The following is a 72089-nucleotide window of genomic DNA, read 5'->3' as shown; positions in this document are numbered from 1 at the left end:
GCCACATTTATTACACTGATGGCTCGAAAACAGCGTTAGGTGTAGGGAGTGCCTATATTGTTGGCGACACCCCAAATCAATTTCGGCTTCCCGACCAGTGTTCGGTTTATACTGCGGAGCTTTACGCTGTTCTCCAGGCTGTCCACTAAATCCGCCGCCATCAGCGGATACAGTATGTTATCTGCTCAGATTCTCTCAGCTCTCTCCTCAGTCTTCAAGCCCTTTACCCTGTCCACCCTCTGGTCCACCGGATTCAGGACTGTCTGCGCTTGATCCACCTGGGGGGCGTCTCGGTGGCGTTCCTCTGGCTCCCGGGACACGTTGGTATCTGTCGAAATGAGGCGGCCGATATAGCGGCCAAGGCTGCAGTCTCTCTTCTTCGGCCAAGCTATTTAATCGATTCCCTTCACCGATCTACGGAGCGTTTTATGTCGTCGAGTTGTTCTTTTATGGCACGCACATTGGTCGACACTTCCCCATAATAAATTGCGGGACGTGAAAGCTCTTCCTTGCGCTTGGACCTCTTCCTCCCGAACGCGTCGTCGGGAGGAGGTAATTTTAACTAGACTTCGGATAGGGCGCTGTTTTTTAGCCATCGACATCTTTTAAGCGGCGATCCTCCCCCACTCTGTCCCCACTGCTCTCAGCTGTGGACCGTAAGACACCTTTTAATTGAGTGCCCCTATTTTACTCCGTTACGCGCCCGTCTACAGCTGTCGTCTGATATATCGTCCATTTTAGCAGATGACACGCGCTCGGACGATCGCGTTCTTGAGTTTATTAGTGCCAGTGAAATGACGTCAGTCCTTTGAAGCTTTTTTTGGGGACAACCAACCCCTTTCTGTAGTGGATTTTTAAGCCTTCCTTCTGCTTTTAGTTTCTCCAATTTTTTGAGTTTCGTTCCCATTTCTGCTGGTTTCCATTTTCGGTTTTTACTGTTGAACCATGGACCTTGCCGTTGGTGGGGAGGCTTGCGTGCCTCAGCGATACAGATGGCCGTGCCGTAGGTGCAACCACAACGGAGGGGTATCTGTTGAGAGGCCAGACAAACATGTGGTTCCTGAAGAGGGGCAGCAGCCTTTTCAGTAGTTGCAGGGGCAACAGTCTGGATGATTGACTGATCTGGCCTTGTAACATTAACCAAACGGCCTTGCTCTGCTGGTACTGCGAACGGCTGAAAGCAAGGGGAAACTACAGCCGTAATTTTTCCCGAGGGCATGCAGCTTTACTAGAGAGCTGCATCAAACCAGTCTCAGGACTGAAGACCGCAAGAACAACAAGTCACGGACCGGGCGCTAATGACCATAGCAGTTTTGCGCCCTAAAACCAGAAACAAAAAAAAAACCTTTACAGATGAACAGCACTTCCCTAAAATTCTCCCAATAAACCGAAGTCGACCATTCACTTTTCCTACCACGATCTTCACATCCTCGTTCTATTTAAATTCGCTTCCAACGTTACGTCCAGACATTTAAATGCTGTGAATTGGTCAAGGAAGCCTCTACCAATGCCATATCAGAATATTGTGTGTTTGTTTTACCTACTCATCCTCATTAGCTTACTTATTTCCATATTTGGAATTAGCTGCCACTCAGCATAAAAAATGGTTCAAATGGCTCTGAGCACTATGGGTTCAAAATGGCTCTGAGCACTATAGGACTTAACATCTGAGATCATCAATCCCATAGAACTTAGAACTACTTAAACCTAACTAACCTTAGGACATCACACACATACATGCTCGAGGTAGGATTCGAACCTGCGACCGTAGCGGTCACGCGGTTCCAGACTGAAGCGCCTACAACCGCTCAGCCACCTCGGCCGGCCATTCATCACACCAACAAGACATTATGTCTAAGTCATCTTGTATCCTCCTACAGTCAGTTATCTCCGACACATTCTCGTACACTACAACGTAATCAGCGAACAACCGCATAGTGTCCAACCTGTCCGCCAGATCATTTATGCATATAGAAAATAATAGTGGTCCTATCACACTTCCCCGGGGAACTCCTGACAGTACCCTCGTCTCCGGTGAACACTCGCCGTCGAGGACAACTTACTGATTTCTGTTACTTAGGAAGTCTTCGAGCCACACACATATCTGCGAACTTACCTGGCGCTGCCGTGTTGCAATCTTAAGTTATTCTGTGCCTGACGATGGAGATTAAGGCTTTACAGTCTAGTCAGTATAATCTTGTGGCTTTCTGAACTCTGCCTGCAGACAACTGCGTCCTGAGTTACTTCTTGCAGAATTCGTATGACTTACTTGAGGGAATGAATTTTTGAACACGTAGTGGTGACTCCTCCTCCCCAATGATGATGGTTTTTGATAAACTGCCCCGTTCAGAGACGTATAGGTTCGGCTGCTTCCAAAAAATTTCCATTTGCTGATTGCATGGGTATTGTGTAAGCATCTGTGGGACCCATGCCGCATATATTATGGGACAACCAAGGTTCATCTGTGTACACAATTCCTTGGTCGTAATCTGCTGACCACCAAGGATGATTTGTTCATACGTCAGTTTATGTGACTCCACGTCCATTTAGCAAATGTTGATATATTTCAGTTGGAGCACTTTGTTCTTCAGTGAGGAACTCAGTGCGCCTCTTTTTCGTATATATGTCGATGTTAGATACCATTCTGAAACTTTTGCCATTTCCTGCTACCAGTTCCAGGACAAGAAAAGCAAGTGGACATTAGCGGGACGTTAAAAAAATAAGTAATGCACCAATTTCATCAGGCTCGGAAACCCAAAAAACAGAAGGCATTACTTACAGGTTTACCCTCGTCATTCCGTAATCCATACGCTGCTACAGTCGTGGTGGGTGTCCGGACATTTGCCACGCCTGACATTTGCCACGGTTTTACCTGCTCCGAAGGGTTCGGTCCCCTGTCTCCCCTCCCCCTCCTCCTCCTTCTCCTCCTCCTCCTCCTCCTCCTCCTCTTCCTCTTCCTGCTCACCCGCCCGCCCAGTTTGCTTTCGATGTTCCTAACGTGATCATCAGTATGGAAGTTATTACAACAAACAAGGGCAGGCCTCCGGCTCATTAGAAAGGTTACGCTAAACAGAGGGAATCTAAAGAAGGTGTTGTTACATGGATGTGCGTACGCCGAAAAGCGGATCATTGCAAGGGAAAGCTGTTTTCGAGGAACGGAGAAGTGTTGAGCGTATTAGAACGTCTCTGTGGACCACCTGACGATGCAGCTCTGAAAGTGGAAAGAGCGAAGGTCTCGAGAAGAAACTACACAGTTATCGGAGATATACGCGGATGAAATGGGAAATCTACATAATAAAGTTTATGACTTTGAGTTTATGACTTTGTTACAGTGATGCCTAATTCAGAATCTATGAAGAGAACCATGCGTCGTCGATGGAGTCAAGAGTGGGGAACCAACAAGAGCCTAAGAACTCATGAAATTGATCTTCATGAAGATCTATTAAAGTGGGAGATGGCAGTAGTTTTCTTCTGGAAGACGATAGATTGGAGGTGAGAATAATGATTTTTAGTGGAAGCAAAGGAAAAGAAAGTTTAAAAACATGTTCCCATTTTTTTATGGATGGAACATTTAAGAGATGCAGCAAGCAGTTTGCACAGATCTACACCATACACGTTGACTTACGAGGTCCGATTAAAGAAACAATCATTCTTCCTACTGTATTTGCAGTGCTCCCTAATAAGAAGAAAGACACATATGTTTGTCTGTTTCGTCTGATAAAACAGGCAGTCTCTGAGTGGTGTCCTAAACAAGTAAAGATGGACTTTGAGGCAGCTGCGATATCGGCCATTCGTCAACTGAAATAAATGGATTCTGTTTCCATATGAAGAAGAGTTTATGGAGAAGAACTGGAGTTCTCGGTCTAACTGAGGAGTACCGCTAGAACGAGGATTTAAGACTTCACGTCAGCATGTGTGCAGCGCTGGCAGTTGTAAAACTGGAGGACGAAAGCAATGGATGGATTGAGATTGACGCAGTAGCTCCTGATAACGGAAGGTTCTCTCAATTTTTTGACTACTTTGTGGATAACTGGCTAGAGAATGAGGATATCGCAATAGAAATGTTGGACTGTTGCGGAAAAAGGCACCGAACGACGAATGCTGTTGAAGGGCGGCACAACAAAATAAATAGTATTATTGGAAACCCTCACCCTAAGATCAACTATTTGGTGGAGTGCTTGAAAAAGGAAGCACAGCTCACGAACTGTATGTACATGAAATTGGAAATGAATCTTGAAGGTAAGAAGAGGAAGAAGAAGTACTTGAAGCTGGACGACAGGATAGAGAGAATCATAAAGAATTATGAAGAGACTGGCAACATTAGGCCTTGCTTGAAAGCCATTGTCCATATTCAGAAACTGGACTAAAATACGTTAAAAATAATGTATTAAAAACTATGAAGACCACCTAGTCCTCGCAGGTTACTGACATAAAATTATTAAAACATTGAAGCAGCATTATCGGAGCTAATATTAAGTTGTAATTGTAAATAGATTGTACATTATTTCAGCGTGTTTAGGCTGATTTTACACACGCCAGAATGGTAGATGGTCATTTATCATTTTCACGGTCCAAAGCCTGTGCAAAGTGTGATGCGAATCAGGCTTTAATGTAAAAATTAAAAAGTGTTTCAAGCCTCACAAAAGTATCCCTATTGTTGTCACGTTAAGATAACTTTTTTCTGCCTTCCAATATTATGGCCATACTATTAAATAATTGTGAGTTCTAAAATAATTTTCTGAAGCTTCAGAATTGCAACTATCACGTAAAATATCATGATTTCTTAAACAGATAGTATACGCTTTCGTAAAAGAAAATCGAAACTGAACCTTTGAATTGCACCTAAAATTGACATCCCAAAACTGATCTGATGCTAAGGTGGACATTTCGGCACCTCAAATATGTTTTATTTAAGTTTAGCTGCCAACATTTATAGTAGATGTAAATCTACTTCAGTACATTTGGATATAGTCCTTTAAAAATTAAAATTTCTCACGAAATTGTTGATTACACTGGTTGTGGTGTCACCGCCAGACACCACACTTGCTAGGTGGTAGCTTAAATCGGCCGCGGTCCATTAGTACATGTCGGACCCGCGTGTCGCCACTGTCAGGATCGCAGACCGAGCGCCACCACAAGGCTGGTCTCGAGAGACGTACTAGCACTCGCCCCAGTTGTACGACGACGTTGCTAGCGACTACACTGACGAAGCCTTTCTCTCATTTGCCGAGAGACAGTTAGAATAGCCTTCAGCTAAGTTAATGGCTACGACCTAGCAAGGCGCCATTAACCATTTGTAACGTTGCATGTACCTCAAGATAGAGTCTCACTTGTATCATCCAGAATGCTGTATACGAAAGGACAATATAAAAGTTAAGTGTTCTAGTAGCTACGTTCTTTTCTTTATCACGTTCATTACGAATCCTGTTCCAGACTTAACGCCAGACGGCGTGAGTTGACGCGTGCCCTTTCGGCTACTTCACTGTGGACTGGCTGCCTTAACAGTCCACTAATTATCTTTAAACAGGTCAGTAAAAGCAAGGATCTTGCTACTGAAAATTAATTGTTAGTAAAGAACATCAGAAACAAATGTATTAGACTTACTTTTCTTATACATTAGAGACTTTTTGAAAGATATTTGATCATTTCCTCTGTTACTGACAGTGTAATTTCAGTTGCTTTGCAACACCAGGTATATCTACTTCTAAATTATGTTTGCAGCTGTTATCATTTCCAATTCTGCAATATTTACTTCGTCTTCTTTGGTGGAGGAATTTCGGAAAATGCATTTACTAACTCCACTTTAGTGGCACTGTCATCAGTAACATTACCGTCGCTGTCGCGCAGTAAAGGTACTTATTGAGCCTTTCCACTGGTTTACGTAACATGGGACCAGTATCTCTTTGGATTTTCCGCCACATTTCTAGAGCGAGTTTCGGTGTGGAAACTATTAAATGCATCTCGCATTGAAATCCGCACCAAACTTCGAGCCTCAGTAAAACTTCGCCAATCTTGGAGATTTTGCATTCGTCTAAATTATACGTGCCTTTCGCGGTGCTCCTGCAACAGCTTTCTGCGTGTTTTGTGTACCATGGGGGATCAGTTCCGTCTCTTATTAATTTATTTGGTATGAATATCTCGAATGCTGTTGATACTATTTCTTTGAACTTAAGCCACCTATGGTCTCCATTTACATAGTTTGGAAGGATTAGAGACTATCTCTTAGAAAGACGTCACCTGAATGTTTAGCTGCTTTTATAAATAGATATATTTCGCGTTTAGTTTTGGTGAATTTCTGTGTTACGGAAGTGAGCCTCTCTACAACTGCGTGTTCACTAATCCCTGTATCCGTCGTGATGCTCAGGATTATTTGTGGCTAAGAGGTCAAGTGTGTTTTCGTAACCACTTACAATTTGAATGGCCTCATCAACTATTTGTTAAAAATAATTTTTAAAAAGGCATTTATAACAATTACGGAAGTTGTTTTCTATTTACAATATGGTATGAAAATGTATTTTTATCAACATGGGGAAGGTAGATTGAAGTAACTGCCAACTATAATTGTATGAGTAGGGTACCTATTTGTGACGAGACTCAAGTTTTATTTTCTTTGAACTGTTCAGCAACTGCTTCATCTGTGACAGGGGGTCGGTAAAAGGAACCTGTTATTAATTTATTCCGGTTGGCGAGTATAACCTCTGCCCATACTAAGTCACAGGAACTATCTGCTTCAAAGTCGATTGTGAGTTCACATTATTTTTCCTTAAGTTGTCCTTCTAGTTTCTGTTGTAACGCAGATAATTACAATTACGGCTTTTCCCTCCAGAACCTAAGATGCTTTCTCTGTGATCCTGTAAATACCAGAGCTAAACAGTGTGGAACAACAACGTACGTTACAAGCGTAGCATTCTGTATTACTTCATTTCCTTACTTCTAACATTTTAAAATTGTAAGTCGACTTTAGATGACATGTCAGTCATAGATGTTCTTATCTCTATTTAGTGAACATGTTTTCAGTTGTTTTGAACATTGTCCCACTACACTTTATTAACTAATCTTTTTAGAGAGTAAATTAATATGGAGTATGTCGTTCTTCTTTTCAAACATTCACAAACCCATTTATTCTTTCCCTAGTGTCTTTTGGGTATACAGTTGTAGTAATTAAAGTAGGCACAAATGCAGCGATAAAAAAGAAATGATTGGCGTACATTTGCATTCTCGTTTCATCGTTCCTTTCTTGTTGCTCCCATGCCGATGGACTGTTTCTATCGCAATCAGTAAGCGTGAAAGGAAGCTACCATAGAGACAGAGGAATCTATATTTATACTTGGCAGAACTAATTACATGCTGACATAATCGTCGGTATTGCTTTCGTTTCCCAAAAGTTATAAATATTTCTATTTCGGAAAAGAAGCTCTGTATTTGACCAAGATGTCGAAGAAGAAGGTCCCTTACGTACTGGTTGTATCGAGTAAGATGTGGAGACGGCGGTTTGAAAGCGGACAGAGGTAGGGCGGGGAAGGGCGTCCCTTACCTGAGGGATCGCTACTCAAGCTACCTGGCGAAGAGGCAAGTGTGGCAAATGTCCGGCGTGGCAAATTTGCGGTGTGGAAAATGTCCGGCATTCGTCGTGGTGTGCATCATGTAGTGTCAGACTGTTTTACGGTCGAAGCCGGAACATCTCCTGCTGAGGGTGACAGTGAACTCTCCAGACAGATAAAGGTTCAGACTGCAAGGCTTCGGGAACTGGCCGCCTGTTGCGGGCTCCTAAAATCTGGACGCGACCTGTGCGGTTGTCGGGCCACCGCTCTGCAAAGCTGTTTGCATTCCACACAATGGAGGCGGCCGGCGGCGGGTAATCCCCGCACTAAGCACGCGGGACTGAAGGGCCGGCAAAGCTGCGGACGGGGCTTCCCCGAGCCCTCTTGGGGTTCTCCTGCCTACACTCCGTACAAATCGTCCGTGATTTATGCAACAAGGATGCACAGAATAATGCCGACGCAATCCGCTGACTCACTTCAAATTCCACAAACAGTTCTCGTTGAATTATTCCGAAATTCGAGTAGCTCTGGAATGGTGTAAACCCGCTTGAGAGGTACATCTCCTCGCTGATGCTGATATCACTTTTGACGTCAGTGTACGTAAGAGCTAACGAAACGGGAGACGATCTCGGTCATCTCCGTGCCCACACATACTTCAGTACACGCTTTTTTACAATAAAACCGTGGATTCATTCCGGAGGCCTCTCGTCGAGCATTAGATCGTAGCTCGCGGTTTGCCCAAGTACCAGATTTGCTGTAATGAATTTCTAAAGCACGTAAAGGTGAAAGTACTGAACCAGCCAGGGAAGTACAGGTTCATTTATACAGATTGCAGGAGATCTCAAAATTGAGTACTATGAGACCATAACCTAATAAGAAGGAGAAAGTACACTGCCTAACAAACAGCCCAGAAAGGGAGAAGGAATGGATTGAAATGGCACGTGATGTGTTCTAAGCGATTATAAAATCAACCCCAATTTGCAAAGACACAGACATCTATTTATATAACGCGTTAGTGCATGATGCCATTTACGTTAATGGTACTCGTTGGTGTCTTGATACGCGTAGTGTGCTTAACAACTGTGAACACAAGGAAAAACATAAGTTTATAACGACATTACAGTATCTCCCATGCAAAGAATTGTGGATCGGTGGTATTTTTAAAAATATCGGGAATCGTCTTTATCGGTATTTAAAAAATTCGTTATCGGCCCTTCATACATCGACAAAAGTATAGGTATATCGAAGGAAAAGTATCGACATATCCGCCTACAAAAATGTCGCTGCACATTGCAAATAGGCCGCCGATTTTGGAATTGTATATTTAAGCATTGCTTTATTGTTAGATATTCTGTACATCAACAACCTAGCTAGCTGCCTGCCTGTCCCTCTTAGAGCAATAATTGAAGGAAAAACTCTTAATTTGAAAATTTGTAAATTAATAATGGCACTTTCTGGAGATGAAAAGCTTATATTACAATCCTTTTTTGGTCGTCTGGTATGTTGCTAACTTACAACTGTGTACAGGGGGCACCGTCACGAAATATCTCAGTCCAGCTAACTCTCATACCATATTTACTTAATCTATCGTTGGATGCCATGTCGAAATGAACCATTTTTCACGCTGATGTTGGAAATTTGTGTGGTGAAGCTAAACGTTGCATTTTCTGTTGATAACGCCGAGCACCGATTACGGCAGCATTCCACCTCACATGTCTCATCCCGCCGCAAGGACCAGTCTTATAATCTAGATTTTAGTCCATAATTTTCAGCAAACGTTTTGAAGAACACCGATGTGAAGAAATAGCACACTAGAACACCAGTTCCGATGGTGAACACTAGTTCAACATCGGAAATCTTGTTATTCTGTCCAAAAATGAAGAAGAGCTCTGTGAACCTATGTCACTGAAGAAACTGTTCATCGTGCGGAAGCAGAGAAATAAACATCCGGACAACTTTTCCCCAACATTTTCAGTAATTTTCTGTTGATGTTGACTATGTGGAAACTGGGCACCAGTTAGAAATTACAGACCTACAGTGTCACGGCTCCGTATTACGTTTCTTAACAAAATTAGACTTTTATTTCACCAACATAAATGTCGATGACTTCAGGTCTGCAGCTTCGATTATATGTTTTGATCTACATATCCAGTGGTTATAACCAAAGTGCAGTTATTTACGGAGGTCCAGCGTGAGCTGTAATAGGCAGCAAAACTTTGTAGATATGCCAAATCGTTCATGCGAAACCGTTTTACGCTGGAAAACGCTTCCAGTTTTAAACTCCAGGTGCACATCTCATACGTACTGGACAAACTGTGTGAACGGCGGTTAATAATAAAATCGACATTATGCCTTTCTCACCTGTTTGAACTTTTCTGCTCGCGTTTTGATTCTAATCCATTACATATGGAAATATTACTATACCTCTTCTTGCACTCACAGCGCCAGATTTTCACCGGTGACCAAAACTGGAATATTCCATACTAAATCATTTCCACACTAACGAATTAGAATACCACGAAGTTTCCCTGCTATACGATAATTATAAAGTCACGCTGGATATCTACCAGTAGCTGCACTTTAATTATAACCACTTGGTACTTGTACGAGCAGCTTCTGAACAGCTGTATTCGTTAACACCCCGTGTTTCTGTGTATAACGGTTAAATAAAGTTACAACTAAATACTAGTTCGTTCATTTGAATTTCATCCTAAACGGCATCCATCACATGACTGCATTAATTGTAGGAAATATCGTGTTTCCTCCTAGGCTGCCCAGTGTTCTTTGGTTCATCAAACAGTTAATAGAGCTGTTTCGTTTCGTCGTCGTTTCTCGTTAATGCGTATTAGAAAATAAATTTGCCACGAAACGAATCAATGAACCAACGCATGTCCGTAGACAGTGACATTATCGGCCGTAGAATTAAGACTCGTTCTGAAACTGTCTTGTTCCAATCCCTCTATCCCCTCCTTCCCAGCACCCCACCTTTCAACACGACATGTCACCGTGAGCCAACCGGTGACTCACAGCTGTGGCATGTGTCTGAGCCTGTCAACACGAGCAGATCGATGAACAGGCCTGGCGTTGTATCCCTCTTGAACACTTGTATTCCACGTTCACGTAAATATTCGAAGCATCCTTCCCGATGCTAGCACTATTGGCACAAACGGCAAACAGCACTCTTGACTGATCACAGTCCTACTTCTGCAGATTTCAGTGATGTGCTAGTTGACATTTCCATTTCTTCTGCAAGGCGTAAGAGAATCGAACAACCAACATTCAAATGCGAATTCTGAATGGGAAACACGCTGCATAATCTTTTCTTATGATGCTAATCACCTGCACATCCATCTCTCTGGTTCTAACAACAGGCACAGAATGGCGATTCGACTGGATGTGTCTTTGAGCTCCAAAACCCTTGTGTCTGTGATACGGTATCTCTGGGCGTACGATCGAGTGTAACCTTTTCTGGGTCGATCAGCGCTCCTTGCCTCGCTGTGGTAATTTGATAATTAATCTCGATCGCCAATTTCCGGCCTTTCTGTAGCAGTTGACCATTGCAGTCAAGTTGAAGTTATGGAGAGTTACTTCTTCCTAATTTGACGAACTGACTCATCATACAAAAATTCAAAGAAGTCAAAACAGTCTTCGGTGAAATTAGAGACTAGGGTGGTAACCCTGAGAGATCAATGAGAATCGTGTTGTCAAATGCAGTGGAGAGAGCAGATGGGTGGAAAGAGCACACTTAAGGCCTTTGTCAGGGGGAAGATTTGTCTGACGACGTGATAGAAGATGAAACAGGAGTCGATATAAAAGAGATAGGTGATATTGCCTAAAAATCGGAGTTTGAGAGCTTTGAAAGATTTAAGATCGAATAATACAGAGGGGATCAAAAACATTCCATGTGAATTTCTAAAATTACTGGGGGAAGTGTCAACAACACGACTATTTACGTTGGTGTATAGAATGTATGAGTCGGTGAAGCTGAAAAATGCGAAAATTATGCCACACTCAGCTTAAGAGCTCATGTATCCAAGTTTCTAACAAGAATAACGTACAGAACAATGGAAAAGAAAATTGAGGATATGGTATGTTTGGTTTAGCACCGGCAATTCTGACGTTGCGGTCGATAATGGAAGTGAGACTAAAGAAAAATCAAGGCACATTCATAAGATTTGTCGATCTGCAAAAAGTATTCACATTGTCAAATGGTATAAGATGTTCTAAGTTCTAAGGAAAATCTGCGTAAACTATAGGGAACGATGGGTAATATACAGCATGTACAAAATCAAGATGGAACAACAAAAGTGGAAGAGCAAGAACGAAGTGCTCAAATTAAAAATTGTGGTAGAAAGGGATGTAGTCTTTCGCCCCTACTACTCAATGTATAACTCGAAAAAGCAATGACAGAAATAAAGAGTGGAATTAAAATTCAAGATGAAAAGATATCAATAACAAGAGTGGTTGATGACGTTGCTATCATCAGTGAAAGTGTAAAAGATTACATGATCCGCTGAATGGAATGAAGAGCCTAATGAGTGCAGAGTATGGAGCGAGAGTAAATAAAAAAAAACGAAATTAATGAGAATTAGCAAAAATGAGAACAGTGAGAAATTTAACATCAGAGTTGGTGGTCACGAATCAGATAAAGATGAGGAATTCTGCTACGTAGGCAGCAAAATAACATACGACAGACAGACATAAAAAGTAGACTAGCGCTGCCAAGAAAGAAGTCTACTAGTGTCAAACGTAGGCCTTAATTTGAGGAGAAACTTTCTGAGATTGTAAATTGGTGCTCAGCATTGTGTTGTAGCGAAGTATGGACTGTAGAAAAACAGAAGAAAAGGATAATCGAAGTATTTGAAATGTGGTGCTACAGAAAAAGATTGATTACATCGACTAATAATGTAAGGAATAAGGAGGGTCTCCAGAGAATCGGCGAGGAAAGGAATATACAGCAAGCACTGACAAGAAAAGAGGATAGAATGGTAGAAGTCTGTTAAGACATCACGGAATAACTTGAATGCTACTAGTGGGAGCTGTAGAGAGTAAAAACTATAGAGAAAAAGTGAGACTGCAATGCATCCGACAGATAACTGAGGACGTTGCTTGGTAGCTGATGCCCTTCCGCCTGCTACTTTGGCGGTACAAATTGTTGACATTCTTTTACATCGGCCTCGGCTGTGAGCTCGCCAGGCAGAATTATATATTATTTTTTAGCGTGAAGAACCAAATTGTTCCACCAAATGTTTTTTATTCCAGTCTTTGATCACAATATAAATTCTTTTGACGATGACGGGTTTCAGTCCGTCGTGACCGTCCTCAGATCTGCTCTAAAGTATGTCCTAATGTGATAAGGCCATAACGGCACATTAGGATATGGTGTAAAGCAGATCTGAGGACGGTTATTATGGACTGAAACCGGTCATCGTCAGAAGAATTGATATTGTGATCAAAGACTGGAATAAAAAACATCTGACAGTATTGGATCACTGTTCATATTCGTGACTATGTCGCAGCTGGTGAGATTGTTCAAATGGTTGAAATGGCTCTGAGCACTATGGGACTTAACATCTATGGTCATCAGTCCCCTAGAACTTAGAACTACTTAAACCTAACTAACCTAAGAACAGCACACAACACCCAGTATCACGAGGCAGAGAAAATCCCTGACTCCGCCGGGAATCGAACCCGGGAACCCGGGCGTGGGAAGCGAGAACGCTACCGCACAACCACGAGTTGCGGACGGTGAGATTGTTCCACGGTGTTACATAATGCTGGGAAAATTCAGGGGAGGTCAGACAAGAGTTCACGGATGAAATTGAACTTGCTAGCAGGGAAAAGAACATCAAGAGACTAACATCAAGATGGAAGGAAGCATGAGCTCGCCCACTAACTTTCGGTTCGAGAGAAAAGGATGAAGAATGCTGAAACGTGTGAGGTAGTAGAAGAATATGTGTATGACACATGCTGCAACTATAGAACATTCATGTATTTGACGCCAAGGAATATTCCCTGAACTTGATGTAGTCTTAATCAGTTCCTTGTAGACAGTCCTTTGACCACTGACTGACAAAACTGCTGAATGTCCTCCTGAGGCAAGTCGTCCCAAATTCTGTCCAATTAGCCGGACAGATCATCGGAGTCCCGATATGGTTTGAGGATCCTACCAATAATACCCCAATCGTTCTCAATTGGGGAGATATCAGGAGATCTGGCTAGCCAAGGTGGGGTTTGGCAAGCATGAACAGTACAGGCCCTCACCGTGAGCAGGTGGGCGTCATCTTTCTGTAAAGCTAAGCCAGGATGGCTTGCCATGAAGGGCAACAAAACGGGTCGTAGAATATCGTCGACGTACGGCAGCGTCGCATCTGGTTGTCGGGCCATGTGGCGGTTGATACACAGGTACCCTACAGCTGTCTAGGACGTCTCCAGACACGTCTTCAGCATGGAATCTCCTTGAGCAGAGAATTATCTTCAGTGATGGTTCCCGCTTAGAACTGAGCCCCGCAATCTGACTGTCACGCGCTTGAGGGTCCAACAACCAGGTTCAAATGGCTCTGAGCACTATGGGACTCAACTACTGAGGTCATCAGTCCCCTAGAACTTTGAACTACTTAAACCTAACTAACCTAAGGACATCACACACATCCATGCCCAAGGCAGGATTCGAACCTGCGACCGTAGCGGTCGCGCGGTTCCAGAGTGTAGCGCCTAGAACCGCTCGGTCACGCCGGCCGGCCCAACAACCAGGAATGATGGTCTTAGGTCAAATCTCATTTTATACCTTGACTCCTTTGGTTGCCATTGGGTATACGCTTACAGCACAGCGGTACGTCGACGATATTCTATGCCCCGCTTTGTTTCCTTCCATGGCAAACCATCCAGGGCTTGCATTTGGGCAAGATAATACCCACCCGCATATGGCGAGAGTTTCTATTGCTGAGTTGAGGTAGTCCAGATCCGGCCCTGGCAGGGAACGGATCTCATCCCAATTGTGACTAGCGCATTATGTGAAGGGTCCTCCAATGTGAGGATCTAGCGCACTAATTGGACAAATTTTGCAAGATATCCCACAGGAGGATTTCAAAACGAATAATTGCTTGCATAACGGCCAGAAGTGGATCAGCTCAGTACTGATTTATCAATTTATGATGCTCTTTCTCTTGAATAAACCATCCAACTTTTCTGAAATGGTAATGATTTTTTTTATCTGTACATGTACACCACATCTTCCGATTCTGTGCCGTTCGGACAATCCCTTCGTGTGCGTCGTTTGTTTATTTTTCCTCACAGTGTACTTTAAAGGTGTCCAGCTGCTAATGCTCTTCTGAACTCCGTAAAAGACAATGGATGCCAGGTGCTGAAAACATTTTGAAATGTACTCTTTAGGAAGAGGGCAAAACATGATCCCCACCTAGGAAGTTGTGAGTATAGGCCTTCAGAAAGGAGAATAGCTGAGCGTGAAACAGATGGAAGATGTGAAGCAAGATACTGTGACGGCTGTAAAAATCAGTCAGAAAACGATGAGCAGCTGCTTTCGGGAAGGAAAGTGAACTGTTGATGATGCCCCAAGTTTGTGGTGACATTAATGTACGCTAGACAGCAAGTACATGCAAGTGTGAGATAGTAGCATCGAAATGCCGATTCTCACTGAAATAAATATTCGAGCATCAACAGTAGTAAAGTTGACATTACCAATCTGTACGAATAAGTAATCTTAACATGTACTTCTAATCCGTGCCTCGTTATTTGACTGACAGGAGATAGGTGACACAGAAAGAGAATGGTCAATGTTTCACTGACATGCGTGTCCTGGATTTGTCATTTCTTAAAGGAAAATAGAAGGATTAAGGATTAAGGTCACGTCAGCCATGAGGTTGTTACAGATGGAATACAAGTCCGCATTGGGGAAGTCAGGCGTGCCGTTTAGAAGGAACCGTCCTGGCATTGACCATAAACAGTCTGGGGAAATCACTTGAAACCTATACATGATTGGTCGGATAGGGTTTGTACTGTGTCGAGGCGAAATGCTAGCTAACGTGTTAATAAGACTCGAGCCCTGCCTTTATAATTAGCAACACCATATACCCAGTACGAATAAAAGTTAAATTTTAATCTAGGATTTTTTATTTCGTTTACGTCATTGGGGCAGCGCGCAATTAACGCATCTGCTATAGCAATACAGAAGAACAAATGTGTGAGCCACCAGTGTTGTAACTGCGACCAGGACGGTCGCGGGGTACCACTGACGGAAGGCGCGGCGGGACCCGCGGAGAGGCCCGCGAACAACAACACAACGGCAGAGGACGGACACGACCAACGTAGCACAGAACGAATACGACAAGACCGAACAACAGAGTCACAAGGAAACAATCTCGTACACGTACCAGGAAGAAAGCAGTCTAGCGCAAGCGAGGTGTAAACCGACGTAAGCGCGATTAGACTGACTGGATGAGCTTTTTTTTTTCCTTTATTGTATTTCGATTCCCCCCGGGCTGGCAGCAGCTTATTACGCTGCTCTGCAGCCTACCGACTTTTTAAAACGTAAGAAAGATGATAAGAGACAATAAAAGCAGGCGATAAAACGGTGACTGAAATTGTAAAACGGCGGAAAATTGTGGAAAGTTAAAACATAAAGCAAATGGTTGGCAAAGCTAATAAAATACACAGGAAGCAGACAGGGAACATAGTAGAGAGACAATTAAAAAAAGAAGGGAGGCAGAGAGAGGATAGGTGCGAAAAACAAAAGAAAATGGAAGGGGGGAGAGGGAGACCAGAAAAAGGACAGAGGCAAGGAGGGGGGATGAGGATCAGAGTTGATAGGAGGGATAAATGGAGGGAGAGAGGGCATCATTCGGGAGTGGGAGTTGATGGAAGCTACCCTGGGAAAGGAGATGAAGTGTGTAGAGATGGAGGGTAGGGGGGACACAACAGTGAAGACTTGGCTGGGGGTGGGGATGGGAGAGGAGAGGAGCAACCAGGGGGTGAGGGGGACCAAGGCAGCGGGAGGTGTAGAGTATGCGGATATGTTCGAGGAAAGGAAGAGGCCATAGAGGATTCGCATGGGGGACGGGAGACGTATATGGAAGGCGAGGCGGATTGCATGATGCTCAAGGATCTGGAGGGACTTATAGAATTTGGGGGCGGGCGGGGTGGGGAGATACCCAGGTGGGACTGGCATAACAGAGGATGGGACGGATTAAGGATTTGTAGGTGTGGAGGAGGATGGTAGAGGTGTGCAACCCCCATGTCCAGCCAGCGAGGAGTTTGAGGAGTCGGAGGCGGTTGTGGGCTTTGCATTGGATGGAGCAGAGATGAGGGATCCAGGTGAGGTGACGGTAAATGGTGAGGCCAAGGTAGGTGAGGGTGGTGACTGGATGAGCGAGTGGCCGGCGCTGAAGTATGCTCTCTGGGGCACCGCTATTGGCAGCTTGGACTACGTGTCCACTGTGGCGCCCCCACACTAAAAGTGGGCAAGGAGGCACGCGCCGCCACAGCTTACGGTGCAGCGGCCTCTATGGGTCTTCGACGTCCATGACGTCTGGCGCGGATTCAAATTCCGCGGCGCCCGGTACCAGAACCAGTACATGCTTAAAATGTCAAAATACTGTGAATGCAATTAACCGATCCGGCCAGTAACGTTATAACACGCTGGAGGTGGTGAATAGATATTTCGCGAGGGAATTATTGTATTGCCGGCCCGTGTGGCCGAGCGGTTCTAGGCGCTTCAGTCCGGAACCGCGCAACCGCTACGGTCGCAGGTTCGAATCCTGCCTCGGGTATGGATGTGTGTGATGTCCTTAGTTTGGTTAGGTTTAAGTAGTTCTAAGTTCTAGGGGACTGATGACCTCAGATGTTAAGTCTCATAGTGCTCAGAGCCATTTGAACCATTTTTGAACTAGTATATTCTCCGACGATAAATGTGAATTAAATAAACCTTGTGCACCTGGTAATTGTTAAATTAGTCTTAATCACGGACTCTAATTCTGTTATACAGGACGTTGCTGACACATATCGTGTTGGAATTATTTTCACGCAATAGTATCCAAACTATGACGCTATGAAGCAGGATAACTGGAGTTTCCTGTACTTTAAGATATATCTTAACTTCTCTGTGCGAGACAATTTCGGGCTACTGATGATCTTTTATTACAAACAAATGCTGTCGATCGGTGAGATACTCGTAAATAGGTTGCGCAAATTACCTCGCTAAACTCAACACACATTAACACACTTTATAAATATCAAACTTATTTGCTGCTAATATTACTTGCCTACGGTTGCTAGCTTTCAAATTTAGAAGTCTCAAACATCAGTTTCAAAACTCATGTGTTACTACGTGAATTCCATCGATGCAGTCAAAGTTATAGTTTTGCTATGGATCAGCGATAGAGCGTCAGCTACCAAAAAAAAATGGTTCAAATGGCTCTGAGCACTATGGGACTCAACTGCTGAGGTCATTAGTCCCCTAGAACTTAGAACTAGTTAAACCTAACTAACCTAAGGACATCACAAACATCCATGCCCGAGGCAGGATTCGAACCTGCGACCGTAGCGGTCTCGCGGTTCCAGACTGCAGCGCCTTTAACCGCACGGCCACTTCGGCCGGCCGTCAGCTACCTCTGAGACAATATTTACTTCTATGATCCCTGATCTCTATTCTGGTTTTACGCTTATTATCTTTGTTTCTATAAACCATATTTATTCTTTTATTTAGAGAAGCTATTATTTTTCTTACATCGCTCAACTTAAATGCCCATTAAAGCCTTTTACAAAATTTAATTAACTTTTTTGTAACTGACTCTAATTACGACAAATAACTTTCTATGTTTCGTTATCTCTGACCCTACTAAAAAATGACTTGTCTTTGCAATTGTCGCTTTTGAATTCTTTGCAAATCAGTATGATATCTTTTCCTTTCTAAATTACGTACATAAATAACTTTAGTGGGGATTGTATCCCTTCCACTAAATGAATATTTGTAAAGAAAATTTTATTTTTATTTATTTTTACTTTTGGCTTTGTTTACTTTTTGTTCAATAAATTCTACTCAAGTCTGAAAATTTGTTGTGAACCAGTGACGCATAAGTAATTCCACACGAAGCGGAAATAGAAAAGAAACAAAAATTGAAAACAAAAATCTTTCTTCCCACCGTCTCTTGTATCCTGAATTACATTACTAGGAAAATCTAAGCGTATTCAGGTGTTGAGTCACGCGTTCCCACCAACAATCTCCATTTCAAATGCCATTCGTCACTCTAACAAGGAATGGACAAACGTCGGCTTTTGTGTCCATTGGTTCCGCTAGGGTACTAAAATATCCATACTATTTGCCATCACACATTCGCGGGCAACAATAGCTGTATTCTCTCAACATATACGCTGTGCAAATTCTGGTTCTTGGCTATTATCAATTCCCGACTGAGTCTCTTGCTTAACGGTACATACACCATACACGTTACGCCACGATCACAGTAGTGCGTATTAAAACCTCGACAATAACAAGCGCAATACACTCAGTTACCTTAGAATGTACGTTGTGCACCAACCACAAAATTATCGGAAACACTCAATTACCATAGAGCGTTCTTACCTAAAAAACCACCAAATACAGCCACAACGACTATCAATGTATTGTGCGCGCCAAGGTAAACGCGATTCGCAGCTAACAGTCCAGTTCCGCGACTGGCTGTAGCTGCTCTAAACATTTAACTTTTCGAAACGTGAAACTTGGTAATTGGTATCTTCGGAAACTGGTAGTCAACAATTCCGTGGTTGAATGGTGCGAAACTCACTGTGGATTTTCTTCTTTTCTGTTCCGTCAGAAGACCTGCACCATTTAAATAGGAAATCCATAAGATTTATGCTAAGTAACACACACTTATCGTTCTTTATGAAAAATGCACGTCTTCTTAAGTTTGGCCTTAGCGGCCACCTGGAGGGGCCACGTCGTATTTCCTCTTGCGGGCCGTGTGAGCAGGTGTTTGTTTACATTTTGCCTTTGCCTGCGCAGGGGCTTCGAGCACTGAGATCACGACAAATAAGTTCAGAAAATCAACATCACGTTTCAACTTTTGTCCAGAATATGCACGACCGAAAGCCTTAGATCTGGAACATTTCCTCCGTGAGAAGCCGAACATCCCGACATCGGAACTTCTGAGTATCCACCTCTCGATTCCCAGTTATACCATTTACATTAACATGATCAATGACTTTGCGTGCGACCGCGTTTTAAACTCCGTTTCTGCCACGCTGACGGTAACGTCAGCGTGGTCAAAGTCGAGCATACGCGTTTAGGTATTCACGTGTTCTAATTGCCATTTGAGGTACCTGCAGAGGACGTCATAGCGTATTTCCGGCCATACAGCGTGTAAGTAGGCTGTTTAGGTTTTTATATTGGTAACGCCACGTAGCGCTCTGTATGAAAATCACTGGCTGTGCTGTGTGCAGTCTGTGGCTGGTTTGCATTGTTGTTTGCTATTGTAGTGTTGGGCAGGTGGATGTTAACAGCGCGTAGCGTTGCGCAGTTGAAGGTGAGCCGCCAGTAGTGGTGGATGTGGGGAGCGAGATGGTGGAGTTTTGAGAGCGGATGATCTGGACGTGTGTGCATCAGAGACAGTAAATTTGTAAGACTGGATGTCATGAACTGCTATATATGTTATGACTTTTGAACACTATTAAGGTAAATACATTGTTTGTTCTCTATCAAAATCATTTGCTAACTATGCCTATCAAATGGTTCAAATGGCTCTGAGCACTATGGGACTTAACATCAATGGTCATCAGTCCCCTAGAACTTAGAACTACTTAAACCTGACTAACCTAAGGACATCACACAACACCCAGTTATCACGAGGCAGAGAAAATCCCTGACCCCGCCGGGAATTATGCCTATCAGTAGTTAGTGACTTCAGTAGTTAGAATCTATTATTTATCTGGTAGCATTGGCGCTCGCTGTATTGCAGTAGTTCGAGTAACGAAGATTTTTGTGAGGTAAGTGATTCGTGAAAGGTATAGGTTAATTTTAGTCACGGCCATTCTTTTGTAGGGATTACTGAAAGTCAGACTGCGTTGCGCTAAAAATATTGTGTGTCAGTTTAGTGTTGATTAAAATAGGTAAAGAGCGACATGCCTGAGTACGTTCAGTTCTGCTCAGCTGTTTGAACATCATATAATGTAAGAGGTTTATCAGTACAGTTATTCATAAATTTTTCTAAGGGGACGTTACAAGCGTTGTACATGACTATAACGCAGAACGCTGGTTCCTCTTCCGCACACTGTTCTTAACGGGGTGCGTCGGATCACAATTGATGTGCGTCTTATCTGGCCATCAGCGAATGTCGGACCGGAATTATATACGACGGACAGCCGCGTACTTTTTATGGGAGTGGAAAGGAGAGCCACATAAAATTGGGATGTCTGCAACGACTGATAGGTACTTCCCTTTCCGATCACATATGCAACGGCGTTTAAGTCGCTGCCGGCCGCCCGTTGGCTCTCGAAATCACAGGAGCAGTTGATGGATAGTGTCCGGATCCTTCCTGAACCGGTTGTAGAAGAGGTGACTGACGATGTGACCAGTCACGCCCTCAGTTTCGGTGGGTGCCCCTGCTGCGCACGTGGTCGACGATGACGTCGAACGTGACTCCTTGCTTGAGTCTCTGGTTGTCCCGATGGCGGCCTTTCTGCCTGGCCGGCGTGAATCCCTCCCGTCCACGGAGACGGAAGGACGATGGAGTAAACAATGCTCCCCTAAACGATGCAACAGGAGGCACCGTACGACGTCGAAACGGGACTCTCCTCTCTCTCTCCAGGTGATAGATAACCTGTTGAGAAAACCCACGTTTCATCGTCTGCGACGGTGGATGACGGCGTCGTCAGTCCGTCAGGGGAACAGTGGCCCTCAGTGACTCTCGCATCAACGGAGCGGAATCTTCCTGCCTCTAAACCTCTACCGCAGAAGGAACGATACCAGCCGCTCTGGCGACGTCGACAGGCATTGAACGTATGGATACCACGGCTCCGGGGTCATCGCTGGCGTGGAGCAAGTATTTTAAAGAAACAGAGACCCCATACAAGGGTCTCTGCCGTGGTAGGGGCATCGGCAGCACCTGCCACCGGATGCGCCCGCATCTTCACAGCAGTGACCTGCAGGCCTCCCGGTAGCTCGCAGTTCCACGCATATCATATCGCGACACTGAATGTCAACGGCGTCCGCGAGCCTGTCAAGCCTATCTCCTGAAAGAAATGACGTGGGCTTAGGAAATAGACATTGCGCTGCTACAGGAGTTGCATTTACCGGTGTTATTTTGGATAGCACGATGCGACTTCTTCGTCTCTCAAAGCAGTCACCTTGGTCGTGGAGTGGTGATGAATGTACGGACGGCATTCTGATTGACACCATGTATCTCCCGTGTTCAGGGGGTATAGCATGAACGATATATTACACGGCTGGTCCCGGCGGAGGTTTGAGTCCTCCCTCGGGCATGGGTGTGTGTGTTTGTCCGTAGGATAATTTAGGTTAAGTAGTGTGTAAGCTTAGGGACTGATGACCTTAGCTGTTAAGTCCCATAAGATTTCACACACATTTGAACATTTCTTGATGTATTAAACTCGTGTTGTTAGTGTTTATGCGCCTCCTGGTACCGGGCGTCGGCGAAAAAGGGCGCGGTTTTATGCGGAGGAGATTGCCTCACTTCCTATGGCGACATGAATATCTCCTTTTTGGAGAGGACTTGAACTACGTCCTCGGCAGGATGGATCAACTCGAATTTAAAAAGAAGCCAGGAGCTGCATCTCATTGTCCTCCATACCTGGGAGGTACGGTGCACAGAAAAACCCGGGATTCACGTTCCAACTGAGCAACCTGGGAAGTCAGTTGGACAGCAGTTATGTCCGCCGTGGACTGATTGGTGCGATGTTCGATGAAGAGCGCATGTCTTTGGTATTCTTTGAGCACTGTGAGTATATATAAACTTTCAGGAAACATTCCTCCCGCACAAATGAAGAAAAGATGTTATGTGGCCACGTGTCCGGAAACGCTTAATTTCCATGTTAGAGCTCATTTTAGTTTCGTCATTATGTACTGTACTTCCTCGATTGATCGCCAGTTGGCCCAATTGAAGGAAGGTAATGTTGACTTCGGTGCTAGTGTTGACATGCGACTAATTGCTCTACAGTACTAGCATCAAGTACATCAGTACGTAGCATCAACAGGTTAGTGTTCATCACGAACGTGGTTTTGGAGTCAGTGCAATGTTTACAAATGCGGAGTTGGCAGATGCCAATTTGATGTATGGATTAGCACGGGGCAATAGCCGTGGCGCGGTAAGTTTGTGTCGAGACAGATTTCCAGAACGAAGGTGTCCCGACAGGAAGACGTTCGAAGCAATTGATCTGCGTCTTACGGAGCACGGAAGATTCCAGCCTATGACTCGCGACTGGGGAAGACCTAGAACGACGAGGACACCTGCAATGGACGAGGCAATTCTTCGTGCAGTTGACGATAACCCTAATGTCAGCGTCAGAGAAGTTGCTGCTGTACAAGGTAACGTTGACCACGTCACTTTATGGAGAGTGCTACGGGAGAACCAGTTGTTTCCGTACCACGTACAGCGTGTGCAGGCACTATCAGTAGCTGATTGGCCTCACGGGTACACTTCTGCGAATGGTTCTCATCCAACAATGTGTCAATCCTCATTTCAGTGCAAATGTTCTCTTTACGGATGAGGCTTCATTCCAACGTTATCAAATTGTAAATTTTCACAATCAACATGTGTGGACTGACGAGAATCCGCACGCAATTGTGCCATCACGTCATCAACACAAATTTTCTGTGAACGTTTGGGCAGCCATCGTTGGTGATGTCTTGATTGGGCCCCATGTTCTTCCACCTACGCTCAATGGAGCACGTTATCATGATTTCATACGGGATACTCTAGCTGTGCTACTAAAACATGTGCCTTTACAATTACGACACAACATGTGGTTCATGCACGATGGAGCTCCTGCACATTTCAGTCGAAGTGTTCGTTCGCTTCTCAACAACAGATTCGGTGACCGATGGATTGGTAGAGGCGGACCAGTTTCATGGCCTCCACGCTCTCTTGACCTCAACCCTCCTGACCTTCATTTATGGGGGCATTTGAAAGCTGTTTTCTACGCAACCCCGGTACCAAATGTAGAGACTCTTCGTGCTCGTATTGTGGACGGCTGTAATACAATACGCCATTCTCCAGGGCTGCACCAGCGCATCAGGGATTACATGCGACGGAGGCAACATGCATGTATCCCCGCTAACGGAGGACATTTTGAACATTTCCTGTAACAAAGTGTTTGAAGTCACGCTGGTACGTTCTGTTGCTGTGTGTTTCCATTCCATGATTAATGTGATTTGAAGAGAAGTAATAAAATGAGCTTTAACATGGAAAGTAAGCGTTTACGGACACATATCCACATAACATATTTTCTCTCTTTGTGTGTGAGGAATGTTTCCTGAAAGTTTGGCCGTACCTTTTTGTAACACCCTGTATACCATGGGTACCACAAGAGACTACTAGAGAGCACTGATCTTCATGGCAATCAGTCCTGGTGTAAATCAATACCATCATCCCACAAATATTTGAAAACACATTATTAGACACGAAACAATACTTAAGCTCGTAAATTAAGCTCCATTACAAAAAGTGACACTGTAGATGTCTTATCACACTCATTAAACGACATGATGAGCTATTATTCGTGATCTGAATTTAAACCCCCTGTTAACCCAACAAAGCTTGCATATATGATCGAGTCTCGCCTAGGCATAAGCACACGTAAAATGTCGAAGTGTTCACCATTATCAGTTTACAAAGTTAATGTACGAACCAGGAAATAAATTGCGATACGTTTAGCTCGGCAGTGGGAACCAGATGTAGCTTATGTTGCCGCTGAGAAGTAACCACGAAAGGTATGTAATAAAGTGAAATGCACAAATGTAAAATTCCACGAAGTGGTGATGGACGGGGAGTTCAAACCAATACCTATATGAATTGTTAACTAAGGACAATCAGATGTCAGATATTAAATATGTTCACCAACAGTGTTATACTGGAACCTGAGACGACAGTACAAGTGATTGTTGCCTGGCAAGGATTCGAGCCCGGCACCTTTCGCTATTCTCTTATAATTATGAATAGACATGAAATATTTATTGTTTCTACACTAGTAGCGAGATGTGCACATGTTTGGCTAGTGGTAACGCTACGAATAGTTCTGCGCTACCTGGGACTCGTAGTTGTTGAACCCACACGAAGAGGTGTGAACCATCAAATTCTCTTTCACTAACAGTTTGGATCGCGCCATTCGTAGAGACGTGGAGGAGTTTCGGATCACGAGGAAACAACGAAATAATAGGGAAGTATCATCACGAAGGGTCCGCCCGGGTAGCTGAATGGTTAGCGCGACGGAATGTCATGCCCGGCTCGGTCGGAGATTTTCTCCGCTCAGGGACTGGGCGATGTGTTGTCCTAATCATCATCATCTCATCCTCATCGATAGGCAAGTCGCCGTTGGCCAACTCAAAAGACTTGCACCAGGCGAACGGTCTGTCAAACGGGAGGGCCTAGCCACACGACATTTCACTTCATTTCATCTCGAAGGACTGAAATCTAGAGAAAAGTTGGAATCGGAGCTCGAATCCCAGTCCAGTGCAAACATTTTCAAAATGTCAAGGACACTTAAAATACGAAATGAATGTTCTATGACAACTGATTCGCGAACTAAAATAACATTACTAGTTTAAGAAAGCTTACTAGAGACATAGTTACTGCCGATAATCCAACTCAGTTCCAGGCAGTTGTGAATGGACATGTTTAATGTTTATTTGGAACCACGACTCACTCCTGTGATCTTTGCTTGGCGTTACTGGAGGTGAAGAGGGTACTTTTGTGGCTGTTGAAAACTGGTACCCCCAGCGGTAACTGAACCCACACCTTAAACATCACGAGCTAGCATCAGTCCACCCAAGCACCAACTCTGACACGTGGTAGCATCATGCTTTTGTCATAATGGGATACCCATCACACGGTACGAGAAGTGTTGTCTTCCACTAAGCTGTTGTCAATAACTTATTCTTAATCTAGTAGGCAAACTCATCTATTGCGAACGTGAAGTTACGGTATCAAACAGTCGTCTTCCTTTCTTTTTTAAGCTGTATACCGTTTGTCAGTTGAAAGCATGAGCTTGGCATTAGGTCACAGACAATTTCGTTCATTTTATAACCAGCCAGTAACAGAAAAATCTTGCAGAAACATATTTGCAAAAGGACTAGTGCGTATCTGTCATGGTAAGACCAATTTCAGCGCCATCAGCTAGCGGCCGCTTGATACAGACTGGCACCAGCCCAAGTGATCGCGACGCATCGGGCACAGAGCCTATGATCTCAAGCGGACGTATCTTTGCGAGAATTAGCAAATATAACATTGCATATGATATAATACTATGTTTCAGCGTGCTCCTTGGTGATTTTGTATGGCATGTTGCTATAAGCGTTTTTACTGTGAACTTGTTTGCTACATCAGCATCAGCACACTTACGCCGTAACCCATGGTACAGTGCATACTGGCGGGTGTCCTCTACCACAGTTAGTCGTCTCTTTTCCTGATCCACTCGCAGATAGAGCGAGACTATCTATATGCCTCCGCATGACCCCTAACTTCTCCGTCCGCAGCTCGTGGTCGTGCGGTAGCGTTCTCGCTTCCCACGCCCGGGTTCCCGGGTTCGATTCCCGGCGGGGTCAGGGATTTTCTCTGCCTCGTGATGACTGGGTGTTGTGTGCTATCCTTAGGTTAGTTAGGTTTAAGTAGTTATAAGTTCTAGGGGACTGATGACCATAGATGTTAAGTCCCATAGTGCTCAGAGCCATTTGAACCATTTTTTGAACCTAATTTCTTGTATCTTAAGTTCGTGGTGTGTGTTGGCGGTTGTAGGGTCGTTCCGCAGTCAGTTTCACATGCCGGTTCTCTAAACCTTCTCAGTAGTGTTTTTCGAAATTAATGTCGTCTTCCCTGCAAATATTTGCACTTGAGCTCCCTAAGCATATCCGTAACAGTTGCGTGCTGATCGAACCTATCGGTAACAAATCCAGCAGCTTGCCTCTGAACTGCTTCAATGTCTTCTTTCAATCCGACCTGGTGCGGATCCCAAATACTCAAGCAGTACTCAAGAATAGGTAGCACTTGCGCCGTATATTCGGTTTCTTTACAGATGAACCACACTTTCCTAATACTTTCCCAGTAAACCGAAGTCTACCATTCGCCGTCCCTACCACAATCCTCACATGCTCGTTCCATTTCACATCGCTTCGCAAAGTAACACCCATATATTTAAACGAGGGACTGTGTCAAGCAGAACACTGCTGACACTGTATCCGGACATTATGGGTTTGTTTTCCCTACCCATTCGCATTAACTTACATTATTCAACATAAAAATCCAGTAGCCAATCATCAGACCAACTACATATTTTGTCTAGGTCATCTTTATCAACCTACAGTCCGTTATCTTCGACACCTTCCTGTACAACAGAGCATCATCAGCGAACAACAGCAGATTGCTGCCCACTTGTTAGCCAGATCACTTATGTATATAGAAAATGGCAACCGTCCTATCCTGGGGCACTCCTGATGTTACCCTTGTTTCCAATGAACACCGCCTTCGCGAACAACATACTGGGTTCTATTACTCAAGAAGTCTTCGAGCCAATCACATATCTGGGAGCCTATTCCGTACGCATGTACCTTTGTTAACAGCCTGCAGTGTTTTTCGGGAATCTAGAAATATGGAATTGCCTGGTGCCCTTCATCCACAGTTCGCGGTATATTACGTAAGAAAAGACAAGCTTTCTAAAGCCGCGCTGATTCCTGGGCATCGGCTTTTCGGTCTCTAGGAAATTTATTATAGTCGAACACAAAATATCCTCTAGAGTTCTGCAGCAAACCGATTTTAAGGATATTCGTCTGAAATTATGCGGCTCCATTCTTCTACCCTTCTTATATACAGGAGTCACCTGCGCGTTTCCAAGTCGCTTGCATTTTGAGCATCTCGAGAGATTCGCGATAAATGCAAACTAAGAAAGGAGCCAGTGACTTAGAGTACTCTTTGTAGAACCGAACTGTGATTCCATCGGGACCTGGCGACTTATTAGTTCTCAACACTTTCAGTTGTTTCTCTGCACCAGAGATATTTTTCGGGTTCTCCGCCAGATCCTTGCCCAAGGTATGACGGTGGTAGCTGTTGTACGCTACGTGCATAGGCCACAGCCGCACGAACCTCTACTAAAATTTGCTTGTCGTCATTTGCGCGTCCTCTTTTGAACCGAGAGTGCGACAGCCTTTGCTTCTTCTGCATTTTCCGAATTTCGTTATTAAACCGTGGTAGACCTTTCCGTCCTCAATCCACTTACTAGGCACATTAAAATCTCTTAAACTTTGCCCATAATTCATCTATGAACACCATTCAGTACCTAAATGATGGTAGTTCATTGTCTAAGTGCGTTGCTGACCACTGCCTACCTCTCTTTCTAGAAGAAACATTTTCCTATCTCTCTTCTGTGATTCATTAACTTTCGTAACTATGATGACATCATGATCACTAATCCCCATCTCTATACTGATGCAATCGAAAAGGTCCGTCCTATTTGTAGCTACAAGGTCCAAGATACTTCCATTGCTTGTGGGCTGTTGAAGTATTTGCTCAAGACTGTTTTTTGTATTCCATAATCTGGGTGCTTATACACAAATGGCTTTAGTCTTTCTTTGAGTGACTAGAAATGACACAGTAGAGTCAAGTGTTCGATAACAGCATCCAACAATTAACTTTGTCTCATCAAGACTTCTTAGAGACAATATTTTTGTCGACAGGAATGAACAGTCGCCCTCGTTCAGTGTCTAATCCGTGTTTCCGAAAAACATTCCAAGACTTGCTAAATATCACACAACTTTTTACTTCTGGTTCCTCTTTGTCCTAAGAGTAATCTGAGGTTGAGAATTTCGCATGAGGACAATAAATAGGGGAACTTCGTTACGAATACTTCGACAGTTTACTGATAAAATTTTTACAATGGAATTGTCTTCACTCTGAACGCGGACTGATTTCCATATACGCGTATCAACTGGCTAGTGTTCATGAGAGTACCTCGAACTACCACCTAACCTAAAAAAAAACCATGTCCACTCCAGAAGTATTTTGTTACCCAGGTAGCTGGTTCCTTTGCGTAGTTCATCCCCAACCTATCAAGGGGAGTACTACAAATCTCACTCAAAGTAGAAATCTGCATTCAAGACGGAGACGACGAAGCCTTTGCTTCAGACCATTTGGCTCCAAACCCCGATCAGCTCTTGGAACGATGCTGCAAATTGAGAGCTCAGTTTACATTCCACGTATGAGGCCAGCGATCTTCACCACTTCCTCTTGCCGCCTGTTAGAACTGAGGATGGCCTCATAACACATGCGACAGTAGTCGTTGGTGCCGATGTGAGCCACAACTTTCAGACTCTTGCACCCTGTATGCTCGATAGACGCCTACACATCTTGGATGAAGCCTCGTGGCGGACATACCGAATGTACACTGGCTTTCTTTCCAGCCCTGAACGCTATCTTCCTAATGATCTCCAGAACGCGCCTAACATTGGAACTCCAAATAACTAGCAAACCGTGGCCTACATGTTCCTGCTTGCACCCTGCTGAAGCAACATCCACCTGTTCAGTAGCAGGGTGAATAGGTAATGCCTCACTGCCAGCCTCCACATTGGTCCTCCGCATCGAAAGACACAAACGCATTGCCAGTCACCCTCCGGGTCCACCGTGTCGGGCACACTAGAAGCCCATGGGCGAAACAAACGCCACCGTCCAATGCGACGTTCCACAACGTCCTCCAACGCTAAACCATGAGGCGGTATCCTGGAGCAGCTGATAACATCCAAAACCACATTCAACAGTTCGAGAACTGCGGCCAGCTCCTCCTGCATCTGCACACAGCAGGCACACATTCTGTCCATTATAGCAAGACTAAGAGAAGAATAAACATTGAAAGCTGGCAGAAATCTAGACAAGCAGCTTGTTACCCTCCTGAATTATAACCAAGGTACGCTGATCCCTCAATGAACTATGTAGCTGATTATTCAGAAGAAATGACAGCTGAGCTAAAAACTGCTTGAATTTACACTTACAGCTACAAAAAATTCGAGACTAAAATTCCTAAACGCCAAAACACGCAAACAGTTAAACGAAAATACACGGTGATTTTCTTCCACCGTGTGCAAACTGTAGGGATTTATCGATGAAAGGATACAGAACAAAAGAGGTCTAATGAACTTTTGTCTGGAAATGGATCGTTTCCATACTAGACACCATTTGTTTAATCATATTTTGTTACAGAGATTGCGGTCTTATACGCGCTGTCATGCAGCCGCAGTTACAGTATGCATAGTTTACTTCTAGAGGGTGATACTCTTCCTCATAAGTCATGTCCTAGCGCCCTCTCCTGCCATAGTAATTGGTACTGTTGTATACGACTCACTTCCTTGCTGACTCACCTTGTAGTGGATCTGATAAAGCGTTGTACATAATGGTTCCGTACTCGTGTGGAGAGATCGCCGGCATGGTGCTTACTTAACGGAAAGGCAAATGGCAACGGGCGGCAAGCAACAAGTATCAGGAGACCGATTCGCGCCGACAACAACCACAGCATTCAATGTTTACAACAGAGTTTCGACGTTTGCCTGAGACAGGATTTTTCCAGGAAGCAGGAAGTAATGAAGGACGTACCCGAACTGTTCGGACACAACACTTGGAGGAAAATGTGATTAACACTGTGGAACGCGACGACAGTGTCGGAAACAGGCAATAGGGCCGTCAGTACAGGATAAGCCGGACGACCGTGTGGAACATTCTCCATGACAATGTTACTACCCTTATCACTCATAGTGTGTGCAGGGCTGAATAGCTACAGACTGCATGTAGGGAACAGTTTTGTTACTGGTTTCTTCACCGGGCTTCAACGATTGTGGCATTTGTGTCATCATTTCTATTCACAGATGAGGCCATCTTTATGCAGAGTGCAATCTTCGACTTCCATACTGATCTTCTATGGGATAGTAAGCAGAGCCCCCATGGTATGATGACAGCGAATTATCAGTCATGGTGCAGCCGGAATGTGTGGGCCACGATAAGTGGCGATCGTATTTTGGGACCAGTCTTCCGTTCAAGTCACCTAATAGACCTGAACTATTGGCTTTTTTGCGTGTGACGTTGCCTTCCCTGCTGGAAGAAGTGCCACTGATGATTCGAATGGTTATATGGCTGCTGAATCGCGTCTTCCCAGGTCGATGGATCGGACGATGGCCTACTCGTTCACCGGATCTCAACCCGTGCGATTTCTGGTTATGGGGCCATATCAAAAGTATCGTGTATGCAGAGCCCATTCCAGAAGTCGAGGCACTGGAGCTCCTTATTCACGCTGCCTTTGACACTGTTCGGATGTAGCTTGGCCAATGTGAACGTGTGAGACAGAACATGCTGCTGCTCGTACACGCTTGTGTTGAGACACATGGAAACTATTTTCAACACATACTATAACTTTGACTGCATGGTACAGCACGTATTAGACCGCAGCCTCTGTAATATGATTGAATAAATGGTCTCTAGCATGGAAAATGTGCATTTGCAGACAAATTCGTTAGGCCTTTTTTGTTCCATATCCTCTCATCGATCAGTCCCTAGAGTTTGTACACGGTGAAAAAATCACCCTGTATGCTATTAATAATACACAGGAAAAGGTAAAGACGTAACTTGATACAATGAAGATGCGTCACAGCAGTAGCTGGCATCGAACTGAGCAGCTAACTATCTTATTACAATGATCACTAGTTTTAAAACTAATGGCTGAGTAACTACTGCGCTACTGACTAATTGAATACACACTTACAAAACACGAGATTAAACTCAGAGAGTCTGCTGCTGGTGGTCTACTGAATATTTATTATTCGCAATGGTCGTGAAATCAAGAAAATAAAAGGGCACTAGGGACTTTTCCGGCGGAATAATGCACTAGAAATAAATTCACTGAAGACGAAAGTTCGAAAAAAGTTTGTAGTATGGTTCGTGCTATGACAACTTGAATATTTATCATTTTTGACGTTATGAGGAACTTCGTTAATGCATTATAAAACGGAGACTAAAACTGAGCAAAGTTTACCATTTTTGACATTTTGCTCTGTTTGTATTTAATAAAAGTGTGAAAGCAGCGGAGGCAATTCGAAACATCTGTGCTCTGTATGGAGTGAGTGCTATAGAGAAAGTCAAGTTGTATTGTTTCAAGTACCATCGTTTGACATAAATTGATCACCACATTCAGCAAAACAAACAGTTATTGATGAAGGACGTTTCTGCGATTTACTACTATGGTCAATGACAGTGTATCCGACAAATGGAAGTGTGACAACCAATTAAGCTTCATGTGACACTTTACTTCAGAAGTCATACTGAGGTTGAAAACTAGATTAGACGCGAAGCAGAATCTCAAACTGGGAAGGATGGGGATGAAAATCATCTGTGTCCTTTCAAAGGAATGATAATGGCTTTTGCCGTAGTAGACTAATGGGGGGCTCAATAAACCTAAACCAGTATGGCCGTATGGCAATTTGAAGTACCGTATGATAACTTCGTAACGAGAAAATAGTGGGTAAGCTACACTCCTGGAAATGGAAAAAAGAACACATTGACACCGGTGTGTCAGACCCACCATACTTGCTCCGGACACTGCGAGACGGCTGTACAAGCAATGATCACACGCACGGCACAGCGGACACACCAGGAACCGCGGTGTTGGCCGTCGAATGGCGCTAGCTGCGCAGCATTTGTGCACCGCCGCCGTCAGTGTCAGCCAGTTTGCCGTGGCATACGGAGCTCCATCGCAGTCTTTAACACTGGTAGCATGCCGCGACAGCGTGGACGTGAACCGTATGTGCAGTTGACGGACTTTGAGCGAGGGCGTATAGTGTGCATGCGGGAGGCCGGGTGGACGTACCGCCGAATAGCTCAACACGTGGGGCGTGAGGTCTCCACAGTACATCGATGTTGTCGCCAGTGGTCGGCGGAAGGTGCACGTGCCCGTCGACCTGGGACCGGACCGCAGCGACGCACGGATGCACGCCAAGGATCCTACGCAGTGCCGTAGGGGACCGCACCGCCACTTCCCAGCAAATTAGGGACACTGTTGCTCCTGGGGTATCGGCGAGGACCATTCGCAACCGTCTCCATGAAGCTGGGCTACGGTCCCGCACACCGTTAGGCCGTCTTCCGCTCACGCCCCAACATCGTGCAGCCCGCCTCCAGTGGTGTCGCGACAGGCGTGAATGGAGGGACGAATGGAGACGTGTCGTCTTCAGCGATGAGAGTCGCTTCTGCCTTGGTGCCAATGATGGTCGTATGCGTGTTTGGCGCCGTGCAGGTGAGCGCCACAATCAGGACTGCATACGACCGAGGCACACAGGGCCAACACCCGGCATCATGGTGTGGGGAGCGATCTCCTACACTGGCCGTACACCACTGGTGATCGTCGAGGGGACACTGAATAGTGCACGGTACATCCAAACCGTCATCGAACCCATCGTTCTACCATTCCTAGACCGGCAAGGGAACTTGCTGTTCCAACAGGACAATGCACGTCCGCATGTATCCCGTGCCACCCAACGTGCTCTAGAAGGTGTAAGTCAACTACCCTGGCCAGCAAGATCTCCGTATCTGTCCCCCATTGAGCATGTTTGGGACTGGATGAAGCGTCGTCTCACGCGGTCTGCACGTCCAGCACGAACGCTGGTCCAACTGAGGCGCCAGGTGGAAATGGCATGGCAAGCCGTTCCACAGGACTACATCCAGCATCTCTACGATCGTCTCCATGGGAGAATAGCAGCCTGCATTGCTGCGAAAGGTGGATATACACTGTACTAGTGCCGACATTGTGCATGCTCTGTTGGCTGTGTCTATGTGCCTGTGGTTCTGTCAGTGTGATCATGTGATGTATCTGACCCCAGGAATGTGTCAATAAAGTTTCCCCTTCCTGGGACAATGAATTCACGGTGTTCTTATTTCAATTTCCAGGCGTGTATAATAAACATTATCTCAAATGATGACCTGCATGCGTCCACAAAAGTATTGTTATTAATATATATCTGATGGCACAAAGATGGTTTTCTGTGTTATGATTTGCTTCACAAAGATTTATCCTTCTCAATTCACATTTACTGCCAACAAATGAAATGCCTTGCAGTCGCAGCGTAACAAATGCCACCTGGAAGACAGCACCAAGGAGTTTGGTTGGAAAAAAGCCTATTGCACGTTTTCTAATCTTTCAACCGAATGAGCTTAACTTTCTCGCCCCTTATCGATCAACCGACAAGGAAGTTAGTTTTTGTTTCGCTTTTTTGTTTTATTTCTTTTGTTGGGGTAATTGTGCTTTAAAGGTGGCTTCATGCAGAATAAGCAAGTGGTCTAGGGGCGAGTTCCGCTTCGAGCGCCGATTGGAAAGGTTCTTGTTTATTTCACCTGCCGCAGCGTGGCTTGTGTGGAGGTGTCCTCGTTACTGTTGTTCTGTCTTCGGAGTGAGTCGTAGCTCCTCCACTCCGCCTTTACTGTCTGTTTGTGTTCATCTACTTGCAGCGGAGTTGGCAGCTCCGCTATGGCTACAATGATTTCCACGTGTGTTCCACGAAAACGTACTGTGAGCTCTACTTTCGATAAAACAACGCGATACGTGCAGTCCGGGTCTCTAGAATTCCACGAGTGGCTTGTCGATACAATTCATGTGAACTCTAATAAAGTCCACACTGCTTATTTTGATGCAGACGAATACGTGTTTTACGTGAAATTTATGGATCCCCTTCAAGTTGAATGATTACTGTCGTGGTGTGGTTCTCAAGTCTCGTTCAAGTATCGCGATAATTCCGATAGTATGTTGTCCCTCGCAGATGCTGAAATCGAATATACCAATATTCGAGTGTTCAACCTCCCTCCGGAAGTTGATGACAACTTTCTGAAGGACATATTACTCCTTATGGTAACGTGGAAAACGTCCGTCGTGAACCCTGGTCTACTCAACACAGATTACAGTGTTATAGTTGAACTCGTTCCGTGGAAATGCATGTCAAAACGCAATATTCCATCACATTTACAAGTGTGTGGTCACCGCGTCTGTGCTAGGTATACTGGTGAAGAGGGAACTTGCTTCCTATGTAATGAAAGTCGACCTGTTCGGTCGAATTTTCCGCAGAGGGTTTTTGTATTAAAGCCTACATTAGTGCAGCGTCGCAAATTGACGATTGCTGCTCTTGTTCCTTCCACGCCCGCCGTCGGACCTACTTCTGCTTCGGAATATAATGAACAAACATTCTGTTCTGATGATCATGTGAATGAATTTCCGCCTTTACCTCCACGACAGGTTCAGAATTCTATTGACTCCAGGACAGAACCTGTAACGGCGATAAACATGCGACGTCGCACTCAGGATGGTGATGGTGTGGATTTGGCTGTGCCTTCTGCGCTAACCTCCTCCTCATTGATTGTCCCCCTGCTCCTCTCGATGGTACCATACCTTCAGTGCGTGGTTCGGTGAGTGACGTAGAAGTAATCTCCAGCATCCCTCCTGTTCGTGAAGTGGCTCCTGAGCTGCCTGTGTATGGAGAGGGAGCGGATTCCCCTCCCCCCCGCCTCTTCCGCTACGTCTTTGTGTCCTCCGTTACAGTCTGAGACGATGTCCTCCTGTTCCTTCGTCTCCAGCCGCCGGCGTTTTCCTGCATTTGCCGACTACAGCAACTCCAGAGGAGAATAAAATTAGCGACCAAGTATCACCCGTGGCATAGGCAGTTCCACAGAATGCTTCCGCCTTAATGACTGGAACTGCATTACTTGACCCTAGTTCTGAGGGGGAGGAAGCTGTGTCTATGACCCCTCTCACACTCCGTCTGCAGAGGCCGCCATCCCACTTAGCCGACACAAACAGCGTATACAACCTGACCGTGCGGTGGCACGTAAGAAATCTAAGAAAAAAGGTTGCGATGACGGGGGTTCTGGTCCTCCGATGTCTGATTAATCTGTGGATTCCGCAATGGACCTCGACTCAGTTGTCTATCTAATTCTACTCGGAGGTTCCACACATCCCTGTCCCGCTGTGATCAATGACACATGCCTACACGTTCCTTTCCTTGAACGTTAAACGTGTTGAATCAGAATTGCGATTGGCTTCGCTGCGTCAGTTCATTTATAGTCTTCATACAGGAGATGTTATTTATTAATTTCTCCTCACCTGGTTTTCGTATGATCTTTAATATAGCATCCGAATATTCTACGGGGACCGCCTTATTCTTCCGCGAAGGCATTCCTATTGCTGAGATAGAAATACTGGATTCTGGCAGGGGCGTAGGTTGCAAACTTTTTAGTCTTACCTTTGTTTCTCTTATATGCCCCTTCTGCCAATGGTCGCGCAGTGGATCGTTAGTGTTTTTATAAAGAGGATATTGTTTATCTGTTACGTCAGAGTCATCCGGGTATTCTGTTGGGTGGGGATTTTAACTGTGTATTAGGTCCTGCAGATCAGTCTCATAATTTTAATTTCTCTTGTGAATTACATGAATTGGTCCAATCCTTACGCCCAAAAGACGTCTGGATATGTAAACACCCGGCATTAGTTAAATTTACCCACTTTACTGCGACTTTTAGCAGCAGGTTAGATAGCTTTTACTTACCAGACTGCCTGAGCAGTAATACTCTTAATGTTGAAGTCATCCAAAATTCGTGTACGGATCACTGTGCTGTGGCCACAACTCTCAATCTTGAACGGAAACCAGTCAAATTGTTTCGCCCTTCGTGGATGTGAAACGTTGCTCACCACCTAGCTGATCCCTGTCTTGATTATGCGAGTCGCATGTGAGCCTAATTTACGGTCCTCTGGGAAATACTCTTCCACCCTTGAACGGTGTACACAGCTAGCAAAACCGAGGCTCAGGCAAACTTTGATACTTTTCTGTGCTGCTAAAGCGCGAGACTTTCGGAGATCCTATGAATATTACTATGCCATCCTGCGTGAACTTTATACTGCTTCGGATCACGCCCCTCTGCAAATTGCGGATGTTAGGCTTGTAAAAGCAAGATTGTTGACCTTGAAGAGAATATAAATGGAAGGTTTGAAAATCCAATCGAAGCCGCATTCATTAGTGACGGAAGAACTGATTTCCTTGTATCATTTCCTTCGGCATCAGATCCGTCGCCGACCCGCTTGTATTCATTCTCTCACGACAAATGATGAACGTAACGTAATGGCGCAAGCTGATATAGTACGTATCTTACACCAGTACTATGTAGACTTCTGTAACATCGATGAGTACAATGAAACCTTTTACGACCCACTTGTCAGCATCTCGGATACAACAATTACATCTGAACATAATGCAACGCTCTTAGATGCCTTTTAGCCTGAGGAAGTTTACAAACATATTGTGAGATCCTCTTCTCAAAAGTCCCCGATTCTAGATGTACTTCCCAAGGAATTTTACGTGCGTGTCCTGATAGCTTTCACCCAATTACTTAGTTAAACTTTGATTATAAGACTGTGGCGAGGGCAGTTAATAGTAGGATGTCTGCTCTGATGGAGTAAATTGTGGCAAAACATCGGAGCTGCGTACCTGGTCGTACGATTCTTACCCCTATAGTCGAGTGTCGTGACGTGATTTGAGTTTATGCTGTAACGTCCGTTCCCTGTGCCCTTGCTTTTAGAGACATCGATAATGCATTTGATCGTGTTAATCATGACTTTCTGCTTCGGGTTGTAGAGGCAGTTGGTTTCACTACTAACACACGACGAGTGCTCTCAAATCTGTTTACGGGTATTGCGGCTTCAGTGGTTGTTAATGGTCAACTAACGTCCCCAGTAAATATCCGTAGGGGAGTGCCTCAAGGAAGCCCGCTGTCAATGACTTTGCTTGTGTTGTTCCTGGAGCCCCTACCTCGGATGCTAGGGGCATACGCGGATGACATGATGGTTCTACTTCGCAAACCTGCTGAGATACCTCGACTGAAAGCTGTAATCGATGATTTTTGTCGGAGTTCAGGTGAAAAACTTATGAAGGTAAATGCAAGTTTCTTCCCTTGCTAGGTTTTGATGCCGCGGTTTTACCAAGGGCTACTACGGTGCATCGACATACGTCTCTCGGTATCATCACTGATCGTTGACCACTCAAAATGGTGACGCTCAACTGGAAGTCCGTTGCGAACAAAATTCAGGGAGCAATGCTAGAGCATGAAAGGCGTTCCCTTATTATGCTCTAGAAAGTCCGATTACTGGAAAGATATGTCTTATTACGTGGCCCAAGTTCATCCCCTTCCCTCGATGATAACGAAGTAACTACAACTGTCTGGTCGTTTCTTACGGAAGAGAGATATATTCCGCTAACGGTATGAGGTGATTACGAAGCCTCGTTCTTCTGGGTGTTGGGCCTGACTGATATACGGATGAAGACGCAGGTGCTATATGTACGGCGTACTGTTTCGACGATGACTCAAGAAACCCACACATTCACGTCTCATTTATTTCTCTGTGTCCGTCCTGCTAGTCTTCAACCCCCTATTGATGGCGGTCCAATATAAGTTAAAACACATTCGTGATTTCTATCTTGCGGTGAGCTATTTAGAGGCTTACATCTTATGGAGACCTGTCCTCACCATGACATTCCTAAAGCCTCGATTGGAAGCAGTCTCTTGTCCGAAACTCGTTGAAAGAGAATCGCCGCATACAACCTGGCCGACAGTTTGGTTCAATATCAGTCTTCCGATTTTGCCGATGCACGTAGCTTACTGTGGTATAAGGTAGTAAACGACTTGATTATAAAGAACGAGCGACTTTTCCGTATTGGGCTTAGTGACACGGATTTATGTAGTCGTTGTGGGCCTCCAGATACGATACGACATTGTTTTACTTGTGGAGGTCCTATGGCAAACTGGTCTTGGATCAGGACCCAATTGGCCTTCCTTACTCTGAGGCTGCATACACTACGGACGTCATATTGTGCCCAGATCTTCCTTCTTTCCACGGTCGAAAACCCATACCGTTCTGTTGTTGCTGGGACACTTCGTTCATTATATTATAGAAGGCGAGGTGGAAGATCACATGAACTTCATGCAGTACATAATCACTGCCTTTTCGACATGCTTGCGAATGCCTCGATATCGAGAATGCCTCAATATCGAGACCTCTTCGCCAACATGTTGAATCTTGTTTTTCGTCGGCAAGGTGTTAGTTAGTTTAATTTTTCTGGTAAGTGTTTTTCTTTTTATGTATGTTCTCATCCGATTTGCTTCGGCTTGTCATCTCCTGCTTTTCCTGCTCGTTTTGTTTTGTGTATTGACTCCGCGTCGCTCCAGTTCTACTGTAAAATGTGTACAGATGAAGTACAGATACACATGAGCGTCGACAATCCTTGCAATAAAATTGGAAATTTTCTTAGTTTCCTATTTCGAATGTACTCTGGTTTCGTTTTCCTTCTACTTGTGGATTCTATTACAAACTATAAAAATAAATAAAAAACACAAAATAAAAAAATTAAAAAATACTAAAAAACCCATATAAAAATAACAGTTCGTATATATCATGTGAGTTTGTCGGATACGTTCTGTATTTCCTTTTTTTCATTTATTCCTTTCATTTTTTTATTATTCGGTTATCATAATTAATTTTTTCTCCCATTTGCAACTTACATTACATGATGATTTGACTACGGTCTACTGAAGTGTCATAATAGTACCAAGTCTTTCTGATAATAAAACAAAAGAAGGAGTAGCGTCTTTGATTCATAATCAAAACGTTTTCGGTCCCGAGTTCGAATCCCACCGCTGCTTAAATTTTGATAAATAATCAGCACTGGCGGCTGAAGACTTCCGGCATGAGAAGTCACCATCATTCTGACAACGGCCTTGTCAAAGAGGGCAAAGGAGCGAACAGAGTTTCAGAGCACTCTCTTGTCCTAGGAGTGGGAAGGAAGAGTCTGCAACGATCAACGGCATGTGGATGCAGAAGGCAATGGAAACCACTGCATTAAAGGCACGTACCGTGTATCCACAGGATATACAGCCTGTAATTGAAGAAGTGTCATGATGGTCTCTCCATTGGAAAAGGAGGATGAGACCACGATGAATAATCTACGAAACGATAACATTCTACGAGTCGGAGCGTGGAATGTCAGAAGCTTGAATGTGGTAGGGAAACTAGAAAATCTGAAAAGGGAAATGCAAAGGCTCAGTCTAGATATAGTACTAGTCAGTGAACTGAAGTGGAAAAAAAACAAGGATTTTGGGTCAGATGAGTATAGGGTAATGCCAACAGCAGCATAAAATGGTATAACGGGAGTAGGATTCATTATGAATAGGAAGGTAGGGCGGAGAGTGTGTTTCTGTGAACAGTTCAGTGAAAGGTTCATTCTTATCAGAGTCAACAGCAAACCAACACTGATAACGATAGTTCAGGTATACATGTCGACGTCGCAAGCTGAAGATGAAGAGACAGAGAGAGAGTGTGTATGAGGATATTGAAGGGGTAATACAGTGTGATGAAAGTATAATAGTCATGGTAGACTGGAATGCAGTTGTAGGGGAAGAAGTAGAAGAAAATGTTACAGGAGAATATGGCTTTGGGACAAGGAATGAGAAAGGAGAAAGACTACTTGAGTTCTGTAACAAGTTTCAGTTAGTGACAGCGAATATCCTGTTCAAGAATCACAAGAGGAGGAGGTATACTTGGAAAAGGCCAGGTGTTATGGGAAGATTTTAGATAGATTACATGTCAGACAGAGATTCCGAAATCACATACTGGATTGTAAGGCGTACCCAGGAGCAGATATAAGCTCAGATCACAATATGACAGTGATAAAGAGTAGGCAGAAGTTAAAGACACTAGTCAGGAAGAATCAATACGCAAAAAAGTGGGATACAGAAGTACTAGGGAATGACGAGATACGCTTGAAGTTCTCTAAGGCTATAGATACAGAAATAAGGAATAGCTCAGTAGGTAGTACAATTGAAGAGGAATGGATATCACTAAAAAGGGCCATCACAGAAGTTGGGAAAGAAAACATTGGCACAAACAAGGCAACTGTGAAGAAATCATGGGTAACAGAAGAAATACTTCAGTTGATTGATGAAAGGAAGAAGTACAAAAATGTTCCGAGAAACTCAGTAATACAGAAATACAAGTCGCTGAGGAATTAAATAAATAGGAAGTCTATGGAAGCTAAGACGAAATGGCTGCAGGAAAAATGTGAAGACATTGAAAAAGAAATGATTGTCGGATGGACAGATTCAGCATACAGGAAAGTCAAAACAACATTCTGTGACATTTAAAGCAAGAAGGGTAAAATTAAGAGTGCAGCGGGAATTCCACTGTTAAATGCAGAGGGAAGAGCGGATAGGTGGAAAGAATACATTGAAAGGCTCTATGTTGGAGAAGATGAGTTTGATGTGATAGAAAAAGAAGCAGGAGTCCATTTAGAAGAGATAAGGGATCCAGTATAAGAGTCAGAATTTAAGAGAGCTTTGTAGGGCTTAAGGTCAAATAAGGTAGAAGGGATCGATAACATTCCATAAGAATTTCTTAAATCATTGGGGGAAGCGGCAATAAATCAACTATTCGCGTTGGTGTGTAGAATGTATGAGTCTGGCGACATATCATCTGACTTCCGGAAAAGCATCATCCACACAATTCTGAAGACAGCCAGAGCTGAGACGTGCAAGAATACCACACAATCAGATTAACAGCTCATGCATCCAAGTTGTTTACAAGAATAATACAAAGAAGAATGGAAAAAAAAACTGAGGATGCGCTAGATGACGATCAGTTTGGCTTTAGAAAAGGTAAAGGCACAAGAGAGGCAATTCTGACGTTGCGCTTAATAATGGAAGCAAGACTAAAGATAAATCAAGACACGTTCATAGGATTAGTCGACCTGGAAAAAGCGTTCGCCAATGAAAAATGGTGCAAGATGTTCGATATTCTTAAGAAAGTAGGGGTAAGCTATATGGAGAGATGGGTCATATACAGTATGTACAATAGCAAAGGGGGAATAATAAGAGTGGACGACCAAGAATGAAGTGCTCGTATTGAAAAGGGTGTAAGACAAGGATGTAGCCTTCCCCCCCCCCCCCCCCCTACTTTCAATCTGTACATCGAGAAAGCAATGATGGAAATAAAAGTTCAGTAGTGGAGTTAAAATTCAAGGTGAATACGATTCACTGATGACATTGCTATCTGAGCGAAAGTGAAGAAGAATTACATGACCTGCTGAACATAATGAACAGTCTAATTAGTAAACAGTATGGAATGAGAGTAAATCGAAGAAAGACGAAGGTAATGAGAAGTAGTAGAAATGAGAACAGTGAGAAACTTAACATCAGGATTGATGGTCACAAAGTGGATGAAGTTAAGGTATTCTGCTACCTAGCAGTAAAATAACCAATGACGGACGGAGCAAGGAGGACATCTAAAGCAGACTAGCTTTTGCAAAAAAGGCACTCCGGGTCAAGAGAAGTCTACTAATATCAAATATCGGAAATATCGGCCTTAATTTGAGGAGGATATTTCTGAGAATGTACGTCTGGAGTAGTCAGAAGACTGATGACAAAAAGAGAGAGAGAGCAAGTCGCTACGTGCGTGGTTTCGAACACCTGCCTGCGCATCATCAGACGCTTTTCGACAACAAGGTGGAATATATTGTTGAGAATTTCTCTGATATTTCTGTGTTTTTTGTTCAATAATCTAAGAGGAAACGCTACTAATATGCACTATACTAATGCAACTGATGTCTCATCATAATACCGTGTAACGAATGGCTATTTTACGTAGTTAAACGTGAAGTCTTTTGTCATATGCGAATAGGCTTACTGGTCTACAACGTAAATATGACAATGTGGCTGCGAGAGTAATTGCTGAATGAAAAACAGTTAACAGACTATTCAGTGATACCATTCCATAAACAGATTTTGTATTTTCAGTAGCAGTTCCACAGTATTTCATGTTTCTTACCTCTAGACCTACTGGTTACTGAACACAGCAATGAGAAAATTGCTAAAGCTGTGCTGATCTGGATAAAGCTGTTTGAAGGTCTGTTACAGAGGCAGTAAAATGTTATTCCTCCGCCACTTTGTAACTGAGAGCTACTATCGCTTAATCTATACAGTAAGTCGACCTTTTCATGGTGCAATCGGTCATCGGCCTCCTCATTGCCTTCTGATGGATGATATGGACAATTCGCACTGCAAACAACAAGGTTAGTTATAGTTTCTGCATGAAAGTAATCTCCCGTGTCTGTAAACATGTATTTGATAAGCCGGGGACACATAAAAGTTGAATTCATTCAGAATCTTTGATTGACATACGACGAATATATCAAGTGAATCTTGCAAGATAATTTCCTGGCCGGCGAGGATGGCACAGCGGTTCTAGCCACGTCAGTCTGGAACCGCGCGACCGCTACGATCGCTTGGGGCATGGATGTGTGTAATGTCCTTAGGTTGGTTAGGTTTAAGTAGCTCAGAGTTCTAGGGGACTGATGACCTCATAAGTTAAGGCCCATAGTGCTCAGAGCCATTTGATATTTTCTTGTCATTCCAGGAAGTAACGAAACTATCGCAGCATCACCATATACGTTCGACTGCGTTGTCATGAGCCTATTATAGCTCTAGCAGGACAACTATGTTTCCTGTTTATGTCTTTCTTGAGTAGGCTAACATTATAGGAGTGCAGCGGCTTATAGTGCGTTTAAAATTAGTTGCGACTTTTAACGTTTGGCTTAGCGGAGGGGATGTGACCCCGTTGTCCAGGTAACACCAATGGCGAGCAGACATTCCCTACCGTGCCACCAGCCTTCGGTTGGTACAGCACCTATCTTGCCACACCGTTGATAAACATTACCACGTGGTGTCGCACAGTAGATGCATCAACGTTCGTCACCTCTCGTTTGAATGTGGTGTGGTATTTTCTGGCGCTGAAGTGTTTTACCGTCCTCAGGTATTGTTAACAAGCGTTTTGTGTTGCAGTTGTATTAAGAAAAACAGTGCACCATGTCTTAAAACACAAGATTTACAATGAAACTGGACGATCACGAACACATTCTGTGGGTTTGAAAATAATGTTGTGCTGCAAAATATTCCTCTCAATTCGACAATAATAATGGACAGTGTCATACCACTCTGTTGTGATGGATACAGCTACATCAGTTCAGTGGGTGAACGCGGATATTTGACTCTGGGTACAGAGAACTGTTCCTTGGATAAAGTAGAACTTAGCATGTATAAGGCGAAATTAATAGAAACTGAAGTGCTGTACAAGCCAAAAACCACAAGGTACCAGGTCGACAAACTGGCTGACGCTAAACGACATAGTTTAACCAGGCTTAGTCCATGTCAGTGAGGCTAAAATGCTAAAAAAATAAGCCATTTGAAACGTTGCACCACAGGACAGGTCTCGAGCTGTCAGTCATACCAAGAAGGTAGTTGAGGAGAGATAGATTCACGAGGGACTATCACGAGTTTCGTGTAACACATAACTTCTCTTGTTGCCATGTTAAAATCTGCTTCTTTTCTCAAAACAGAATGCAGTTTGCAATATTCATCTCACTAACATCCTAAGGCAGTTGAAAATGCGACAGAATCATGAAATAGTGTGTTATTAAACTAGTAAATGAGGGCAAGTCAGGTCAGTAGTTTATGAAACAGCCCACTCTCAGAGTAAGGTAAACGCGTAACTTCACTTATAGTGTCACAAAACTCACAGCAGTCCTCATTTCACCACCCATCGATGATCCTTAAAAATCACATAATTTCACTGAAAAAAAAAAAACTGTAGTTGCCTGGTTATCGCGGCGGATATGAAAGCTTCGCATATTAATGTGGCAAAATACTCTGACTTTTGTGTGCTGCTATCATTTGTCAAATGTTGTTTCGACACCTCGAACGGTTTATTTGATAACTGGGATTTATAAGTATTTCATTTTTGGATTTTTCGCTGGCGTGTGCTTTCATGACGGAGTGGTGACGTATATTCCATTTTCTCGAGATTGCAGACAGATCCCTCCAACTTGAAATAATGATTCAGTATGTTTATACACTTCATATGAGGAAGCATATAACCTAACACTCATGTAATATAAGTTCATAGCGCCCATTAGTTTTCGCTGCAAACTTTAAGAATTTCTTGCAGTAATATCGAAATATCACAATAACTATGAGCATTAACGAAATGATTTGCAGTTCATCATGAAGCTGACAAATTAACCTACAAGATGTGCGAGACTCAGATGTTTTTAGCTGATAGTTTCTTTACATTCGTCTGAGAAGGATCGCAGATAGGTCAGTTTACGCGGCTTGCTGTTAACGCAGTCAGCTGCTCACGCGTCCAGCTCACGCTGGCTACTTCGCTTCCCTTCACTCGTTCCGCGCTGAACAGTCAAAAGTCGCAAATAATTTTAAACGCACTACAGTTAATTTTCCAACGACGTCATGAAGAGTATTCTAGTGTTTACGGTGATGGAGACGAATGGAAAGTTCCACAGGCCACCGCAATACATCTGAAAGCAAATAAACATAATCGACTGAGTTACAGATCAAAAAATGGTTCAAATGCCTCTGAGCACTATGGGACTTAACTGCGGTGGTCACCAGTCCCCTAGAACTTAGAAGTACTTAAACCTAACTAACCGCCGGCCGGGGTGGCCGAGCGGTTCCAGGCGCTACAGTCTGGAACCGCGCGACCGCTACGGTCGTAGGTTCGAATCCTGCCTCGTGCATGGATGTGTGTGATGTCCTTAGGTTAGTTAGGTTTAAGTAGTTCTAAGTTCTAGGGGACTGATGACCTCAGAAGTTAAGTCCCATAGTGCTCAGAGCCATTTGAAGCCTAACTAACCTAAGGACATCACACACATCCATTCCTGAGGCAGGATTCGAACCTGCGACCGTAGAGTTACAGCTCATATTAATTAACATTGACATTTTGCAACTCATGGGGACAAATACTTTGTTCCAACGTTATGAAACTCTAACATTCTGCGTGGTGTCTGTTAGTTTTAAGTCGTGTCTCCCTACCACTTTCGCGCAACGCGCTCTGAGCGTGTTTTTTAGAGAATTGACTAGTTTGAACCTGTGACCTGTTGCTGGTAAGGAGACGCCAGACCACACATGACATGTAGAGTTCAGAAGAGTTCAGTGCGACTAGCGATGATATAATCAAATACTTAATGATTTCAGCGTCAGCTCCACTGCACTCCCTGTAAAAGAATCTTAATACTAAGTAAATTTAGTGGAAGGGGTTCAAGGCTTTCCTATTTTTAGTTAGCTGGTAAAATAATGTCGAAAAACCAGTTAAGTTTACCATTGGAAATTTTATTCTACTCACAAAACATTGTTTATAAATTGCACTATTGATAAAAGGAAATGCTTTGATACAGGATGATAAAAACCAACTGCGTTCAACAAAAATGTGAACGAATATTCCCTGAATGGGTTTCCAAGTTCTACAACGAATCAAAGGATGACGTATGCCATATCACATCTACAATCTAGATTTAAGTTAAGTTTCATCAAAGAGAAAACTATCAAAATGGTCTACAGTGACCCTCAATTATCTTTAATTACTTATCTAACTTGTCGTAAATTACAGTGGTTGATGTGGATTCTCAATAATTATATAACAGAAAAATCATCGCGTTTCAGATTTTTACTTCAAGTAGCAAATCTGAACACCATGAGATTTAATTGACGATAGACACTAGTATTACGTAAAAAGGGGGTGTAACAGATGAGACTTCTGCAGTTTTGAGTGAAGCTTTATGCGCTGTTATGAGGCATCGCGTGTGTTCATTACCTTGTCGTTGGTTAGGCAGCGTCAGGGGGTGGCGGGTGGCGCAGCTCCATACACCTCGCCGTCTCGGAAGAAACTCTCTCCTAACTTCTCCTTACTACAATTTACTGAAGTTGGTTTTAAAAAAAAACTATCTGGCTGTGTTTTCATCTGACCAATCAGGGTCTCAAAGTTAACCTTAAGCTCCGCCTACAAAAATTCTGTCTATCCAATGAAACGTTATACTTTTCATGGTGGGGCAATGTTTTTAACGTTTGCAACGTAACAGAGACGCAAAAAGGTCTCACGCTAAAACTTGCAGCTGGTGTGGTCCTTTTAGTGTTATCGTAAGATCTATACTGTTCTTCTGGAGGGCTCTATCTTTTAACATGGGCTGGGGGGTGGTCCTGGCGGTTGGCAGGCGACGTGGGTGTCTGTGCCTTATCGCAGGGCCTTCTAGCTTAACATGGTTCTGCTCTCGGCTTCTGATCTCGTTTTTCCCCTCGGAACTGCGTCTGTTTCACAGTGGGAAGGTATGTCATGCATTCAGGCATTCTTGTGTTAGTCTGTGGTATTCTATTTGCTCACTCGTTAATCGTATTACTTTGGTTAATTTAATATCACGATTTATTTGGAGCTATGTGACATACTGCTGGATTTGCTTATCATGTCAGGGTTTTCATGGAAGGTGTTGGATTTGCCTGACACCTTACAAAACACCCCGCTATATACACTCCTGGAAATTGAAATAAGAACACCGTGAATTCATTGTCCCAGGAAGGGGAAACTTTATTGACACATTCCTGGGGTCAGATACATCACATGATCACACTGACAGAACCACAGGCACATAGACATAGGCAACAGAGCATGCACAATGTCGGCACTAGTACAGTGTATATCCACCTTTCGCAGCAATGCAGGCTGCTATTCTCCCATGGAGACGATCGTAGAGATGCTGGATGTAGTCCTGTGGAACGGCTTGCCATGCCATTTCCACCTGGCGCCTCAGTTGGACCAGCGTTCGTGCTGGACGTGCAGACCGCGTGAGACGACGCTTCATCCAGTCCCAAACATGCTCAATGGGGGACAGATCCGGAGATCTTGCTGGCCAGGGTAGTTGACTTACACCTTCTAGAGCACGTTGGGTGGCACGGGATACATGCGTACGTGCATTGTCCTGTTGGAACAGCAAGTTCCCTTGCCGGTCTAGGAATGGTAGAACGATGGGTTCGATGACGGTTTGGATGTACCGTGCACTATTCAGTGTCCCCTCGACGATCACCAGTGGTGTACGGCCAGTGTAGGAGATCGCTCCCCACACCATGATGCCGGGTGTTGGCCCTGTGTGCCTCGGTCGTATGCAGTCCTGATTGTGGCGCTCACCTGCACGGCGCCAAACACGCATACGACCATCATTGGCACCAAGGCAGAAGCGACTCTCATCGCTGAAGACGACACGTCTCCATTCGTCCCTCCATTCACGCCTGTGCTGACACCACTGGAGGCGGGCTGCACGATGTTGGGGCGTGAGCGGAAGACGGCCTAACGGTGTGCGGGACCGTAGCCCAGCTTCATGGAGACGGTTGCGAATGGTCCTCGCCGATACCCCAGGAGCAACAGTGTCCCTAATTTGCTGGGAAGTGGCGGTGCGGTCCCCTACGGCACTGCGTAGGATCCTACGGTCTTGGCGTGCATCCGTGCGTCGCTGTGGTCCGGTCCCAGGTCGACGGGCACGTGCACCTTCCGCCGACCACTGGCGACAACATCGATGTACTGTGGAGACCTCACGCCCCACGTGTTGAGCAATTCGGCGGTACGTCCACCCGGCCTCCCGCATGCCCACTATACGCCCTCGCTCAAAGTCCGTCAACTGCACATACGGTTCACGTCCACGCTGTCGCGGCATGCTACCAGTGTTAAAGACTGCGATGGAGCTCCGTATGCCACGGCAAACTGGCTGACACTGACGGCGGCGGTGCACAAATGCTGCGCAGCTAGCGCCATTCGACGGCCAACACCGCGGTTCCTGGTGTGTCCGCTGTGCCGTGCGTGTGATCATTGCTTGTACAGCCCTCTCGCAGTGTCCGGAGCAAGTATGGTGGGTCTGACACACCGGTGTCAATGTGTTCTTTTTTCCATTTCCAGGAGTGTATTACCTATTGACATCAAACAAACATGGTCAAGGCAAGTATTACTCTTGTGAGAGAGAGCTGTCACCTTATTCCCACAACGTACCCCATTAACCATGGACATTGCCGTTGGTGAGGAGGCTTGCGTGCCTCAGCGATACAGATGGCCGTACCGTAGGTGCAACCACAATGGAGGGGTAACTGTTGAGAGGCCAGACAAACGTGTGGTTCCTGAAGAGGGGCAGCAGCCTTTTCAGTAGTAGCAGGGGCAACAGTCTGAATGATTGACTGATCTGGCCTTGTAACACTAACCAAAACGGCCTTGCTGTGCTGGTACTGCGAACGGCTGAAAGCAAGGGGAAACTACAGCCGTCCTTTTTCCCAAGGGCATGCAGCTTTATGGTTAAATGATGATGGCGTCCTCTTGGGTAAAATATTCCGGAGGTAATATAGTCCCCCATTGGGATCTCCGGGCGGGGACTACTCAGGAGGACGACGTTATCTGGAGAAAGAAAACTCGCGTTCTACGGATCGGAGCGTGGAATGTCAGATCCCTTAATCAGGCAGGTAGGTTAGAAAATTTAAAAAGGGAAATGGACAGGTTAAAGTTAGATATAGTGGGAATTAGTGAAGTTCGGTGGCATGAGGAACAAGACTTTTGGTCAGGTGAATACAGGGTTATAAATACAAAATCAAATAGAGGTAATGAAGGAGTGGGAATAAAAAAATAGGAGTGCGGGTAAGCTACTACAAACAGCATAGTGAACGCATTATTGTGGGTAAGATAGACACGAAGCCCATGGCTACTACAGTAGTACAAGTTTATATGCCAAATAGCTCTGCAGATGATGAAGAAATTGATGAAGTGTATTATGAGATAAAAAAAATTATCCAGGTAGTGAAGGGAGACGAAAATTTAATAGTCATGGGTGACTGGAATTCGAGAGTAGGAAAAGGGAGAGAAAGAAACATAGTAGGTGAATATGGATTGGGGTTAATAAATGAAAGAGGAAGCTGCCTGGTAGAATTTTGCACAGAGCATAACTTAATCATAGCTAACACTTGGTTCAAGAATCATGAAAGAAGGTTGTATACATGGAAGAATCCTGGAGATACTAGTAAGTATCAGATAGATTATATAATGGTAAGACACAGATATAGGAACCAGGTTTTAAATTGTAAGACATTTCCAGGGGCAGATGTGAACTCTGATCACAATCTAATGGTTATGAACGGTAGATTAAAACTGAAGAAACTACAAAAAGGAACGAATTTAAGGAGATGGGACCTGGATAAATTGACTAAACCAGAGGTTGTACAGAGTTTCAGGGAGAGCATAAGGGAACAATTGATAGGAATGGTGGAAAGAAATACAGTAGAAGAAGAATGTGTAGCTCTGAGGGATGAAGTAGTGAAGGCAGCAGAGGATCAAGATGGTAAGGGCTAGTAGAAATCCTTGGGTAACAGAAGAAATATTGAATTTAATTGATGAAAGGAGAAAATATAAAAATGCAATAATTGAAACAGGCAAAAAGGAATACAAACGTTTCAAAAATGAGATCGACAGGAAGTGCAAAATGGCTAAGCGGGGATGGCTAGAGGACAAGTGTAAGGATTTAGAGGCTTATCTCGCTAGGCGCAAGATAGATACTGCCTACAGGAAAATTAAAGAGACCTTTGGAGGAAAGAGAGCCACTTCTATGAATATCAAGAGCTTTGATGGAAACCCAGTTCTAAGCAAAGAAGGGAAAGCAGAAAGGTGGGAGGAGTATATAGAGGGTCTACACAAGAGCGATGTACTTGAAGACAATATTATGGAAATGGAAGACGATGTAGATGAAGATGAAATGGGAGATACGATACTGCGTGAAGAGTTTGACAGAGCACTGAAAGCCCTGAGTCGAAACATGGCCCCAGGAGTAGACAACATTCCATTAGAACTACTGACGGCCTTGGGAGAGCCAGTCCTGACAAAACTCTACCATCTAGTGAGCAAGATGTATGAGACAGGCGAAATACCCTCAGACTTCAAGAAGCATATAATTATTCCAATCCCAAAGAAAGCAGGTGTTGACAGATGTGAAAATTACCGAACTATCAGTTTAATAAGTCACAGATGCAAAATACTAACGGGAATTATTTACAGACGAATGGAAAAACTAGTAGAAGCGGACCTCGGGGAAGATCAGTTTGGATTCTGTAGAAATGTTGGAACACGTGAGGCAATACTGACCTTACGGCTTATCTTAGAAGAAATATTAAGGAAAGGCAAACCTACGTTCATAGCATTTGTAGACTTAGAGAAAGCTTTTGACAATGTTTACTGGCATACTCTCTTTCAAATTCTAAAGGTGGCCCGGGTAAAATACAGGGAGCAAAAGGCTATTTACAATTTGTACAGAAACCAGATGGCAGTTATAAGAGTCGAGGGGAACGAAAGGGAAGCAGTGGTTGGGAAGGGAGCGAGACAGGATTGTAGCCTCTCTCCGATGCTATTCAATCTGTATTTTGAGCAAGCAGTAAAGGAAACAAAAGAAAAATTTGGTGTAGGTATTAAAATCCAAGGAGAAGAAATAAAAGCTCTGAGGTTCGCCGATGACATTGTAATTGTGTCAGAGACAGTAAAGGACAGGGAAGAGCAGTTGAACGGAATGGACAGTGTCTTGAAAGGAGGATATAAGATGAACATCAACAAAACCAAAACGAGGATAATGGAATGTAGTCGAATTAAGTCGGATGATGCTGAGGGAATTAGATTAGGAAATGAGACACTTAAAGTAGTAAAGGAGTTTTGCTGTTTGGGGAGCAAAATAACTGATGATGGTAGAAGTAGAGAGGATATAAAATGTAGACTGGCAATGGCAAGGAAAGCGTTTCTGAAGAAGAGAAATTTGTTAACATCGAGTATAGATTTAAATGTATGGAAGTGAAACATGGACAATAAATAGTTTGGACAAGAAGAGAATAGAAGCTTTCGAAATGTGGTGCTACAGAATAATGCTGAAGATTAGATGGGTAGATCATATAACTAATGAGGTATTGAATAGGGGAGAAGAGGAGTTTGTGGCACAACTTGACAAGAAGAAGGGACCGGTTGGTAGGACATGTTCTGAGGCATCAGGGGATCACAAATTTAGCATTGGAGGGCAGCGTGTAGGGTAAAAATCGTAGAGGGAGACCACGAGATGAATACACTAAGCAGATTCAGAAGGATGTAGGTTGCAGTAAGTACTGGGAGATGAAGAAACTTCTACAGGATAGAGTAGCATGGAGAGCTGCATCAAACCAGTCTCAGGACTGAAGACCACGACAACAACAACACTGCGTACAGGGGATCTCAAACTCATCCCGTATTTATAGCGTTCTAGAAAGGCTTTTTCTCATAAGCGGTTTCCAACCACATTGCTTTCCTATGGACTGTCGTATCAGTTGTGCGACTGAATTCGTGATTGCCCGTCTGACAGGTCACAGTTTGCAGTAACTGTCGGGATGTCACCTAGTAAAACGGAATCGATGAGTGTGATTCTGCAAGTAAAGTGACGTAGACCTTATGTTATATGTGATATATATATAAATAGTTTAGCAGACAATCAGAATATTTCTCTCAGATTTGTAGCAAGTAATGCTGGCGTCTAGTAAACTCCTCACAAGAGCAATGTCTAAGGGCTGTGTATGGCCACTTATACCCACACGAATGGTTCACCTTCCTGTAGGTTTCACATATTTCCCATTATCCACCTTGCTTAGAGATGTTTTGCTGTCGACGGTTTTCTGTAACTAACGACGTTACTTCTCCGAAATTACTGAATATGATGCTCCAGAGTCCACTAGAGATTAGGCTTATTGGCCATCCATGAGGTTATCGACGTAGTTTCCTATCATTATTGTAGTGAACGACGGAGGAGGATTTATCTCTTCGGCGGCCTCACCTTCAAGGAAGGTCGCACCCTTCCGTTTTCCAGGTTGCGGCGGCTAGGTGATCGGCTGGAGCTTCTAAACAGCGATGGAGACTTGATCGGCATTTTAGGGAGCGTCCTCTCCAGCGGCTAGCTTGCGGCAGTGGTAACCTACTTCGTCCTGCGCCATATGTTCTTGTTCATCTTCGTCGGCTAATATCGGTCCTCTGCCTTCTGGCGTGGGTGTTATAAAATATCCGCCGCTTTTCTCGACAATAGCGCACCACATGTCACGGTCGTCCACAGTAGAGACATACTGGTTGGTTATCCTGGGTCCTCCAGACGTCAGTCCTCTTAGGTGACCAAACAGGTTCCTCATGAGGCATTGTAGGAACGTAACTCCGCCTGGGTGTCGACTTTTTCACCGTTTTAATGGGAAATGAAGGACGAGAGATTGGGTTCAATGTCTGTTACACTTCCTCCCTTATGACCTCTTGAAGCGTCTCGCTGAGCAATGCAAGTGACTTCTGAATTTCCTCTTTCACTATCTGACGAAGAACACTTAAGAAATCAGTTTCTTCCTTCAGCACAGACATCGATACGAGATTTGGAAGCCGTCCAAACTTCTTGCGTGTAATTCCTTTTTGATGCATTGTCTCGATATACTGACACCATTTTATGAAGTCTTTTGCTGTCGAAGTCTCCTTCAGGAGTAGGGCTTGATACATGTCCTGAGCAACACCCTTCATGACATGTGCAACTTTATCATTCTCCTTCATTCTAGGATCCACTATTTTACACAGCTCCAAGATGTCTTGAATGTAGGATGCTGTTTTCTCTCCTGGACGCTGTACCCTGCTCTTTAATTTATCTTCAGCCTTGCACTTCTGTCGTTGTGTGTCGCCGAAATACTTGCATAGTTCCGCCTCAAATACTTCCCAGCTTGTGAACTTCTCCTCCTTGTTCTCATACTATTGCTTGGCAGTGCCCTCCAAGTAGAAAAATATGTTAGCCCAACACACGATGTCATCCCATTTGTTATATTTGACTATACGATCATATACCTACAGCCACTTATTTGGATCGTGGCCATCGTCGCCAGAGAACCCGGAAGGATGTTTCATGTGGTGGCCCACAGTTTCTGTCATAATAACGTCCTCTTCTTCTTCTGTCTCCGGTAGATTGCGGTCTGTTGAATATGGCTCGAACTGGGGTTTCCCGCCACGTAAATGGCGGCTCTGTCGTGGCCTGATGGGCGCCACTGTGTCATCGATAATATGCGCTATCACAAGTTCAAATACCCAGCGTCTCCACCAGAATAATGACACGTAGAAGGAGGTGTAATTAGATGAATGACGAACACTAACTTCTCTTAACGAAGATTTATTCAGCACTTGCTTATACAAGAGCGCGGAGCGTACTGCCTCCGGCTAGATAACATGTAGTATATATACAGCTACAGAACATATCAGGACAATGATTCTTGACATTTGGGGATACTTCTGGAATGTACTCAAACCGATTATAGAATTAACATTCTACAGTGTGGGTGAGTTTTGATCTCACAAGCCTCCGTGCAACAGTTTAGTATCATAACCACTACACCAGGGTTCTACTCAGCTTCCTCTCCGACAATATGTTCACGCAGCAAAACGTGACAATTGACCCTAAACAATAATATATGTGAGGCTCTCTACATGTTTACTAAGAAGATTTCGTCAAGCTTCGAGAAACTGATAAGTAAAACAAATTTGAGAATTGTTGATCTAGTAGTAATTCTAGGTGTTACAAATATAAACAACGTAACTAGGAAACATCAAATGTTGTTACGAAGCTGAAACAAATGTTGCGTTATTGACACATCCCTTAGAAGACTCAACAAGTCTACTAAGGAGACTGCCAGCGCTACGGTTGTTCGACCTCTTCTGGAATGTTGCTCAGCACAGAGCGATCATTACCTGACGGGATTGACGGAGGACATTGGAAATGTTGAAACACGCGGCTGATTTTGTAATTTTTGTTGTCAACCCCACACAAAGGATGATGTTACAACTGGAATAATAAGAAAGAAATTAGAATTAGCACATAAAGATTACTCTGTGAATTACAGAGTAATTGTGTATCATTGCAATGTTAATGAAGTGCTTCAACGGACCTAATGTCCATAGTGCAGCGCTTATTGTTTCACAGACATTGATAACACTTTATAGGCGCTCAACATGTGAATGATATACTATGTGCACACTATTATTTGGCAAGGTTTCCACCTAAACTATTCACTTCTACAATCCGGTTAGTTACCTTGGTAGAATACATAGTTTCTTAATTCGAAATCTACTGCAGATCGCTTAAAAGAAAGAATAGTCTCCTGTGTCGTGCGATTACTATCTGGATGAAGTATTTCGTGACCTTCCTATCGTGTAACAAATATGGCTTTAGGTAACTTAAATTTTTTTTAATTACCTAGTAAATATTCCACTCAATAGGTTTACCCATTGTATAGCTTTAAGCCTGTATTACATTTATATTCCCAATATAAAAACGCACCTGCAGATGACAAAATTTACTTAGATATAATACCTTTACTAATAATATTTGTACTTCAATACGTTGTATCTCATTCCAAAGACCCATCATGTAGTAAAGAGTAATGTCTACAAGAACCATATTCTTTGTAAAAACATCAAATGTTTAATTTCTGTGAAACAGTGTAAAACCAAGTGAAGATAGATAAAGTGTATGTTTGTGTACATACCTTGATAATGTGCGTTGCAGGATCATATTTGATATGGATAACACAGGTCAGTGCACTATAAGTACCTCAAACATAACAAACTTTTCGTGTCGTAAACGTTTCGTCACCGATTACTAAATTTCCGTCATAGCAAAATTTACTTAGATATAATACCTATACTAGTGATATTTGTACTTCAATACGTTGTATCTCATTCCAAAGACCCACGATGTAATAAAGAGTAATGTCTACAAGAACCATATTCTTTGTAAAAACATCCATTGTTTAATTTCTGTGAAACAGTGTAAAACCAAGTGAAGATAGATAAAGTGTATGTTTGTGTACATACCTTGATAATGTGCGTTGCAGGAACATATTTGATATGGATAACACAGGTCAGTGCACTATAAGTACCTCAAACATAACAAACTTTTCGTGTCGTAAACGTTTCGTCACCGATTACTAAATTTCCGTCATTTCCGCCAGCAGCATCAACACTGCATCTAGCTACACTTTGTCCACAGCATAAAGTTCCTGTAATACCTTCACCTCGAAAACTTTTTTTATGGTTGCATAGATCGTATCAAAAAACCAAGAAAAGTGAGTGGTTGCACATTTATTACCAAATAAATTGCCAGTTTAAATCATAGTCGCATTTCGTCATCCAAAATGGAGACACTGAGGTGAGCAGTTCTTATGAACGCTGCAGATACAATGGCTTAACATTACAAATGCATTTTCAGGTATTCCGTAAACATTTTGAAAACATTTCGGCTGTGTGCTGATGCCCGGAAGGTAATGCACTACCATCATTACGTTGCTGTAGGGCTTGCGAACACCCGCCTCCGGGTAACTGAACTAGATAATTAAATTTGTGTTGGTGGGTGGTAATGGAAAAGTCGGCAAGTCGTGGGAGGGAGGTTTTCAGTCGATCCGCAGCCTCTTCAGCGCACGTACCTGCAACTAGAAGCAAACTTTGACTTTAGTGTTAATCCGTGCTGCAGGGCCAATTACTGAGTTCGCCGTACCGCCTTCTTATCTATTGTTCAATACTTTCTCTTTAGCGTTGGGGAACTGAAAATTCCTAGTTGCGATTATGAAATTCGTGTTATATGTATACGGCACAAGAATTCGAATTGAAATGAATAAATTGAATATTGTACATATAAACGTAATTGTTTCTTTTAGTGGAATTATGAGTTTAAGGATACAGACGCCTGCAGCTAAGAATATGTCTGTCGTTTCTAGAAACTGTCAGGAAGTTTCATATACCTGTACTGAAGTGCCAAAGAAACTGGTACAGCCATGGGTATTCAAATACAGAGATATGAAAATAGTCAACGCCTATATAAGACGAATGTCTGGTGAAATTGTTGGATCGATTACTGCTGATACAATGGAAGATTATCAAGATTTAAGTGAGTTTGAACGTGATGTTACAGTCGGCGCCTGAGCGGTGATACACAGCTTCTCCGAGGTAGCAATGAAGTGGGAATTTACGCCTACGAGCTTTTCACGAGTGTACCGTGAATATCACGAATGCGGTGAAACATCAAATCTGCGACATCGCTGCGGCCCGAAAAAGATCCTGCAAGAACGGGACCAACGACAGCTGAAGACAATCGTTAATTTTGAGGGAAGTGCAACCCCGCCACAAATTGCTGCTGATTTCAATACTGGGCTATCAACAAGGGTCAGTGAGCGAACCATTGAACGAAAAATAATCTACATGGGCTTAGGGGCCGAAGACCCTCTCGCGTATACTTGATGACTGCACGACACAAAGCTTTATGCCTCGCCTAGGCCCGTCAACTCCGACGCTGGACTGTTGATGACTGGAAACATGTTGCCTGGTCGGACGAATCTAGTTTCAGATCGTATGGAGCGGATGGACCTGTAAGGGTATGGAGAAAACCTGATGAGTCCATGGACCCTGCACGTCACCAGGAAACTGTTCAAGCTGGAGAAGGCTCTGTAATGGTGTAGGGCGTGTACAGTTGGAGTGATAATGGACTCCTGATAGCTCTAGATACGAGTCTGACAGCTGACGCGTACGTAAGCTTCTTGTGTGATTACCTGCATCCATTAATGTCCATTGTGCATTCCGACGGACTCGGGCATTTCCAGCAGGACAATGTGACACCCCACACGTCGAGAATTGCTACATAGTGACTCCAGGAACACTCTTCTGAGTTAAAATACTTCCGATGGCCGCTAAACTCCCCAAACATGAATCTTTTCGTACATATGTGGGATGCCTTGCAACATGCTGTTCATAAGAGCTCTCCACCCCATCGGACTCTTATGGATTTATGGACAGCCGTGCAGGATTCAGGTATCAATTCCCTGCAGCACTACTTCAAACATCAATCGAGTCCATGCCACTTCGTTTTGGGGCACTTCTGCGTGCTCGCAGGGGCCCTACGCGATATTAGGCAAGTGTACCAGTTTCTTTGTGTAGTTATAAATGGATGGTAATTGTTTTTATGTGGAAATCAGCTGAAGTTATTTCATTTTTTAATGGCTTGTAAAGGTAGTTCAGAATCTTGAATGATACTTTAAGATGGAGTTTTGAACAAGGATACCGATACAATTTGATGTTATCATATAACTAACTCTACTTAAGCGTCTGATAATGTCTATCTGTGTGTATATCTGCGCGCGCGTGAGTGTGAGTTTCTAAAATCCCCATAATTCTGACTGGGAGCAATTCCACTAACACTACTGAGTCACTTGAAAGTGTATTTGGTATTTTTCTCGGTTAATGTTTTGTAATGTCAGGTTGCTAAAAAAGAATACCGGCATTTCTTGACGACGAAATTAAATATCACACTGCAGGACTGGCTAACAACTGTATATTATTGATAGTGAAACAACTTTACTTTCAAGGAGAAAGGAAGTGGGTAGCTGGGGTAAACGCATAAAATGGGGACCTCCGTTAATCTCTCAAACATTGAATGTGACACAAATTATTGAGTAACTATACGCAAGTTTTTATTGTTGTAGTAAAATAAGTTTTCTTGGTGAATCCTAAAAATTTACAAAATTATAATAAATCTCTTAAAATAATGATTCGAAACGTGTTCTGCGCTTCCGGTATCCGAATAAGCAACAAATACAGGTCTGAACAAAGAGGACTACGACAAAAATCAATCTGTTAAAGATTCATGTACAAGCTTCCACTAGATTAATCTGCACATACAGTTGCTTTAACCTATGATAATGAAAACAATAGGTGGGCTCGTTTTACATTCCTGTATGATATGATGTGATAACAAGTATTCATATATATGTATACGATGCGGAACTGACCACAAGATATCACACGAGATTGCTTGTCATTATAAAACATAACCAGCAAAAATATGATTGGGTGGTCGCAAGTGCTTAGTGAGTTCGAACAAGGATTAGACATTTGAAGACACATGAGTAACAAATACATCAGGAGTATTTCATCTCTTCTAGTGCCATCCAGGTCAACAGTTGTTGATGTGATTGTGAAGTGGCAACGCTAAAGAACACCCACAGCTAAACCAAGACCAAATGGACTGACGGACGGACAAGGAGCGCTGGGCATTGAGGGCAGTAGCTGTAAAAAATTGCATGAAATCAGCGGAAGAAATCAGTTGTGAGTTAGAAAACGCTGCCAGTAATCTTGCTAGCACAATAAGCGTGCGTCACCTTATGGCGCTTCTGACCTCCCAACAGAAAAATTCCGAAACCTCCATACAGTAAAAAATATAATTATATTATTCACATTCTGCGTAACCTACCAACAGATAAATGAATTCCGTAACCTACCAATAATGCAATATTACTAACCTCTCAATCAAAATTGTGGCTCACTTATAATAACCTTTCAACAATTGATTGTGAATTTAAACTGGTAAATTTTAGACGTCAGCAGTGCTGCGTCATGGCCCTGAAAGATCATTCTGAATAAATTGAATAATCTCACCTCAATGAAGTCGTCGTATAACGCATATATATTTGCTCCTATATGAAATTTTTCTGGCACAGCCCAGTGCAATGCTGGCCGATAGATTTGTCATGTATAAAAAGAAGAACTGATTTTTTCTTTACAATAATCGGGATAACCATGGACTGGAGAAATTAGTAAATTCTTTTTAATTGAAATGACTATTTGTCAAAAGTTACTTTTTATGAGAAAGATTATTATTAAGAGATTTTTTAAAACATTTACATGGGACTTGATATAACAATAGTAGACATACGCTAGGCTGCTTTTACCTTCAGCTACAACGCTCAGGCTCCGTCATCGCTCCACACGACCGGCCCGGCCAACACGATACACCAGACTGCTCGCTGCTACTTACTCCTACTACTACACAGTTCCTACTGCAGCCAACACTGCTCTTTGGTCTGAGATTCTCTTATAGCTTACATATTGCAGGAAGCGCGTGAGCAATCCATCGAAATTACATCTGCTCGAGTGCGCTAGCAATACATTTCTTAATCATGGACCTCTTACACGCTTAAGAAAACGATGAATGCCGAAGGATGTGAACACACCTTACGGCATTGTTTACTGACAAAGTAGCGGAACAGTTTGGAGACGATCATTATATGTATCAGCGTGACAATACAACGTTTCATAAAGCAGCACCAGTGAGACAATAGTTTGTGTACGACCGAAATGAGTGTTTGGCGTCATTGGCCGGGAGGCCCCTTACCGGGCAGGTCCGGCCGCCTTGTTACAGGTCATTCGACGCCATATTGAGCGATCTGCGCGCCGGATGGGGATGAAATGATGATGAAGAGAACACCCAGTCCCTGAGTGGAGAAAATCCCCGGCCCAGCGGGGAATCGAACACTCGGGCCCCTTAGATCTGCAGCCCGTCACGCTTACCTTTTTTTTTTTTACTCAATTTTTTTTTTATTGCAGAGAGGACGCAGCCCTCTGAGCCCGAACTCGCTGAGCTACCGTGCCGGCGTCCATTCAGCTATCGCGGTGGACTGTGTACGATAATGCTAATGGAATGGGCTATCCCGCCTATAGTCCCGACCCGAACTTAATGAAACTCCTTTTGTATGAGCTAGAACGTCGACTTGGATGCGGACCCCAGCGTCCAACATCACTACCCACTCTAGTTTCGACCTTTGAGGAAGAATAAGCTGCTCTTCTTCCATAATTCGGACAACTCTTTGAAAGTTTCCTCAGCAGAGCCATAAAGGTGAAGGGTGAACAAACTCCATACTAACGTCCACTAATAGTTATCCGGATCGGCTGGGGTATATTTCTGGCGCGGGCCACAGTTAAAGAAGGCGAGAATACAGTACGGTGCTAAAAATAAAAGTGGTATGTACGTTGCAGAGTAACAGCAGTGCAGCGAGATAGAAGAATGAAGCTGTATTATAGTGTTTAAAATTCCACTAGTTGGCCGAAAAGGCCCCCGCAGTCCGAGACCATATGAGATCTTTTCTTAAGAAAGTGTGACCATCGGAGAAATGTATATATACACTGGCCAGAGGGATGATTTGAATGGTTGCTGTCTGCCCAGTTCTTCGCTTTCGGCCCGGTACAGTACTTCTTATTGCTGGTGAATACTCACTGCACTGCCTTTGAATACAGACTTCTTTCTCTCATGCTGTGCTGACGGCTGAGTTAGCTGACCGGCAGCAGGCTGCGGTGCAACATGGTTACAGCATCGCTGTGGTTGCGTGCCGAGTCGGAATTTAAAAATGTAGCGGAAGATCTGACACATCCTCACACGTCGGAACCCGAACACACACGGCATAGGAAAACCCTATTATTCAGCTCCTCAGATTAACACAGAGCACTAGTTAAGCCTGCCTGTACGACCCATACATTGTAATAAAAGATCTCCAACAACCATAAAAATATATCTTTATTTACAGTAAATAAAAGAAAGGGCTAGCCTACATTTCTAACACCCTACTTGAGAAGTTATGACGGGGTAGATAAGGCAATAAGTGCTGAACATGGCGTAGCTTAACATGGGAAATGCGTAGAATCCTGTTGCTGCTGAGGGTCCTTCAATAACAGGGTAATGGAAGTATGGAAATCAAGACTTCTGGCTTAGAATCCAAGGCTACAGATTAGTCAAAACCTTGTCTGCGTCTCTACTCTTCTAGCCCTGATTTCGGACGTATACCCATTCTCCACTTTTAAGATCGTCGAAATCTGGCCGCTATAGTATCGTTTCTCTTCTCGAATATATGTACATTTCAGTTACCTGTTGGTCTTTTTCCACTGTTCCGCCAATTGCTTTGTCATAATAACTTCCCCAACAGGCCGTCAATCGATCATATATTGGAGAGAGGGACTTTCGGGTAAAAGGCAAACATCGACGTGGGAGTGGTCTTGCAGCTGCCGTGTATCGCAGTGAAAAAAATCATACGTTGTCCAGCCTAACATTTGGTCCGAACACGTTTGATCTTGCTGAACGATTAGAGCAGCACTCAGATTTCTAATCATAAAGACGTAGACTGATTGGGGTTTTACGTGTTATTAATAGAGTGTCCCCCCCCCCCCCCCATTAAAACAGAAATTCTGGAACCTTACCTGTTATACCTTTACTACTGGGACGAAAGACAAAAAAAAAAAAAAAAAAAAAAAAAGAAAAGAAGTGAAGGCCGTAATGATTTTTTAGTATTTTGTGTGAAATTTTCACTCGTGGCAGAGTTGTGGAGTTGACTGTTTTGGCAGCGTAAACCATAGAGTGTGTTTTCACACTCCTGGAGCAATATCGGTACCAAGTCGGAAAACGAAGCATCCATCAAACGTCAAACGCCCTGTTGAACTTAGGAGTCATCGAAACGGGTGAGGTAGCTTAGGCGTTCTTAAGACGCTCATAAGTGGATCGCTGGCGCCAGCCCCACTAAAGTATCTGATTCTTCTTTCGCAACATGTTACAACGGGCGACCCTATATGTGAAATTTTGGATAAACATCCTTGGGTGTACGACATTTTGTCATCGAGTAGGTGTGTCTAGCATCAGTCCTAACTTCTTGAGCAGAAACTGTAATCTATGTGATCAAAAGTATCCCAAAATGCCCAAATACATACGTTTTTCATATCTGGAGCATTGTGCTGCCACCTACTGCCAGGTACTCCATACCTCAGTAGTCATTAAGACATCATCAGAGAGCAAAATGGGGCGCTCCGCGGAACTCACGGATTTCGAACGTGGTAAGGTGATTGGATGTCACTTGTGTCATACGGCTGTACACGAGATTTCCACACTCCTAAACATCCCTAGGTCCACTGTTTCCGATGTGATTGTGAAGTGGAAACGTCAAGGGACACGTACGGCAGAAAAGAGCACAAGCCGACCTCGTCTGTTGACTGACAGAGAACGCCCACAGTTGAAGAGGGTCGTAATGTGTAATAGGCAGACATCTCTCCGGACCATCACACAGCAATTCCAAACTGCATCGGGATCCACAGCAAGTACTATGATAGGCGGGAGGTGAGGAAACTTGGATTTCATGGTCGAGCGGCTGCTCATAAGCCACACAACACGTCGGTAAATGCCAAAAGACGCCTCGCTTGATGTAAGGAGAGTAAATATTGGATGATTGAACAGTGGAAAAAAGTTTTGTGGAGTGACGAATCACGGTACACAATGTGGCGATCCGATGGCAGGGTATGAGTATGGTGAATGCCCGGTGAACGTCATCTGCCAGCATGTGTAGTGATAATAGTAATATTCGGAGGCGGTGGTGTTATGCTGTGGTCGTGTTTTACAAGGAGGGGCTTGCAACCCTGTTGTTTTGCGTGGCACTATCACAGCACCGGCCTACATTTATGTTTAATGCGTCTTCTTGCTTCTGACTGTTGAAGAGCAATTCAGGGATGGCGACTGCATCTTTCAGCACGATCGAGCGCTTGTTCATAATGCACGGTCTGTGGCGGAGTGGTTACACGACAGTAACATCCCTGTAATGGACTGGCCTGCACAGAGTGCTGATTTGAATACTGCAGAACACCTTTGGGATGTTTTGGTACGCCGACTTCGTGCCAGGCCTCACCGACAGACATCGATACCTCTCCTCAGTGTAGCACTCTGCGAAGAATGGGTTGCCATTCCCCAAGAAACCTTCCAGCAACTGAGCATATGCCTGCGGGAGTAGAAGATATCAAGGCTAAGGGTGGGCCCACACCATATTGAATTCTAGCACTACCGATGGAGGGTGCCACGAATGTGTATGTCATTTTCAGCCAGGTGTCCGTATACTTTTGACCACACAGTTTATATTCCAAGGAAACTTACTGGGACAGGAAAAGGTCACTCTTATTGTCTTAACAGTAAGCCCCGTTCGACTTAACCTTTGGAAAAATCTCTTCTAGCGGTGTGACGTACTCATCAAAATTCCTACTGTAAATAACAAGATCGTGTAGTAGCGGTATACGATTTTAAACTTCAGATAAAAAAAATCATATCTAATAACTGAAATATTGATGTAATACCGGTTGACGATCTATATGGTACTCTATTAAATTTAAATAAATTCCAACATGGAGCAAGTACAGTTAACGGTTTAGAATCTTCTGACAAGGGATTCTGATCGTACGCATTGTTAAGGTCTAACGTAAAGGGTACTTCAAAAACAGAGCCTGTTTTGAAACTGCCGCGAAAGTTTTGTTTGTATCTTGATGACAATGTTTTGATTTGTTTCTGTTTCCAGGAACAGTCCTACTCTTCATGCAGTTTGAATGTATCGCATTCTGTGTCTAACCGTGAAGCAGCTCACTTGTGCACAATGTCTGCTAATCGTGGAAACGTTTTATTCGAGTGGAAAAACTTGTGCAACAATTTATCAGGGTGGTGTCAAGTTCCCGCAAAACAGTTCAGTTGCTCCATGAAGGGTTGCCGAATCGTCTCATTTCGAGCAATACTGATGAATGGCCACCGCATTCATGTCAGTTAACTCCTTGTGATTTTTTTCTTTGGGATCGTCTTGTCATCTTAAGTCAGTGGTGCATGCCGATAAACTCGGAAACACCCGTGACATGAAGGAGGAGATTCGATGAGTTGCCAGCGAAATGGATGTGGAAACTTGTGCAGTCATAGTGGATTCCAGGGACCGAGTTCTTGCATGTCAGAGGAGGTCATAAGCCTCACATTTTACACACATAAAATGGGAAGGTTAAATAAACATATTTGGTACACATTTTTTCTGTGTTTTTGTAAAAGTAAACTCTTACTTTTATGCAGCAAAAACTGTGCTTTTTTGGAACCACGTTGTAGAAAAGACGCCGACGCCACTAAACCAACCAAAGCAAGAGCGCGGATCGGAAAAGGGGACCGATCGGACTATCATATTTTTATTTAATTATCTATAGATATTAGGATGAAAGAAGTGTAGTGAAGTGGAAGTTCCTCTGCCTCCTGAGAGAAATGTTAATTCATAATGGTCTTCCGTTGATAATTGTTATACTCGTATTACATGTGCTTCTGCTACCTGATGTGCTGGATAGCGATTACTCAATCACCATTCCGAGGGACCTGACGGAACCAAGATACCACACCTTTGGTTTGATGAACAAACTGACGCTCCAGCTACTATCAAGTGTCTCTCTCGGACAACGGCTACCTTAAAACTCGTAAAGTCATATTGTAACAGAACAACTGACTGTACAATTCATTACGTCCGATTATAATATCTCAGGAATTAGATAGCCCACACAACATCAACAAAGCGATGTAAATTGTGCTGCTTATGTAAATGATTTTGCCGGCCGTCATGTCCGAGCGGTTCTAGGCGCTTCAGTCTGGAACCGCGCTACCGTTACGGTCGCAGGTTCGAATCCTGCCTCGTGCATGGATGTGTTTGATGTCCTTAGTTTAGTTAGGTTTAAGTAGTTCTAAGTTCTAGGGGACTGATGACCTCCGATGTTAAGTCCCATAGTGCTCAGAGCCATTTGAACCATTTTGTAAACTTTTTATCATGAGAGAGACCACGATACCATGAAACGGAAGATATATATATATATATATATATATATATATATATATATATATATATATATATATATATATATATATACTCCTGGAAATGGAAAAAAGAACACATTGACACCGGTGTGTCAGACCCACCATACTTGCTCCGGACACTGCGAGAGGGCTGTACAAGCAATGATCACACGCACGGCACAGGGGACACACCAGGAACCGCGGTGTTGGCCGTCGAATGGCGCTAGCTGCGCAGCATTTGTGCACCGCCGCCGTCAGTGTCAGCCAGTTTGCCGTGGCATACGGAGCTCCATCGCAGTCTTTAACACTGGTAGCATGCCGCGACAGCGTGGACGTGAACCGTATGTGCAGTTGACGGACTTTGAGCGAGGGCGTATAGTGGGCATGCGGGAGGCCGGGTGGACGTACCGCCGAATTGCTCAACACGTGGGGCGTGAGGTCTCCACAGTACATCGATGTTGTCGCCAGTGGTCGGCGGAAGGTGCACGTGCCCGTCGACCTGGGACCGGACCGCAGCGACGCACGGATGCGCGCCAAGATCGTAGGATCCTACGCAGTGCCGTAGGGGACCGCACCGCCACTTCCCAGCAAATTAGGGACACTGTTGCTCCTGGGGTATCGGCGAGGACCATTCGCAACCGTCTCCATGAAGCTGGGCTACGGTCCCGCACACCGTTAGGCCGTCTTCCGCTCACGCCCCAACATCGTGCAGCCCACCTCCAGTGGTGTCGCGACAGGCGTGAATGGAGGGACGAATGGAGACGTGTCGTCTTCAGCGATGAGAGTCGCTTCTGCCTTGGTGCCAATGATGGTCGTATGCGTGTTTGGCGCCGTGCAGGTGAGCGCCACAATCAGGACTGCATACGACCGAGGCACACAGGGCCAACACCCGGCATCATGGTGTGGGGAGCGATCTCCTACACTGGCCGTACACCACTGGTGATCGTCGAGGGGACAGTGAATAGTGCACGGTACATCCAAACCGTCATCGAACCCATCGTTCTACCATTCCTAGACCGGCAAGGGAACTTGCTGTTCCAACAGGACAATGTACGTCCGCATGTATCCCGTGCCACCCAACGTGCTCTAGAAGGTGTAAGTCAACTACCCTGGCCAGCAAGATCTCCGGATCTGTGCCCCATTGAGCATGTTTGGGACTGGATGAAGTGTCGTCTCACGCGGTCTGCACGTCCAGCACGAACGCTGGTCCAACTGAGGCGCCAGGTGGAAATGGCATGGCAAGCCGTTCCACAGGACTACATTCAGCATCTCTACCATCGTCTCCATGGGAGAATAGCAGCCTGCATTGCTGCGAAAGGTGGATATACACTGTACTAGTGCCGACATTGTTGTGCTCTGTTGCCTGTGTCTATGTGCCTGTGGTTCTGTCAGTGTGATCATGTGATGTATCTGACCCCAGGAATGTGTCAATAAAGTTTCCCCTTCCTGGGACAATGAATTCACGGTGTTCTTATTTCAGTTTCCAGGAGTATATATATATATATATATATATATATATATATATATATATATATATATATATATGCTAGACTGTTGGAGCACGCGGCGAACAGATGAACACGCAGAGATCTTTATAAAGTCATACCAACAATCCACAGTGGTGCAATGGGTAGAACCACACTCACGATGAAGTGTGGGCACATTTAAACATAATGGACAGAGGAGCCGCCGTAACTTCACTCCCGGAGCGTCAAGAGCGAACAGACGGTAGCTCTGTGTAGTATGTTTAATTGTGCACGCTTCTTCGGGAGAATGATTCCACCACTGTAGCATTATGACCTACAGGTACGAAGGTCTCTGAGGGCTCATCTAGTTCGACGCGTGCTTCAGTCTAGCACAGAACCGTTCTATGGTTTGTAATGTGTTGTAAAAGAAAGATTGTAAGATAATTTAAAGACGCCACGCGAGGGAGAAACACGTTGTTTATAAAGGAATAATTTGCAACCAATTATGTTTTTCATAAATACAGTATCTGAAGAAATGAAAATTTGTGCCATGGCCGCGACTTTATTCCGCACCTCTTGCACAGTAGGTATATTTGGCCGATTCAGCTGTAGGGACTACTCTCGTCCAGAGCCCTCCCTAACACAAACTTCAGTGTACACCTTCAGCCCATTTTCCCCTTCTTTAATCATATTACCGAGGCTCACCCATACTGGAATAGCGTCCCAGCCGTGATACAAATTTTACAAAATCTCGTACATGGCTGCACGTTCAGAGACCGTGAATAGTTACAATTGAAGGAAATCAGTCCTCGGTCACTATTTTAACCAATTAACCTGGTTCCGACACTGCTAGGAGTGTCTTCCTCAGAATTTAAATCAAAGAATGGTCTATATTCTATAACATGGTCACAGAACTATAACTAAAAACTTATGATAGAGTATAAGTACGGAATCGTCGTGAAAGACTGGCAGTATTTATATTTTATAAAATAATAAATAGGCCATAAGGGCATTAGTCACAAAAATATTAAAGGTAAAGAAAACTGTGATGGCGAGCCATTAAGAGCTGCTCGTTACTTGCGTGGTGCAGGTTGCAAAACGGACTCCGCCATCATAGATTTCTTTATCTTTAATATTTTTGTGACTAATGCCCTTTTGGCATATTTATTATTTTATAAATGACATATAAGTGCTGCCAGTCTTTCACGACGATTCCGTACTTATACTCTATCATACGATTTTAGTTATAATTCGTGACCATGTTATAGAATATAGACCATTCTTTGATTTAAATTCTGAGGAAGACACTCATAGCAGTGTCGAAACCAGGTTAATTTGTTAAAAATAGTGACCGAGGGCTGATTTCCTTCCATTTGACATAAATTTCAATTCTTTACTGCAGCTTCCATCTCAGTCGAAGATAAAGCTAAGGCCGATATGTCTCAACGAAGACGTAATTCCAAGCCTGTTTTTAATTCAAATATGTTACACACGGTCGCTGCAGCAAACGACGTAATGGGGTGGAAGACATTTTACAAAAAAAATTACTTCTGAACCTCAAAAAATTTCCGAACTACGGCTCTTATGAGGGGCAGCCAGTATTAGGCTTAGAATTTTATTTGTGTTCTTTTGACACGTTACTGCCGCAACATTTATCGAGGGATCTAAAGCTAAGCAACTAAAATACCAACCTTTTTTTTGAGTTATCAGTCTTCTGACGGGTTTGATGCGGTCCGCCACGAATTCCTCCTCTCCTGTGCCAACGTCTTCATCTCAAAGTAACACTTGCAACCTACGTCCTCAATTATTTGCTGTATGTATTCTAACCTGTGTCTTCCCCTGGAGGTTTTTCCCTTTACAGCTCCCTTTGGTATCATGGAAGTCATTGCCTGATGTCTTAACAGATTCCCTATCATTCTGTTCCTTCTCCCTGTCAGTGTTTTCCACGTACTCCTTTCCTCTCCGGTTCCGCGCAGAACATCCTCATTCCTTACCTTATCAGTCCACCTAATTTTCAACATTCGTCTGTAGCACACTAATCAACTATAACTGCAGCTGCTTTGACTAGACGTGTACGACGCCAGTGTTGAATAGTGTTCGCCCCGCGCCTGAGCGCAGAGTTTTCGGACACGATCAGTACGGAGCTGAAGCGAGAAGTGCAGCTGCTGCAGAAGAGGGCTACCCTTTCGGTGCTGGAGGGTGCGTCTGAAAAGCGACCGGAGTCCTCGGAGAGAGAGCTTTCTGCCAGACGAGAAGAGAGGAGAGCGTGCGAGGCGGTCCGCTGCCCCTCTGATAGCGCGGCTCGCTGCGTGAATAGTAAAACAGATCCGATGGATTGCGACCGGCACCGTTGCCTACCCATTAACCCCCTCCCCCCCACCACCCTCCGACCCTTTCCTTCCCCCTCGCCTTCTCCTTTCACCGCCGAGTTCTTTCCCGCCCCAGCCTGCTCACGCAAATAACTCTTCGCTCACGGTAATTTGTGGGAGGAGGGGAGGACGTCTGCGAGGAAGAAGAAGAGAGAGAGAGAGACGCGAAAAAGTGAGTGTGAGAGAGAGAGAGAGAGAGAGAGAGAGAGAGAGAGATGCAGTAGTGTAGGCTCCACCAAGGAATCAATAGAGCTTCAATGAATGGCTCTCAGGGGAACAGATCGCGAGATATGGGCTCTCGGGTTCGGTTTATAAGGGCCGATGCGGAACGCTGTGGAAAGGTAAGATGGTGGCGGAGGCCGGACGAGAAAAATTGCCGGGAACACCGATCTCAGTGTTGTTGGAGCCCCAGGGGAGACATTCACACTCCCGGATTATGTTTCGGTACAAGGCGTAAAACAGCTCTGTGCCCAGCCGACGCCACTCTACGGCGATAAAAAGCATTGTAGCCTGAAATTATAAGCTGACAGCTCACATCTGCACAAAGTATACTGTACTTATTCTCTGGATTTATGTTAGTAACTGACGGAGACAAAGTTAACATTTTGTAGAAGACTGTCATTGCCACGTGTCATCGTCGTACGTAGCAAAATATGACAGGCCAGTGATAGAGAATATAGAAAGAGATATGCAGATGAACACACAAGATAAACGAAGAAACAAGAGCAAAATTACTATCAATGTCTATAAACACCGAAAATAAACACTAGAGCAGCCACAGCTTGCTCTTTAAGCGCCGGCCCATTGCCGTAGAAAATGATGGGTGGGTTGCGCAGAAAGTGTCGCCGCTTCTTTTGCTAAGCTGGTCGCAGATGATGCTCCTAAAACGAACAGTAACAATGTGCATTGGACGGTCTGTCGTGGAGGAACGCAACCAGCCCATCATTTTGCATGACAATGCATGGGTGCAAACAATGCAAGCTGTGGCTGCTCTGTTTCGTCGATGGGAAGCACTGTACCATCCACCATGCTCCCCGGACTTATGTCCTTGTGACTTTGATCTTTTTCCGAAGATGAAGGAACCACTTCATGGCATTCGCTTCAGAATTGATTCAAAGATTCGACAGGCAGTAGATCGCTCCATTCGCACCATCAACAGAACAGGCTCTGTTAACGGTATACTACGCCTTCCACATCGCTGGCAACGGGTTCTACGCAACGCTGGTGACTACTGTGAAGGACAGTAACAGGTGCAAACATGTAACTCTTTTGTATCGGTTGTGAATAAATAGTTGCCACTAATTTAAGTTCCAACCCTCGTAAAAGTACAATCACGAAGAGTACCTAGAACTGCATTCAGTGTCATTAAATGCCAAAAACTTAAAAAACTGAGAGCATAAAACCTTGAAAATGCAATACAGTAAATTATAATAGTGTAATCTTGAGTAGCAGGTAAAGTCAGAGAGAACAGGGTGCGGCAGGTAGTATTCGACATCGACATGGCGACACAGCACCTTATGTGAAGTTACGGGGTGTCACTGACTGTACTAGATGATCGCCTCTGATTCTTGGTGTATTGACAATGGTTGTGGCACTGCTGACGATTTAAGGGCCGGTGGCTGTGTCTTATCTTGTAGGTTTCTGTATCGTTATCTTCCAAAGCGATAGACCGCATGCCTAAGCTACCTGGATGCAGAGAGTGTCCGACTGTTGCCCTGGCCCGCAGATCTCTCACCCAGTGAATCACGTGTTGCCGAAAGACTGACATACCACCACTCGTCAGCTACTACTGTCAGGATGTGAGTCGGTAATCATTATGTCCCGAGGAGCCTAATGTTACCTTATCGCTGCTAATTATAAATGAGTGGAAGGTGCCCAAAGTCCTGTCGTCGTAATAATCTGGACAGGTAAGCAAGTGATAACTTGATGCAAGTGCACTTCAAATAAATATATTGTACTCAATTTGTGCTGCACTCTTGACAACTTCGGGTAGCTGTGGATATCTACTGTATAAGCAGAGACTTGACGCGTTCGTGCATCTATGTACAATGTACACTCCTGGAAACTGAAATAAGAACACCGTGAATTCATTGTCCCAGGAAGGGGAAACTTTATTGACACATTCCTGGGGTCAGATACATCACATGATCACACTGACAGAACCACAGGCACATAGACACAGGCAACAGAGCATGCACAATGTCGGCACTAGTACAGTGTATATCCACCTTTCGCAGCAATGCAGGCTGCTATTCTCCCATGGAGACGATGGTAGAGATGCTGGATGTAGTCCTGTGGAACGGCTTGCCATGCCATTTCCACCTGGTGCCTCAGTTGGACCAGCGTTCGTGCTGGACGTGCAGACCGCGTGAGACGACGCTTCATCCAGTCCCAAACATGCTCAATGGGGGACAGATCCGGAGATCTTGCTGGCCAGGGTAGTTGACTTACACCTTCTAGAGCACGTTGGATGGCACGGGATACATGCGGACGTGCATTGTCCTGTTGGAACAGCACGTTCCCTTGCCGGTCTAGGAATGGTAGAACGATGGGTTCGATAACGGTTTGGATGTACCGTGCACTATTCAGTGTCCCCTCGACGATCACCAGTGGTGTACGGCCAGTGTAGGAGATCGCTCCCCACACCATGATGCCGGGTGTTGGCCCTGTGTGCCTCGGTCGTATGCAGTCCTGATTGTGGCGCTCACCTGCACGGCGCCAAACACGCATACGACCATCATTGGCACCAAGGCAGAAGCGACTCTCATCGCTGAAGACGACACGTCTCCATTCGTCCCTCCATTCACGTCTGTCGCGACACCACTGGAGGCGGGCTGCACGATGTTGAGGCGTGAGCGGAAGACGGCCTAACGGTGTGCGGGACCGTAGCCCAGCTTCATGGAGACGGTTGCGAATGGTCCTCGCCGATACCCCAGGAGCAATAGTGTCCCTAATTTGCTGGGAAGTGGCGGTGCGGTCCCCTACGGCACTGCGTAGGATCCTACGGTCTTGGCGTGCATCCGTGCGTCGCTGCGGTCCGGTCCCAGGTCGACGGGCACGTGCACCTTCCGCCGAC

The sequence above is a fragment of the Schistocerca nitens genome, chromosome 6 (assembly GCF_023898315.1).
Source record: "Schistocerca nitens isolate TAMUIC-IGC-003100 chromosome 6, iqSchNite1.1, whole genome shotgun sequence".
In the NCBI taxonomy this organism is placed as follows: Eukaryota; Metazoa; Arthropoda; class Insecta; order Orthoptera; family Acrididae; genus Schistocerca; species Schistocerca nitens.
The sequence above is the reverse complement of the archived record's forward strand: the minus strand, read 5'-3'. Positions refer to the sequence as shown.